Raw genomic sequence first — 59,064 nt, 5'->3', positions numbered from 1 at the left:
GCGAGCGAGTAAACAGCCTCTTCCATCAATTCTATTTGCCAATCTTCAATCATTTGAGAATAAATTGGATGACCTAAGATTACAATCGTACAATCATTTGAAAACCTTGATCTTAGGTCGTCCATTTTGTTATCTTACCAATGTCCCATTAAAAGCTGTAATATCTTATGTTTCACAGAGTCGTGGCTGAACGACGACATGGATAAAATACAGCTGGCGGGATATATGCTACATCGGCAGGATAGAACGGCTGACTCCGGTGAGACAAGGGGAGGCTGTCTGTGTATATTTGTAAACAACAGCTGGTGCATAAAATCTAATACTAAGGAAGTCTCGAGGTTTTGCTCGCCTGAGGTAGAGTATCTCATGATAAGCTGTAGACCACACTATCTACCAAGAGAGTTTTCAATTATATTTTTCGTAGCTGTCTATTTACCACCACAAACCAGGATAACAATCTCTCCCTCAAAGTGATCAAGACAAAGGAGATGATTGTGGACTACAGGAAAAAAAAGAGGACTGAGCACGCCCCCATTCTCATCGACGGGGCTGTAGTGGAACAGGTTAAGAGCTTCAAGTTCCTTGGTGTCCACATCACCAACAAACTATCATGGTCCAAACACACCAAGACAGTTGTGAAGAGGGCACAACAAAGCCTATTCCCCCTCAGGAGACTGAAAAGATTTGGCATGGGTCCTCAGATCCTCAAAATGTTCTACAGCTGCACCATCGAGAGCATCCTGACTGGTTGCATGACTGGTATGGCAACTGCTCGGCCTGTGACCGCAAGGCACTACAGAGGGTAGTGCGTACGGCCTAGTACATCACTGGGGACAAGCTTCCTGCCATCCAGGACCTCTATTTTTCGTAGCTGTCTATTTACCACCACAAACCGATGCTGGCACTAAGATCGCACTCAATGAGCTGTACAAGGCCATAAGCAAACAGTAAAACGCTCATCCAGAGGCAGCGCTCCTAGTGGCCGGGGACTTTAATGCAGGGAAACTTAAATCCATTCTACATAATTTCTACCAGCATGTTAAATGTGCAACCAGAGGAAGAAAAACTGTAGACCACCTTTACTCCACACACAGAGATGTGTACAAAGCTCTCCCTCACCGTCCATTTTGCAAATCTGACAATAATTCTATCCTCCTGATTCCTGCTTATAAGCAAAAACTAAAGCAGGAAGCACCAGTGACTCGGTTAATAAGGAAGTGGTCAGATGACGCAGATGCAGGACTGTTTTGCTAGCACAGACTGGAATATTTTCCGGGATTCTTCAGATGGCATTGAGGAGTACACCACATCAGTCACTGGCTTCATCAATAAGTGCATCGATGACGTCGTCCCCAAAGTGACCGTACGTACATACCCCAACCAGAAGCCATTGATTACAGGCAACATCCGTACTGAGCTAAAGGGTAGAGCTGCCGCTTACAAGGAGCAGGACTCTAACCCGGACGCTTATAAGAAATCCCGCTATGCCCTCTGAAGAACCAACAAACAGGCAAAGAGTCAATACAGAACTAAGATTGAATCGTACTACACCGGCTCTGATGCTCGTCGGATGTGGCAGGGCTTGCAAACTATTACAGACTACAAAGGGAGACACAGCCGCGAGCTGCCCAGTGACACAAGCCTACCAGACGAGCTAAATCACTTCTATGCTCGCTTCGAGGCAAGCAACACTGAAGCATGCATGAGAGCATCAGCTGTTCCGGATGACTATGTGATCACGCTCTTCGTAGCCGATGTGAGTAAGGCTTTTAAGCAGGTCAACATTGACAAGGCCGCAGGGCCAGACGGATTACCAGGACGTGTACTGACCAACTGGCATGCGCTGACCAACTGGCAAGTGTCTTCACTGACATTTTCAACATGTCCCTGACTGAGTCTGTAATACCAACATGTTTCAAGCAGACCACCATAGTCCCTGTGCCCAAGAACACAAAGATAACCTGCCTAAATGACTACCGACCCGTAGCACTCACGTCTGTAGCCATGAAGTGCTTTGAAAGGCTGGTCATGGCTCACATCAACACCGTTATCCCAGAAACCCTAGACCCACTCCAGTTTGCATACCGCCCCAACAGATCCAAAGATGATGCAATCTCTATTGCACTCCACACTGCCCTTTCCCACCTGGACAAGACGAACCCCTACGTGAGAATGCTATTTATTGACTACAGCTCAGCGTTCAACACCATAGTGCCCTCAAAGCTCATCACTAAGCTAAGGACCCTGGGACTAAACACCTCCCTCTGCAACTGGATCCTGGACTTCCTGACGGGCCGCCCCCAAGTGGTAAGGGTAGGTAACAACACATCTGCCACGCTGATCCTCAAAATGGGGGCCCTCAGGGGTGCGTGCTCAGACCCATCCTGTACTACCTGTTCACCCATGACTGCATGGCCAGGCACAACTCCAACACCATCATTACGTTTGCCAACAACACAACAGTGGTAGGCCTGATCACCGACAACGATGAGAAAGCCTATAGGGAGGAGGTCAGAGACCTGGCCGTGTGGTGCCAGGATAACAATCTCTCCCTCAATGTGTTCAAGACAAAGGAGATGATTGTGGACTACAGGGAAAAAAAGAGGACTGAGCACGCCCCCATTCTCATCGACGGGGCTGTAGTGGAACAGGTTGAGAGCTTCAAGTTCCTTGATGTCCACATCACCAACAAACTATCATGGTCCAAACACACCAAGACAGTCGTGAAGAGGGCACAACAAAGCCTATTCCCCCTCAGGAGACTGAAAAGATTTGGCATGGGTCCTCAGATCCTCAAAATGTTCTACAGCTGCACCATCAAGAGCATCCTGACTGGTTGCATCAACTTTCCATCTAGACAGTTCATCCAGTAAATGTGTTTTTTTGAACTTTTCTGTGTAAATTGTACAAAGTAGTCTTTTTAAGTAACTTTTTGAAATCATTGTTTTTTGTTTGGCATACATATTTTTTAGCGACAAATCGGAATCAAAGTGTAATTCCGTCACCGTGGAATTGTCCATCTTATCATTAAAACTGACTGGGCTAGTAGCGTTCTCCCTGATAAAAAACAAAAAGTTGTGACGATCACATCCTGCTGTCGTGACAATGCTTAGGTGGCCCATAGACATGTCTGGTGTGTGTGTACGTACGTGTGGTTGGTGTGTGTCATGCTGAGGGAATGGCAGTGCCAGCTGTACGGCGCCCCCTCCTCCCGGGAATACTGAATGACGTCAGGGAATGACTCATGTTTGTTGATGTGGAAGTGGGTAGGCTACATGCAGTAAGCAGGGTCAGGAGGACGCAACATCGCTGACACCTTGCGCCTTAAACCTCCAACATGGATTAAGTGCTAACTATTTATGCCTATTAGTGCCGTTCACCTGTTCAAAATCAGTTTGCCTACTTTTTAGTTGCTCTGGATTTCGGCATGTTCTGGTTTAGTACATATAGGACTATTTACATTGAGTTGATATCAGGAGTCAACGGTACTGGGTATTTCCAAATGTATAGAATACTTTAATTGTTAGGCCTACTGCTGCTAGGTAGCTCTCTCTGCTCTCTCCCTCCCCTCTGTCTGTCCTTGATTGCAGGAGTGAAGTCTGGTGTGCGGGAGTCAGGGTTCCAGCTGCAGCTCATTCACCATAATCACCTCAGCCTTTAAGACCCGGTCAAACTTACCACTCATCGTCAGATCATAGTCAAGACGACCATGTTAGTCTCGCTGCCAACTCAACCTGGTTATTTTTTGCTCTTTGTGTTTTTTGTCTGTTCTATTTACTTTTTCTCCTGTGCCACAGATATTTGGAACCTGACTCCTGCCTCCGCTTCACTCCTGCCACCACCATCCTGCTCTCCACTACCGGACCTCTCTTTTGGACTCATCACGGACACTAGGACATTACGGTACCACACCTGCCCTGATCTGGATCTGTTACCCTCCCTGTAACCTGGACTTGCTCTTCCCCTATATTTGGAAACCTGGACTTTGAACATTGTAAATAAACCTGTTAATACTTCTCTGGCTTCGTGTACTTGTCTGCATTTGGGTTCTTATCCAGTTAAATCATAACAGTATGATCTGACCAACATGAACCCAGCAGACAGTAGCTCGGATACCACCCCAGAGTGCACTGAAATTTGGACTGCCATAGCCAATCAGGGCATTTTACTTGGCCAACATGATACCCTGTTTAAGACGATTGCTGAGGACAGTCAGGTGCTGCTTAATCAGGTTCAACTACTCACCAATCAAGTGTCTGCCCTTACTACCCCTTCAGCCCAGATCAGAGAGCCTTTTGTTCCTGCTCCAGAGCGCTATGACGGGAACATGGGAACCTGTGGCGATTTTTTTGACTCAATGCTCGTTAGTGTTTGAACAACAGCCCCTCACCTACGCCTCAGAAAGAGCCCGTATTGCCTACCTTATTAACTCTACTAGCGGTTCCGCTCGTGCCTGGGGATCCGCGGTCTGGGAGAGTCAGTCGGACATTTGCAACGCTTTACGTTGCCTTCACCACGGAGATGAGGAAGGTTTTTGACCACCCCGTACGAGGCAAGGAGGCTGCGAAACGGTTGTTTTCTCTTCGACAGGGGGCTCGTAGTGTGGCGGAGATGGCAGTGGAGTTTCGGACTTTAGCAGCAGTGAGTGGTTGGAATGACGAGGCATTACAAGGAGTGTTCATCAATGCTTTGTCTGAGACTTTAAAAGATGAATTGGTGTCATATGATGAATCGGCTACGCTGGATAATCTTATTTCACTCACTATCAGGTTGGATAATCGGATTCGGGAGCGCCGCCGGGAGAGGAGTGTTAGTTCCAAGCAACCTGTCTGTCATCAACAAACTCCTCCCTGCATCTTCCCTACGGAGAAAGCCGTGTCTTCCCGAGTCGATACGAGGAGCACTGAACCCGAAGCCATGGAGGTGGGTCGTGCACGGTTGTCCTCAGAGGAGCGTACACGTCGTATTCAGGCTCGGGTCTGCCTGTATTGTGGAGAAGCTGGTCATTTCGTTCCTTCCTGCCCAGTTCGTCCGGGAAAAGGGCCGGCACATCATTAATGGGAGAAGTTTTGGTGAGCCGAGCAGCGGATTCTTCCTCTTCTCCCCGCATTCTGCTCCAGGCATCCCTCCAGTGGCAGTCCCAGAATTTCTCTGTTAGTGCGCTGATTGACTCTGGTGCCGACGAAAGCTTTTGGATAGAGAGTGGGCTCAACAAATGGATTTGGAGACTGTTCCTATGGACTGTCCGCTGCAGGCTAAGGGTCTAAATGGACAATTGTTGACCCGTATTACCCATCAAACTGTTCCTGTTTGTCTTAGAGTGTCGGGAAATCATCAGGAGAACATTCAATTCCATATTATCGACTGCCCACAGACACCCCTGGTCCTTGGTATTCCCTGGCTCATAAGACACAATCCACACATTGATTGGGTGACAGGTAACATTGTTTCATGGAGCACATTTTGTCATGTGAATTGTTTGTGTTCTGCTCAGACTCCTGCCAGTACTGTGCCTCAACCTCCACTGGAGTCCATGGATCTCTCTGCTGTCCCTGACGTGTATCATGACCTGGCATCCGTTTTCTGCAAACACAGAGCTACCTCTCTTCCTCCTCACCGGCCTTACGACTGCGCCATTGACCTCCAGCCAGGAGCCCCGCTCCCCCAGCAGTCGCCTGTACAATCTCTCCCGGCCGGAGACGGAGGCTATGGAGAACTACATTCGGGACTCCTTGGCGGCAGGTATTATGCGTCCTTCCTCGTCACCTGTAGGAGCGGGATTCTTTTTGTTGCTAAGAAGGATAAGACCCTCAGACCCTGTATTGATTACCGTGGTCTTAACAACATCACCATTAAGAACAAGTATTCTCTGCCTTTGATTAATTCTGCTTTTCCCCTCCTTCATGGTGCTACCATCTTTACGAAACTGGATCTACGAAATGCGTATCACCTGGTGCGCATTCGTAAGGGTGATGAATGGAAGACTGCCTTCAACACACCCTTGGGACATTTTGAGTATCTGGTTATGCCTTTTGGGTTGTCCAATGCCCCTGCTGTTTTTCAGGCACTAGTCAATGATGTCCTTCGGGACATGTTGAATCGGTTTGTTTTTGTCTATCTGGATGATATCTTGATTTTCTCAGAGTCCTCCCAGGAACATGAACTGCATGTGCGCCAGGTGTTGCAAAGGTTGTTGGAGAACAAACTGTTTGTGAAGATGGAGAAATGTGAATTTCATGTGTCTGAGACCTCTTTTTGGGTTACATCATAGCTCAGGGGGAGTTGCGGATGGACCCAGCTAAGATCTCTGCTGTCACGGACTGGCCAGCTCCCTCTACCCGCAAAACAACTTCAACGATTCCTGGGGTTTGCGAACTTCTATAGGAGGTTCATCAAGGACTACAGCCGCATTGCGGCACCACTCACCGCTCTCACCTCCATTTCACGACCGTTCGCTTGGAATGAAGGGGCCGAATCAGCGTTCGAAGAACTGAAACATCGCTTCGCCTCGGCTCCCATTCTGATGCAGCCGGACCCCGACCGCCAGTTTGTCGTGGAGGTGGATGCATCCGACACTGGGGTAGGTGCAGTGTTGTCACAACGTTCTCCTGAAGATAACAAACTGCATCCCTGTGCTTTTCTCTCAAGGAAACTTTCTCAGGCAGAGAGGAATTATGATGTTGGCAATCGTGAACTGCTCGCCGTTAAGCTGGCTCTCGAGGAGTGGCGACATTGGTTGGAGGGGGCGGAACAACCCTTCATCGTTTGGACGGATCATAAGAATCTGGCTTACCTCCAGTCAGCAAAGCAGCTCAACCCCCGTCAAGCCAGGTGGGCACTATTTTTTTGGGAGATTCAATTTTTCTCTGTCTTACCGTCCTGGGTCACGTAACGTCAAGCCTGACGCCCTGTCTCGTGTTCATTCGGCTGTTGATACTGGTAGTAACCCTGAACCCATTTTGCCTCCTACCTGCAGTATTGCAGTCATCACATGTGACATCGAGGGGATTGTTAGACAGGCTCAACATCATCAAGCTGACCCTGGGAGGGGTCCTCCTAACCGGATGTTTGTCCCTGAGTCTGCTCGCTCCCAGGTACTTCAGTGGGCTCACTCGTCTCCCCTTACCTGTTACCCTGGAGTTTCGCGGACCCTTGACTTTGTGCGACGGAAGTTCTGGTGGACCACGATGGAGGCGGACACTCGAGCCTTCATTGCTGCTTGTACGGTATGTGCACGAAGTAAAAACTCCACCCAGGCCAGCGCTGGTCATCTACGACCTCTACCTATACCCAGCCGGCCCTGGTCGCATATCGCTATGGATTTTGTCACTGGACTTCCCCCCTCGTCTGGTAAGACTGTCATTCTTACGGTGATTGATCGTTTTTCTAAGTTCGCTCATTTCTTGGCCCTACCTAAACTGCCCACTGCCAGAGAGACGGCTGATATTTTGGTTGAACATGTGTTCCGCTCTCATGGTCTAACCACGGATATTGTCTCTGACAGGGGTCCCCAGTTTGTCTCCCAGGTGTGGAAAGCTTTCTGTAAAGCTTTGGGCATTAAATCCAGCCTGTCCTCTGGATATCACCCCCAGACCAACGGGCAAGCCGAGAGAGCGAACCAGGAGATGGAGACCGCTCTTCGCTGTGTCACTGGGTCTAACCCTGGGTCATGGAGCTCCATGCTCCCCTGGGTGGAATATGCTCATAACACCTTGACTAACGCTTCCTCTGGTTTGTCTCCTTTTCTGTGTGCTCTGGGTTATCAACCTCCCCTGTTCCCTTCCCAAGAGAGGGAACTGGCGGTACCCTCGGTGCAGTCCCACATGCGCCGCTGCTTCAAGGTCTGGAGGAAGGCCAGGGTAGCTCTGTCCCGAGCTTCGGCGTACATGCAGAGGCAAGCCAACAGTCACCGGTCCCAGGCTCCCGGTTACTCTCCTGGTCAAGAGGTATGGCTGAAGTCACGGGACCTTCCATTGAAGGTGGAGTCTAAGAAGATGGCGCCTCGTTTTATAGGACCGTTCAAGATACTGTCTATTGTTAACCCATGCGCGGTTAAGCTACAGCTTCCTGCCTCCCTACGGGTTCATTCCACCTTTCATGTTTCCCAGATTAAGCCTGTGTCGGTTAGCCCTCTGTGCCCGCCCTCTCGTCCCCCCTCCTCCGCCCAGGATCGTGGGTGGGGGTCCGGTCTACACTGTCCGGCGACTTCTGGATGTTCGCCGCCGAGGTCGTGGTTTCCAGTACCTGGTGGATTGGGAGGGTTATGGTCCCGAGGAACGTTCCTGGGTGCCCAGGAGCTTCATTGTGGATCCTGCTCTGGTCCGAGAGTTTCATAGGTTACATCCCGATAAACCCCGTCGGCCGCCAGGTGGCGTCCGTAGAGGGGGGGGTACTGTTAGGCCTACTGCTGCTAGGTAGCTCTCTCTGCTCTCTCCCTCCCCTCTGTCTGTCCTTGATTGCAGGAGTGAAGTCTGGTGTGCGGGAGTCAGGGTTCCAGCTGCAGCTCATTCACCATAATCACCTCAGCCTTTAAGACCCGGTCAAACTTACCACTCATCGTCAGATCATAGTCAAGACGACCATGTTAGTCTCGCTGCCAACTCAACCTGGTTATTTTTTGCTCTTTGTGTTTTTTGTCTGTTCTATTTACTTTTTCTCCTGTGCCACAGATATTTGGAACCTGACTCCTGCCTCCGCTTCACTCCTGCCACCACCATCCTGCTCTCCACTACCGGACCTCTCTTTTGGACTCATCACGGACACTAGGACATTACGGTACCACACCTGCCCTGATCTGGATCTGTTACCCTCCCTGTAACCTGGACTTGCTCTTCCCCTATATTTGGAAACCTGGACTTTGAACATTGTAAATAAACCTGTTAATACTTCTCTGGCTTCGTGTACTTGTCTGCATTTGGGTTCTTATCCAGTTAAATCATAACATTAATGAGGAGAATATCTCTGTCTTGTTTCTGTCTCTGTGTGGGTTGGGCATTTCCATGTAAAGGACCCATGAGCACCAATGTGAAGTTCATAGGAGCATGTCAAATTGAGTGTCAAATGAAAGTAAAGAGTCTATATATTTTTTGTTGTTGAAATTAAGGCATATACAGTGGGTATAGAAAGTCACCACCCCCTTTCAAAATGTTCACCTTTTGTTGCCTTAGCCTGAAATGAAAACACATATAATCCGGCGTTATTTACACACAGTAACCCACAATATCCAAGTGGGGGGGGGGGGAATAAAAAAAACTCTGAAAATTAATTACAATTAAAACAGTAAAATACCCTATTTGGATAAGTGAACACCCCCCTGAGTTAATACTTGGTGGAACCACCTTTTGCTTGAATTACAGCCATGAGTCTCTTTGAATATGTCTCTACTAACGTTGCACACCTAGACTGTGCAATATTTGCTCATTCTTCCTTGCAGAATTGTTCAAGCTCAGTCAAATTGCATGGTGACCGCTCATGGACTGCACTCTTCAAGTCATTCCACAGATTCTCGATGGGATTTAGGTCGGGGCTCTGACTAGGCCACTCAAGGACATTCACCTTCTTGTCCTTCAGCCACTGTACGGTTGCTTTGGCGGTGTGTTTTGGGTCATTGTCATGTTGAAACTTGAACCATCTTCCCATTTTCAACTTCCTGGCAGAGGGCTGCAGGTTCTCCTCAAGAATCAATATTTTGCACTGTCCATTTTCTCATCTATCCTGACAAGTGCTCCAGTCACTGCTGAAGAGAAACACCCCCACAACAGGTTGCTGCCACTGCCGTGCTTTACTGTAGGCATGGTGTTCTTAGGGTGGAAGACGTTATGGGTTTTCGCCAGACATATCGTTTTGCGTTCAGGCCAAAAAGTTCAATTTTGGTCTCATCTGACCATAGTACCTTTTGCCACTTGGCCTCGGAATCAACAATGTGCTTTTTGGCAAAACTCAAACAAGACTTGATGTGGCTTCTTTTGAGGAGTGTTTTCTTTCTTGCCACCCTCCCATAAAGGCCAGATTTGTGGAGTGCTTGTGATATTGTGGTCACATGCACACATTGACCAGTCTTTGCCATAAAGGCCTGAAGCTCCTTCAAAGTCGCCATTAGCTTCTAGGTAGCCTCTCTGATCAGTCTCCTTGCCCGGTCATCCAGTTTGGAGGGATGGCCTGTTGTATGCAGGGTCTGAGTGGTACCATATGCCTTCCACTTCTTAATAATGGTCTTAACTGTGCTCTGAGGGATAGACAAAGCCTTTGAGATCGTTTTGTATCCATCCCCTGACTTGTGCCTTTCCACAACTTTATCTCGTAGATCTTTTGAACGTACCTTTCCGCCCATAGTGGATTCTTTGCTTTGAATTGCATTACTAAGCAGTGGAGTCCTCTATGAACAACTGCTTTTATTCTGAACTAATCAAAGTCACTACAATTGATCACAGATGGAAGCCAATTAGCTTGATTTGTGATCTGGAAAGTGGTTGGTTATACCTCAGCCAGTTTGCAATTGCAATTCTAAGGGGGGGGTGTTCACTTATCCAAATAGGGTATTTTATTGTTTTACTTGTAAATCATTTTCAGAGTTTTTTTACTTTTTTTTTTTTACTTGGATATTGTGTAAAGAAAGTTTAATTTAATGTGTTTTCATTTCAGGCTTACAGCAACAAAAGGTGAATATTTTGAAAGGGGGTGGTGACTTTCTATACCCACTGTATACATTTTTCTACCATTTGCCATCCTACAATTAGGAATAAGCAAAGGGTTTGATTTCTGGTCAATCAGATGGAAAAGGGGTTTTAGACCTCTACCAGAAAAAGGCTTAAAAGCTATTTAGAAATATGTAAAAACAGAATATTGAAGTAAAAGACCCCTGCCAACTAATATCAACACTTTTATATTAAGTTTTGTAGAAATTATTTGCCTTCTTTAAGTTTAAGAAACATTGCCTTGTGCCTTGTAATTCCGTTACCAAAAACCCACATACAGTGCATTCGTAAAGTATTCAGACCCCTTGACTTTTTCCACATTTTGTTACGTTACATCCTTATTCTAAAATTGATTAAATTGTTTTGTTTTTCTTATTAATCTACAGACAAACGCCATAATGACAAAGCAAAAACAGGTTTTTATAAATTTTTGCAAATTTATAAAAAAAACAAAAACATATCACATTTACATAAATATTCAGACCCTTTACTCAGTCCTTTGTTGAAGCACATTTGGCAGCGATTACAGCCTTGAGTCTGCTTGGGTATGACGCTACAAGCTTGGCACTCCTGTATTTGGGGAGTTCTCTTCCATTCTTCTCTGCAGATACTTTCAAGCTCTGTCAGGTTGGATGGGGAGCGTCCCTGCACAGCTATTTTCATGTCTCTCCAGAGATGTTCGATCGGGTTCAAATGCGGGCTCTGGCTGGGCCACTTAAGGACATTGAGACTTGTCCCGAAGCCTCTCCTGCGTTGTCTTGGCTGTGTGTTAAGGGTTGTTGTCCTGTTGGAAGGTGAACCTTCGCCCCAGTCTGAAGTCCTGAGCGCTATGGAGCACGTTTCTCTCTGCTACGTTCATCCAGACGTGACGCTTGGCATTCAGGCCAAAGAGTTCAATCTTGGTTTCATCAGACCAGAGAATCTTGTTTCTCATGGTCTGAGAGTCCTTTAGGTGCCCTTTGGCAAACTCCAAGCGGGCTGTCATGTGCCTTTTACTGAGGAGTGGCTTCCGTCTGGCCACTCTACCATAAAGGCCTGATTTGTGGAGTGCTGCAGAGATGGTTGTCCTTCTGGTTGGTTCTCTCATCTCCACAGAAGAACTCTGAACCTCTGTCAGAGTGACCATCGGGTTCTTGGTCACCTCCCTGCCCAAGGTCCCTCTCCCTCGATTGCTCAGTTTGGCCGGGCGGCCAGCTCTAGGAAGAGTCTTGGTGGTTCCAAACTTCTTCCATTAAAGAATGATGGAGGCCACTGTGTTCTTGGGGATCTTCAATGCTGCAGAAATGTTTTGGTACCCTTCCCCAGATCTGTACCTCAACACAATCCTGTCTCGGAGCTCCTTCTTCTACCTCATGGCTTGGTTTTTGCTCTGACATGCACTGTCAACTGTGGGACCTTACATAGACAGGTGTGTGCCTTTCCAAATCATGTCCAATCAATTGAATTTGCCACAGGTGGACTCCAGTCAAGTTGTAGAAACATCTCAAGGATGATCAATGAAAACAGGATGCACCTGAGCTCAATTTCGAGTCTCATAGCAAAGGGTCTGAGTACTTATGTAAATAAGGTATTTCTGTTTTTATTTTTAATACATTTGCTACCATTTCTAAAAACCTGTTCGCTTTGTCATTATGGTGTTTTGTGTGTAGATTGAGGACATTTTTTTTATTTAATCCATTTTAGAATGAGGCTGTAAATGTGGGGAAGGGGTCTGAATACTTTCTGAATGCACTGTATTTTTAACATACTTTCTAATTTCTCTGCGTCAGTGTGAAATGTGGATGTGGTGCAGGAATCAGGCGCAGGAAACAGAGGCTTCGTCCAACAGGCTTTAGTGGTTACACAAAAATAACAAATGGGCCTCAACAAGAGCCCGGAAGGCAAAACACGAAATTACGCACAACGCGTAAAACACTACTCGCCAAAAATAGCGCACAACAAGTGCGGAAACTCTCTCCCATACAATGGAGGAAAACAAACTGCACCTCTGACCGGAGAACAATTACACACAACACAAGACTCAAACAACGAGAACTTATAGGACACACAATAAGAACAAAACAGAAACAGGTGTACCAATAAGACAAAACCAAACAAACATCGAAAACATACAACGGTGGCAGCTAGTACTCCGGGGACGACGACCGCCGAAGCCTGCCCGAACAAGGAGGAGGAGCAGCCTCGGCCGAAACCGTGACAGTCATGAGGAGGGAGGGTAATGAAAATTCACAGAAGTAACAAGCAAAGGTAAACGTACCAATTTAGTTATTGTGTTTTTACTGATATTACGTTTGTTTATGAATTATTAAGTGAATAAAACTCATAATTCTGTTACCAAATTCGTAATGGGAAACTGAAAAATTACAGAATTACTGCAATTTAATTGGCTACAATGGGAAATCATAGTAGTCATAAACCACTTTTGGGTCACCTGCTACAGGGTCACCTGTATGTTTCATGAATAACAACTCATGGTGTGATTGTAGGAATGTACAAACACTTAAGAGTTTCTATTCCCCTGACCTGGAAAACCTCACGATCAAATGCTGACCCCATTATCTCCTGAGACAATTCACAGCTGTTTGTATCACATCTGTGTACATTCCCCCACAATCCGACACCACGCTAGCACTCAAGGAATTACACGGGACTTGGAACAAATTGGAAACAGCATTTCCAGAGGCCGTATTCATTGTACTTTAACAAAGGACATTTTAGGAAAAATCTCCCGAAATTTCACCAAAGCAACTTTTTATTTTTATTTTTATTTTATTTTATTTATTTTTTGGGGGAGAAGCATACATTGGACCATTGTTATTCTCTATTCCGTGACGGATACAAAGCCCTCCTTTGCTTTATTAGTAGTGCATGACCCTACGGTGGCAACACATACAGTGAGGGAAAAAGGTATTTGATCCCCTGCTGATTTTGTACGTTTGCCCACTGACAAAGAAATGATCAGTCCATACATTTAATGGTAGGTTTATTTGAACAGTGAGAGACAGAATAACAACAACAAAAATCCAGAAAAACGCATGTCAAAAATGTTATAAATTGATTTGCATTTTAATGAGGGAAATAAGTATTTGAACCCCTCTCAATCAGAAAGATTTCTGGCTCCCAGGTGTCTTTTATACAGGTAACGAGCTGAGATTAGGAGCACACTTAAAGGGAGTGCTCCTAATCGCAGCTTGTTACCTGTATAAAAGACACCTGTCCACAGAAGCAATCAATCAATCAGATTCCAAACTCTCCACCATGGCCAAGACCAAAGAGCTCTCCAAGGATGTCAGGGACAAGATTGTAGACCTACACAAGGCTGGAATGGGCTACAAGACCATCGCCAAGCAGCTTGGTGAGAAGGTGACAACAGTTGGTGCGATTATTCACAAATGGAAGAAACACATAATTCCTGTCAATCTCCCTCGGACTGGGGCTCCATGCAAGATCTCACCTAGTGGAGTTGCAATGATCATGAGAACGGTGAGGAATCAGCCCAGAACTACACGTGAGGATCTTGTCAATGATCTCAAGGCAGCTGGGACCATAGTCACCAAGAAAACAATTGGTAACACACTACGCTGTGAAGGACTGAAATCCTGCAGCGCCTGCAAGGTCCTCCTGCTCAAGAAAGCACATATACATGCCCGTCTGAAGTTTGCCAATGAACATCTGAATGATTCAGAGGAGAACTGGGTGAAAGTGTTGTGGTCAGATGAGACCAAAATGGAGCTCTTTGGCATCAATTCAACTCGCCGTGTTTGGAGGAGGAAGAATGCTGCCTATGACCCCAAGAACACCATCCCCACTGTCAAACATGGAGGTGGAAACATTATGCTTTGGGGGTGTTTTTCTGCTAAGGGGACAGGACAACTTCACCGCATCAAAGGGACGATGGACGGGGCCATGTACCGTCAAATCTTGGGTGAGAACCTCCTTCCCTCAACCAGGGCATTGAAAATGGGTCGTGGATGGGTATTCCAGCATGACAATGACCCAAAACACACGGCCAAGGCAACAAAGGAGTGGCTCAAGAAGAAGCACATTAAGGTCCTGGAGTGGCCTAGCCAGTCTCCAGACCTTAATCCCATAGAAAATCTGTGGAGGGAGCTGACGGTTCGAGTTGCCAAACGTCAGCCTCGAAACCTTAATGACTTGGAGAAGATCTGCAAAGAGGAGTGGGACAAAATCCCTCCTGAGATGTGTGCAAACCTGGTGGCCAACTACAAGAAACGTCTGACCTCTGTGACTGCCAACAAGGGTTTTGCCACCAAGTACTAAATCATGTTTTGCAGAGGGGTCAAATACTTATTTCCCTCATTAAAATGCAAATCAATTTATAACATTTTTGACATGCTTTTTTCTGGATTTTTTGGTTGTTATTCTGTCTCTCACTGTTCAAATAAACCTACCAATTAAAATGATAGACTGATCATTTCTTTGTCAGTGGGCAAATGGACAAAATCAGCAGGGGAACAAATAGTTTTTTCCCTCACTGTATGTGGGAACTCCTTCAAGACTGTTGGAAAAGCATTCCAGGTGAAGCTGGTTGAGAGAATCCCAAGAGTGTGCAAAGCTGTCAAGTGAAAGGGTGGCTATTTGAAGAATCTCAAATATAAAATATATTTTGATTTGTTTAACACTTTTTTGGTTACTACATTATTCCATATGTGTTATTTCATAGTTTTGATGTCTTCAGTATTATTCTACAATGTAGAAAATAGTAAAAATAAAGAAACACCCTTGAATGAGTAGGTGTTCTAAAAAGTATTTGTACGTGTTTTGAGAGTCTCACCTTTTCATGGAGGTGTCATATTAGTGTGTAGCCTAAACTGTGGGCAGATTGGCAGTACCGACTTCAGACGAGTCACTTGACACTTGTGGGTGTCATAGAGCAAAACCGAGAACACCATCGTGTCTCATGGTCTGACAAACACCACTGTAGCTCGGCCGCATTCCACCGCTGATGCGGAAGGCCACCATTGGCGGACGCGGTGGATTGAGACACAAAAACATATGTCTAGCTTAAACAGACTGATGGGGATTTTTTATTATTATGCTAATTCGATTTCCATTGTGGCGCGGACATCGACTCTAGGAGGTTATTCATGCATCTGACTTTAAAGTGATTGTCAATGTGTGTTTGCTTACTAGCCACACGACAGGCAGGCCAAGGATTAAGCATTCACCTTTTCAAACAGCTTGGTGTTTTGTGTGGTATTGTTCTTGAACTCCCAAATGGGTGAGTAATGTCATTAGGTTGCATTAGGCTTGTTCCATCTAGGAAGGAAGGCAATTGTATTATGATGTGTCTGAGGCTGCCGTAATCAGATCTGAATGTCAAAATAAGGGAAGTGACTACCTCTGGATGGCTTTTGCTCCGTCGTGGTTTGAGGGTCTCAACTTGGAGTGAACTGAGGACGGAAAATCTACTGCATTCTTTTTCTAATTCAGAAACAATGACAAGTTAGACACTGCATGTTTGAGACCCCTGGCCTGATGTACTATCAATAGTGGAGAAAGTAGGCTACACTAGACACTGGTTGGGGAGAAATCTAGAAGTAACCATTTGAAAGACATTAGTCAGCAGCTCAGCTCTGTGTGGTTTACCATAACCATTGTTGGTTATTGGTTCGGGTCTAAAAATCCCCTGCTCATGCTGGTAATTGTCTCTCACTCTTCCTCTTCCATCATATTGCTTTCACTTTTATTTAGACCTATTATCTTTGATATCAGTGGTAATGGTGGTAAGGAGAGGAGGAAAGGAAGCCATTAAGATCAGATGTAATCTCTGATACCCTTCTCTCTTCTCATCTACTCCGCCCCCTCTTTTCAGATGCTGCAGGACTGTGCGGATGCTCGTCGGGAGGTAGAGCTCCACTGGAGGGTGTCGCCCTGCTCTCACATCGTACGCATCATGGACGTCTACGAAAACCTCTACCAAGGCAGGAAGTGCCTGCTCAACGTCATGGAGTGGTGGGTCACACACATACACACACACACACACAAATTTAGTCTATGTTATTCAATGTTTTCTCTCTCCATTTTAGCATGCATGTAGGTGAGCTATTCCGCCAAATTCAAGACAGAGGGAACCAAGCATTCACAGAAAGAGGTAATGAGTAGGGCTGTTACGGTGACCATATTACCGCCACACATATTACCGCCACACGGCGGTCACAAGTCATGAGAGTCAAATTCCACGTGACCGTTTAGTCACGGTAATTAGGCTTCTCCAAGCTCTGATGCTGCTGATGGTCATTAGTAGCCTACCAAACTTGCTAACTGCCTGGCACTCAGCACTCTATTGTCTCTCTAATCACTCTGACATCAATGAAAATGTATTCAAAAATCTAATCAAACACTTCATGAGATGGCCTCTATTAAAAAGAGGAGGATCCCATCAGCTTTCTATAGACTAGACCTACTATATTTATTTCTCAACTTTCCAAATATTAAGCACATTGCTTCTCTTTACAATAGGAGTATAGCCTACCTGGCTGACATGAAAATGAATCACGTGGAAAAACATCCTCCATTCGCTATTTAAGTGCATAGATTACCTGTATTTTTTTTCCCCGCTGCCCCTGTTTCGAGACAGGTGCATGATAATGGTCCATTCTAAATCAGAACAAATTTCACACATACAGTTGAAGTCAGAAGTTTACATACACCTTAGCCAAATATATTTAAACTCAGTTTTTCACAATTCCTGACATTTAATTCCCTGTTTTAGGTCAGTTAGGATCACCACTTTATTTTAAGAATGTGAAATGTCAGAATAATAGTAGAGAGAATGATTTATTTAAGCTTTTATTTATTTCATCACATTCCCAGTGGGTCAGAAGTTTACATACAGTCAATTAGTATTCGGTAGCATTGCCTTTAAATTGTTTAACTTGGGTCAAACATTTTGGGTAGTCTTCCACAAGCTTCCCACAATAAGTTGGGTGAATGTTGGCCCATTCCTCCTGACAGAGCTGATGTAACTGAGTCAGGTTTGTAGGCCTCCTTGCTCGCACATGCTTTTTCAGTTCTGCCCACAAATTTTCTATAGGATTGAGGTCAGGGCTTTGTGATGGCCACTCCAATACCTTGACTTTGTTGTTCTTAAGCCATTTTGCCACAACTTTGGAAGTATGCTTGGGGTCATTGTCCATTTGGAAGACCCATTTGCGACCAAGCTTTAACTTCCTGATTGATGTCTTGAGATGTTGCTTCAATATATCCACTTAATTTTCCTTCCTCATGATGCCATCTATTTTGTGAAGTGCACCAGTCCCTCCTGCAGCAAAGCACCCCCACAAAATGATGCTGCCACGCCCGTGCTTCACGGTTGGGATGGTGTTCTTCGGCTTGCAAGCCCCCTTTTTCCTCCAAACATAACGATGGCATTATGGCCAAACAGTTCTATTTTTGTTTCATCAGACCAGAGGACATTTCTCCAAAAAGTAAGATCTTTGTCCCCATGTGCTGTTGCAAACCGTAGTCTGGCTTTTTTATGGCGGTTTTAGAGCAGTGGCTTCCTTGCTGAGCTGCCTTTCAGGTTATGTCGATATAGGACTTGTGGAGGTCTACAAAAAAAAAATTCTGAGGTCTTGGCTGATTTCTTTTGATTTTCCCATGATGTCAAGCAAAGATGCACTGAGTTTGAAGGTAGGCCTTGAAATACATCCACAGGTACACCTCCAAATGACTCAAATGATGTCAATTAGCCTATCAGAAGCTTCTAAAGCCATGACATTATTTTTTTTAAATTTTCCAAGCTGTTTAAAGGCACAGTCAACTTAGTGTATGTAAACTTCTGACCCACTGGAATTGTGATACAGTGAATTATAAGTGAAATAAACTATCTGTAAACAATTGTTGAAAAAATTACTTGTGTCATGCACAAAGTAGATGTCCTAACCGACTTGCAAAAACTATAGTTTGTTAACAAGAAATTTGTGGAGTGGTTGAAAAACAAGTTTTAATGACTCCAACCTAAGTGTATGTAAACTTCCGACTTCAACTGTATATATAAAGACAAGATTAAATCAAGAATAGTGTGATGGGTGACTATTAGCCTATCGCTTGTGAATGATATATTATCATTTGTGAATGATTCCCTGCTGTTGCGCATGCTTTTTTTGTGACTTTTTCCAAATCATAAACTGATGAAGTGTGTACAGCCTGCACAAAAAACAATGCAGAGTGCATGCCTTTCATGCAACTTTTTTCAAATCATCATTAGTCACGTCATGCAGCCTTAGAATGTATTAAAAATCTAAACATATAGCCCAACGTTTGTATCACAACTAAAGTTACATAAATAACTCTAAATGAAGCATATAGGAGTACCTGTTTCTTTGTTAACCGCTTAACACAGAATAGCCGCATGTGCGCACTCCCTCAAATCGGTTGGAGAAAATATCCTTTCTATTTTATTCAGCTTTGTTCAATTGTATTTTCATACTATAAAATAATTTAAAATAATGCCACAGAATTCTAAGCAAATCTTGTCTGCTAAATGAACTAGCCACAGCCATATGGCATAGCCAGATCAGGGCCTAACATAAGGACAACTCAGAGTATGCTATTCTGTTCTTCTGAAATAGACTACATTTTCTTCATATCATGTTTCTTTAGACCTGTCTAAAATAAATAATGCATTTATTGTGATGGTGTAGGCTATATTACATGGATTTATTAGACTTTTTTTAATGTAGATGTTCCAAAGGTCTGCATCAGTGGCTTGTAGGCTATGCATGGAAGCCAGGAGATGCTAAATGTGTTTATGTTAATTAACGGTCAGTAACCGTGAGACCTGCAGTTATTTGCTTCACAATCACCGGCTGACAAAATGTAATGACCACCACAGCCCTAGTAATGAGAAATCCTTTCTCTAATTTCTGACCATTTGAATAATGTCTCCCTTCACTCCACTGGTATTCAACTCTGTTCACTCGCTCAGTTATGCCTCTCTAACTCAGTCTTTCTCTTCTCTCCCACCCCATCTAGAGGCCTCTGACATCATGAAGAGTATAGGAGAAGCCATCCAGTACCTGCATTCCATTAACATCGCTCACAGAGACATTAAGGTAAAGTCTGTCAATGAACAGAATTATACTAAAACATCCCTTATTTTACATACATGATCAGTCCAATAAATAATCATGCTATTTTCTCATCCCTCAGCTAGAGAATCTGTTGTACACCTCCAAAAGGCCAGACGCACTCCTCAAACTTATTGATTTTGGGTTTGCCAAAGAAAGCACCACACTCAACTTGTCACGCCCTGGCTCTAGGGACTCTTTTATGTTGAGCCAGGGTGTGTAGAGTCTATGTTTTGTGTTCTTTGATTCAGTTTCTAGTTCATGTGTATCTATGTTGGCCGGGGTGGTTCTCAATCAGAGGCAACGAGAATCAGCTGTTGCTTGTTGTCTCTGATTGGGGACCATACTTAGGCAGCCTGTTTGGCACAGTGTATTGTGGGATCTTGTTCTGTGTATGGTTTGTGTTTTGTTACCAAGGACGTCACGTATTGTTTTGTTCGTGTGGTGAATTAAATAATAAAGTATGTTCGCATTCCACGCTGCGCATTGGTCCAATCCTTTCAACGACCGTGACACAACTCCTTGGCAACGCCATGCTACACCCCCTTTTATGTTGGTAAGGGCACGCGACTCGGTCTACATGCTTGCTGTTCAACAGTCTTACTGACTAGTTTATAATACAGTCTAAACCCTGTTGGTATAATTATTCATGAATATTTCAGTGGCACTGATTATTAGGTTCATAAAATATAAGGCTTGAATGTATTCTAAGTCCGTAATTCCTCTCCTTGATCCCAGCCCCTGAGGTTCTTGGTCCAGAGAAGTACGACAAATCCTGTGATATGTGGTCTCTGGGCGTCATCATGTATATGCTGTAAGTGATACAAAATAGGTTGACAGCATGAATCAATTCCCAATTACAGCAGTGTACAGGACGTAGCACTTTACGTGGTTCTTATACATTCTCCTCTCCTCCTCCACTTAGGCTGTGTGGTTATCCTCCCTTCTACTCTAACCACGGCCTGGCCATCTCCCCTGGGATGAAAGAACGCATCAGGAACGGAGAGTACAAGTTCCCCAACGCAGAGTGGTCTGACGTGTCAGAGGAAGGTAAAAGAGAGAAGACAGGGGTATTTATATGGGCCGGATTCAAAATGAATATCATGACTTTGATGGTAATAATGCTGGGCAATTATGTGAATTGCTTACAAAAGTTGTAACTCTGTTTTCCTGTGTTTTCTCTCTCCCAGCCAATGAGCTGATCTGCCACTTACTGAAGACTGAGCCCACCCAGAGGATGAGCATCACAGAGTTAATGAACCACCCCTGGATCAATGTAAGCACAGCACCGTTCTGTTATCCCCCTAGTCCAGGCAGTATGACCATGAAGCAATCATTGTCGCATTTGTGTATTAATTACAAAGAACGCAATGTTATGATGATACATACTGATTATTCACGAGCAACTTTCAATGCAACAAGACCACCAGAAGAAAACAGAAGAGCGCAATTAATGGTTGTTTTTTTCAGAATGGAATTTCACAATTCTCAAAAGTCTCCAGTGATCGTATTACATTTTTGTTTAACCTTACTTTATCTAGGTTAGTCTCATTGAGATAATCATCTGTTTTTCAAGAGAGACCTGGTCGAACCAAGACAGCAGCAGAGGGGAACAATGATTCAGACAAATATCAAACATAACACAGATACATTACAATTACAGAAACATAGAAGCATCATGGATAAAGTTAATCATATGTACGACCGCATGAAGTCCTAATGACAATCACATTCCTCATTAACATGTGAGTCAACCAAACTAAACTGGCCATGTGATGTCAACACAAGACATCTTTGCTGTCATAGCATATTATGTTGTTGTTGCACTCGCATCCTTTTCTTGCCTGGTTGTCCAGTCTGTTTGTGTTTAAGCTAACTAAGTTTTGGTTCTTTGTCATGCCAAAGAAACTGGCCTCACAGCAATGTTAACTTGGCAACCATAAAACCACATACGGTATGGGACCGGGCTCATCTTTTGTAACAATGTTTTTTTGTAACAATTGACCTTCCTAGAGTTGCTGAATACTTTTCACATTTCCAGTTTGATCCTATATTCATGTTCCTTGATTGGACACAATGTGTTTTCCAGAGCAATGCGCTAACCTATACTGGTCTCCCTGCAGCAGTCCATGGAGGTTCCTCAGACCCCTCTCCACACCAGTCGTGTGCTGCAGGAGGAACAGGACATCTGGGAAAGAGATCAAGGTGAGCACTGGCACTGCAGTGATGTGAATGCATTCTTTCTGCTTCTTACTTGGATCCACACACCTCTAGCATGCAGATTGGGCACAAAAACAACAATATCCTACTCTAGATTGTACAAAATACAGTGTTTTGGTCTGCTTCTATCCACACAATTGCGCATTTGCTCCTTTGGATTTTCTCTGTGCTTTACACAATATTTTAATTGTTTCTTTGCGATATGCTAATGGTGTGGTTTTTGTTACTAGGATGAATTTATGAATGCCCTGGCAACTATGAGAGTGGACTGTGAGCAAACCAAAATCAAGGCCATCGAGCACTCGATCAATCCCCTGCTGATTAAGAGGAGGAAGAAAGCAAGAAATGCAGCCAGTGAGCCACCAGGCCCGTGAAACAAAATAACTTACACCACACACACACACACACACACACACACACACACACACACACACACACACACACACACATTACATTGCCATTCAAGGTAAAGAACCATATTTTGTTAATTTGCTTTCTTGTCCACATAGAGATCCAATGTTTATCATCACGTCTCGGTGATGCAGTGGGTTTTTCTGTCGTTGTTACTGATCACTATGCAAGCTGACAGCACTGTAACTAATCCAGGATCTGACCCAGCTCTGTTTTGTGTTTTTCATTGTTGAGTCCCCTCAGTATTGGCCACATGTTTTTCATACTGTATCTATGGGTCTTCAGATGATACTGTCATGGTTAGCTGAGAGACCATGACAACAATGTGAATGCCCCTCCAGTTATACTGTGGTTCCACTGCTTTAAGGACATGGCTAAGTCGGTTTCTGCTATGCACTGGTTAACTCTACACAATGGAGGAAGCATCGTTTTTGTTTGTGTATAATTGAATGTCTTTTAGTTCCTTTAGTTGTATATACTTATTCACACCTCACACCAACAGTATACATTTTCTATTTGTTGTGTGGGGTTTTTGTTGCCATGAATGCTTTTGTTTTGATTGGACCTCTGAATTGTATGAACGCAGTTGAAAGTGTTTTCATTGTTGGTTGGGTTTGATTTCTTAGCCAACGCACCTGTGGCCAGAGTTATAGCCAGCATCTTTTTCGAGTGGACTGACTGTTTAGAGAGACTGTGTGCCTTGAGGACGTTGGGAAAAAATACTTACTTGAGATCTGTGCACGTAGCCTAACTTTTCACACAAATCTCCCATTGAGGTTATGCATGATTGAAGTTCAAGATCTGTGCACTAATCTCAAATTCGGATTTTTCCCAATGTGATGACGGTGAGGGAATATTCAAGCCACTTTGTGGAGGTAGCAAATGTATATAATGTTATCAAATATCCAACCCATAAAATGAGCTCACAAAATCCCCACATCCCACCGATGGTGTAGCCCACTTCACAACTATCCTGATGAAAGTCACAGTTCAATGCTGATTGCACTTGTTTAAATATCTTATCAGTGAATTTCTACTAATGAACTATACAACAGAAGTGTCACTATCAGTTTCCACGCAGAAGCAATAATGTTGTTGAGGGTTTCTGCTGTGATGGGGAACACTGAGGGTAAGGGCACCATTGTAATGCATGGGGGAATGGTGGGACACATATGACATGTAGCACGTCTAGTCTCAAACTGCTATACTAATGTCCTGGCTGTCTTTTACTGTGGATTAAAACTTGTACAAACTCCCTTATCCACGCGAATGTGTTGATTGATTTGTGACTGATGGTGTTGTGCCAGAATCCTAAAGTAACCTTGATGTCATACTGGGGCAATGCAGAATATTATCCTGTTTGTGCAGCCCTGTACCACCCTCTGCTGTCATGGAGATGGAAAGACAACCTCTGACACAGTGCCTTCAGAAAGTATTCAAACCCCTTGACGTTTTCCACATTTGTTGTGTTACAAAGTGGGAGTAAAATGGATTGAATTGTCTTTTTTTTTGGTCAACGATCTACAGAAAATACTAATGTCAAAGTGGAAGAAAAATTATAACTTAATTAAAGACAATGGTTAGATAAGTATTTACCCTCCTGAGTCTTTGTTAGAATCTCCTTTGGCAGAGATTAGAGCTGTGAGTCTCTAAGAGGTTTCCACACCTGGATTGTGCAACATTTGCCCATTTATTCTTTTCAAAATTCTTCAACCTCTGTCAAATTAGTTGTTGTTCATTGCTAGACAACCATTATCACCATTATCGGGACAGTCACTGTCTTGGTAAGCAACTCCAGTGTAGATTTGGCTTTGTGTTTTAGGTTATTGTCCTGCTGAAAGGTGAATTCATCTCCCAGTGTCTGGTGGAAAGCAGACAGAACCAGGTTTTCCTGTAGGATTTTGCCTGTGCTTAGTTCCATTCCGTTTCTTTTTTATCCTGAAACTCCCCCATCCTTAACGATTACAAGCACACCCATAACATGATGCCGCCACCACTATGCTTGAAGATATGGAGAGTTGTACTCAGTAATGTGTTGTATTGATTTTCCCCAAACATAACACATTGTATTCAGGACAAAAAGTTAATTGCTTTGCCACATTTTTTGCAGTATTACTTTAGTACCTTATTGCAAATGGGATGCATGTTTTGGAATGTTTGTATTCTGTACAGGCTTCCTTCTATTCAGTCTGTGAGTTAGGTTAGTATTGGGGAGTAACTACAATGTTGATCCATTCTCAGTTTTCTCCTATCAAAGCCATTAAACTGTTTTAAATTCACCATTGGCCTCATGGTGAAATCTTTGAGTGGTTTCCTTCCTCTCCAGCAACTGAGTTCGGAAGGACGCATGTATTTTTCTAGTGACTGGGTGTATTAATATACCATTAAAAGTGTAATCAATAACTTCATGCTCAAAGCGATATATTTTTTTTTTTTTACTCATCTACGATAGGTGCCCTTCTTTGTGAGGAATTGGAAAACCTCACTGGTCTTTGTGGTTGAATCTGTCTTTGAAATTCACTGCTCGACTGAGGGACCTTACAGATATTGTATGTGCGGGGTACAGAGATGAGGTAGTCTTTCAAAAATTATGTTTAACACTATTATTGAACACAGAGTGAGTCCATGCAACTTATTATGTGACTTTTTCCCCTCCTGAACTCATTTAGGCTTGCCATAACAAAGGAGTTGAATACTTAATGACAAAGACAGTTCTAAAAACATAATTCTACTTTGACATTATGTGAGGGCCAGTGACAATAAATCTAAATTGAAACAATTTTAAATTCAGGCTATAACACAACACAATTTGGACAAATTCAAGGTGGCTTGGAGCCATTTCCCCTGATGTGTTAGATGTGTGGTTACATCCAGCAGATCAATTCCCCACTTCTCCCCCAACTTACTGTTGGGAGTTAGAATAGTAGAAATACACAAGGTGATATTTGTTTTTGAATCAGCAGTTTTTCTCGTCAATCACTGACAGTCACTCAATTAGCACGTCAGTAAATCATTTTCTGATTGGTAAGTTAGTCTATCCAGTTATCTAAACTTGTAGGAATCATGGTCGACCGGGGGGGCCCCATTGAGTTTGTTAGTCACTCTCACTCTGATATCATATTAAAAACTGCAAACATTTCTCTCCACCCCATGGCAAAATGTGTAGAATTGCTGGAAATTAACTCTAAAACATTTTTTTCTCTCCGCTTTCAAGAGTGGCGCAGCTAAAGTGTTTTGCTCACAAGGTGGTGGTTTGCTCCCCCAACAAAATGTCCCTCTGACTGCGTGTGTGTGTGGATGTGGCATCTCATAATATAGTTGAGATTTTTTGTGGCCCACACCCCCATCAAAGTTGCATATCCCTGTTCTAGATCAAAGATAAAATATACACACTATTGGATGTGTTAATTAAAGCACGATGCTCAAATGGAAGAAATATGCATTCTATTCTATTTATTCATCTTGCTTTAACAAAACATATCTTTCCTATTCAAACTTTATTTTTTGGCTTATTTTCCTTTGCCAGGGGTGACCAGTATTGGCCATAGAAGACTGCTTTATGTGCAGCTAGGCTTTTGTTCCAACCCTGCAATCATCTGATTTGAAGATTAGTTGAATCAGGTGTGTTACTGCTGGGTTAAAACACAGTTATGCGCCCACCACAAGGACCAAGGCATTGCACCGGTAAGCACTTTGCATTCTTTCTGCTTGGTGTCATTCGGATCACAAGCCTGGCCTATCTTCACTACGCATGGAGAGCTCCATTATCAAGTCTACTTGGAGCTCCTCAGGCAGAATCAGTGGTGCCAGCACCCTTATCACAGAAGTGTATGTTTAGATGCAGACACTTGGGCACAAATATAGCATTTTAATGGTGTTTAAGTCATGGATTTAGATCCTGAGGTTGTTTGTAGTTTGAGGTTGTATGTTTCAGTGATACTGTAAGTGCAGCAGTGTCCTGGCAATATCCAGGTATACCCAATATTCATCCATTGCTCTTGCCATGTTATAATAATAATATGCCTTTTAGCAGACGCTTTTATCCAAAGCGACTTACAGTCGTGCGTGCATACATTTTTTTTTGTGTGTATGGGTGGTCCCGGGGATCGAACCCACTACCTTGGCGTTACAAGCGCCGTGCTCTACCAGCTGAGCTACAGAGGACCATGTTCATACCCCATTCAATGGAAGGGCAGTTTCTTTGTGATAAAAGACAATGGTAATTAACTGTGGCAAGTGTTAACAACACTACTTTGGTTCTGGACTTTCTCTTTCCACAGGATGCAGATAAGTTGAGATCATTTGGAAAGTTCAGGCAATTGTTTGCTGTTTTCCAGGTAATGGAGGAAAGAGGAGCCTATTTGTCTTTCCAGTTAAATTAATATAATTTGCATTAAGGCTTCAAAGCTGTGAGTTTGTGCCCCGAGGCGGTCAGACACAGAGAAGAGCACATCCAGGGACCATTTTTCTAGGATTAAATGCTTAGAAATAGAATGAATAGAACGGAAGAATCATTGACTTGAATTTGGACTGGATTTCCTATCGGATAGGATTAAATGTTTAGAAATATAATAAATAGAATGGGAGTCACCGTTCAAGTCTATGATTCGTCCATTTAATTGATTCTATTTCTATGCAGTTAATCCTATCTGATAGGCGAAATCCAGATAGATAACTTTTGCCCTGGTATGAAGGTCTAATTTGATTGCAGGATACAATGCTGACAATATCCAATCATGCAATACATGCTAAGGTACTATATGTCGTACCATACCCCCCTTTTCCTGCACTCCTTTCCTGAAAACCTTCAGATAGAAACATCAAGGCATAGCCCTTTGCTGATATAAAGCTAATGATAAGCTACAACAGAGAGGGGGGAAACAAGGTTGTTAAAGACCAGATGGTAGCGCCGCCAACACACAGATGGGATTTACAGTATATTGACATGGCTGGGGGTGATATGTTGTCTTACATAGTTGTGGAAAGTGTATGTGTTGTAAAGAGACAGAGTGGCTGGGATGCAGCTGGGGAGGGAGAGAGAGGGATGACCGAGAGAGGGGAGAGGGCTATTTACACCATGCTAAAACCGCTCTCCAGCTCAGTCTGAAGGAGACCCTGCAACAGAGACTGGGGAGGAGCGACTGCCTCTAAACAACAGCTGGAATTTTAATTCATGCTTATTTCCATTCATTTGTAAAATTATGTATTTAAATTAAAGTCATTGTTTGTGGATAAACATACTTGGAGAGTTTGAGTTTTCATTGAGCACCAATGAAAGGCTTTGACAATGTGAGTAATGGACAACCTTCAATTATAAAAAAAAAATACGTAGAATTCAAATCACCACAGTTTATACCTGTATTCTGATCTATGTTCCCTTTCCTCTCCCTGCAGTGACCATGCGGACAGTGGTACACCTGATCGTGGCTGGACTGGTGAACCTGAGCTACACCCATCACCCCAATGCCCTCAAGTGGCTCAACTACCTGCGAAGCCGCCACCACCCCTCGTCCATGTGGGCCGAGCGGCTGGACGATGACTGCACCCTGTAGTGTGACTGCCCCGCCAGCTTCCCCGTAGTCATGTACGGCCACAGCTGCAACCAACAGCACATCCCGTATGTCCCCTCCCGTATGAAGTATGTCTACCTACAGCGCAACCAGATCACAGGCATCCAGGACGGGGTCTTTGACAACGCCACCAGCCTGGTCTGGGTCATGCAACACCAGAACCAGCTCAGCTCCGACAAAGGTGGGCAAGAACGTCTTCAGCAAGCTCAAAAACCTGGACCGCCTGTACTGGCATAACAATGAGGTGACCTGCGTGCCCACGAACCTGCCCTAGTCCATCAATGATCTACACCTGTGTCACAGCAAGATCTCCAAGATCCAGTGGCCGTGGTCGAATCTGAAAAGTTACTGCATCGAATTTCACAATATAGTTGCCTAAGATTTACATTTTTATTACGAAGAGATGGCTTATTGTTTAATGTTTTCAACTTTCAGATTGTTTTTCTCTCTCACCTGACCAACACATGACCAACAACAAAACAACATTCCCAACCATTGCTGTCAGGGAGGTATTCAAGAAGAAATCACCAATAAACTGTGCCTTCTCTCTCTGTCCTCATGTCAGAGTTCTTCCAATGAGGTTTCCGGTGTGTGTTGGACATGATGAATTACTCCCAGCTCAGAGTGCTGCGTATGGAAGTCAACAAGATCAGTGCCAAAGATGTCCCTGCTTAGGCCGTCTACTGCCTGCGCCTCCATCCATCTGTAACCCTACCTATCCTCTACCATTATTGGCTGCATTCCAATTCCAGAGGTATGTTGCCTACTTGATCACGCCCCCTCATGTACTCAAATGCATTGTATTGACATAAGCATGGGCAAGAGGGAATTTCCACCATGTATTGTTTTCAGTATCATATGCTTTTATTTCAAATGGGTCTAGTACATATACAGGTAACTGCCTAAATAAAGGAAAACAACATAACGTGTCTTAATAGGGTGTTGGGCCACCACGAGCCACCAGAACAGCTTCAATGCGCCTTGGCACAGATTACACAAGTGTCTGAAAGAATATGACACCATTCTTCCATGAGAAATTCCATAATTTGGTGTTTTGTTGATGGTGGTGGAAAACGCTGTCCCAGGCACCGCTCCAGAATCTCCTATAAGTGTAATTGGGTTGAGATCTGGTGACTGAGAGACACACACACACACACACACACACACACACAAACACGCTACCTTTAAACCCCCTATGCTCCTTTGAGACCACTCTTTCAAAGTCACTGAGATCTCTTCTTCTAGCCATGGTAGCCAAAATAATGGGCAACTGGGCATTTTTATATATGACCCTAAGCATGATGAGATGTTAATTGCTTAATTAATTCAGAAACCACACCTGTGTGGAAGCACCTGCTTTCAATATACAGTTGAAGTCGGAAGTTTACATACACCTTAGCCAAATACATTTAAACTCAGTTTTTCACAATTCCTGACATTTAATCCTAGTAAATATTCCCTGTCTTAGGTCAGTTAGGATCACCACTTCATTTTAAGAATGTGAAATGTCAGAATAATAGTAGAGAGAATTATTTATTTCAGCTTTTATTTATTTCATCATATTCCCAGTGGGTCAGAAGTTTACATACACTCAATTAGTATTTGGTAGCATTGCCTTTAAATTGTTTAACTTGGGTCAAACATTTCGGGTAGCCTTCCACAAGCTTCCCACAATAAGTTGGGTGAATTTTGGCCCATTCCTCCTGACAGAGCTGGTGTAACTGAGTCAGGTTTGTAGGCCTCCTTGCTCGCACACACCTTTTCAGTTCTGCCCACACATTTTCTATAGGATTGAGGTCAGGGCTTTGTGATGACCACTCCAATACCTTGACTTTGTTGTCCTTAAGCCATTTTGCCACAACTTTGGAAGTATGCTTGGGGTCATTGTCCATTTGGAAGACCCATTTGCAACCAAGCTTTAACTTCCTGATTGATGTCTAGAGATGTTGCTAAAATATATCCACATAATTTTCCTTCCTCATGATGCCATCTATTTTGTGATGTGCACCAGTCCCTCCTACAGCAAAGCACCCCCACAGCATGATGCTGCCACCCCCGTGCTTCACGGTTGGGATGGTGTTCTTCGGCTTGCAAGCATTCCCTTTTTTCCTCCAAACATAACGATGGTCATTATGGCCAAACAGTTCTATTTTTGTTTCATCAGACCAGAGGACATTTCTCAAAAAAGTACGATCTTTGTCCCGATGTACAGTTGCAAACCGTAGTCTGGCTTTTTTATGGCGGTTTTGGAGCAGTGGCTTCTTCCTTGCTGAGCGGCCTTTCAGGTTATGTCGATATAGGACTAGTTTTACTGTGGATATAGATACTTTTGTACCTCTTTCCTCCAGCATCTTCACAAGGTCCTTTGCTGTTGTTCTGGGATTGATTTGCACTTTTCGCACCAAAGTACGTTCATCTCTAGGAGACAGAACGCGTCTCCTTCCTGAGCGGTATGACGGCTGTGTTTATACTTGCGTACTATTGTTTGTACAGATGAATGTGGTACCTTCAGGTGTTTGGAAATTGCTCCCAAGGATGAACCAGACTTGTGGAGGTCTACACATTTTTTTCTGAGGTCTTGGCTGATTCCTTTTGATTTTCCCATGATGTCAAGCAAAGAGGCACAGAGTTTGAAGGTAGGCCTTGAAATACATCCACAGGTACACCTCCAATTGACTCAGATTATGTCAATTAGCCTATCAGATGCTTCTGAAGCCATGACATCATTTTCTGGAATTTTCCAAGCTGTTTAAAGGCACAGTCAACTTACTGTATGTAAGTTTGTTTAACAAGAAATGTGTGGAGTGGTTGAAAAACGAGTTTTAATGACTCCAACCTAAGTGTATGTAAACTTCCGACTTCAACTGTACTTTGTATCCCTCATTTACTCAAGTGTTTCCTTTATTTTGGCAGCTAAATTAGTATTCAAATTATTTTTTATTTATTTATGTTTTTGTATCAAGGTAACATTGGACAACACTCAGTCTTTATTATATGATACTTATCCTGTTTTACAATCTTTTCGGCTACCACTAAAGCTGTCATAAACAATGTGAAATTCACGATGCTTGAAGCTTTTGTACTTAGCTACAGTCATTCTTGCTAAGATGCTCTAAAGGTGCACAGATAACATTTTAGTGACACTTTATTTGAAGTAACTGCTCTTGACTGGCTCTTTGCGCTGCTGCCAGGGCCGAATCCTTACTTGAGAATTAATTTTATTTTTATAAAACTACCGTAACATGCAAAACACAAAAAACAGAACAGCCAGAGGGATTACACAAAGAAATAACGAAGAGCAAAAAGCAAAACAAATCCAGACATGTAGGAAATACATTTGATACATTTTGTTTTGCATATGCTTTAATGATTCTAAATAGGTTTCCAAATCAGTTTTAAAAAGTGCCTTTTCTTCATAAATGTTGATTTGTGTATGAAAGTTTTTCCTAATAAAATAGAGCTTCATGGCGTACTGACGTTCAATTGTGTAATCAGTGTAGTAAAATAATATGTCAAACTTAGATATTTCAATGGTTGTATGCATTTTGTTGACAATATATAGTTTCACATCAGTCCAGAACACCTCTCTATGTAAACAATTACAAAATAAGTGTTCAATAGATTCAGTTTCTAGTTCACAAAAACTGCATTCACTGGTAACGTCAGGTATATATTTAGAAATCAAGCTATTACACAGGTAGAATCTATGGATAATCTTAAAGGAGATCTCTTTACTTTATTGGTCACCATAAATGTGTGAAGTGAGCCAAGCACGGCGCCAGTTCACATCAAACGATGAAGCCCAACAAATTATAGCAGAAGGAATAGAATTCCTGTAGAAAATATCCCTTAATAAACAATTGTTTAATTTCTTATCTAGTAAACCTATGCCATTTACCTGTATATATTTTGATTGACAGGAAGTGCACGATTCGACCATCATTCGTACATCATCAGTAAGGCCTGGCCAATACATGAGAGCTTTGGCATGCGCTAAGGAGCGTTGAATGCCGTGATGTGCAATGTGGAGCCTCTTATGTACCTCAGCTCCAAAGTCTTTGGGAATGATAATACGTTCGTTTACCATAAGTTGTCCATCTTCAATGTAAAGAGAGTCTCTGATGTGCCAGTAGGGTTGCACTTTCAGTGGTGCACTTTTCTTCTTGTCTGGCCATCCATCTCTGTGCAGGTTCCTCAGCAGCTGTATCTCACTGTCTGCGTCTGTGTCTGCTCTCAGCTGTTGTATAACAGTACCCTCCAGTGGCTGATGTGCGGAGACTGCATAAATTACTTTCTTGTCACTGAGGTCACACTCTTCATGTGTGGCAGTCTGGGGTACAGCCCTGGTTAGCGTGTCTGCTATTAACATGTCTTTACCTGGGGTGTAGACGATGTGAATGTCATATTTCTGTATTTGAAGCAACATCCTTTGAAGACGGGTAGGCACCTTTCCAATGGGCTTGGTGATTATAGCCTCAAGTGGTTTGTGGTCAGATTGAACTCTGACCGGGACACCATAGACATACTGGGGAAACCTCTTCAGTGTGAACACGATTGCCAGGAGTTATTTTTCTATCTGGGCATAATTTTGTTCTGCCCCAGACAGAGCTCTGGATGCAAAGGCTATAGGCGGTTTACCTTGCATCAGAACAGCTTCAAGTCCATCTTTGGGTGCATCAGCTTGTATTTCAATCTCTTCCTGTGGTTGAAGAATTTCAGCAGCGGCGCAGTGGAGACGGCTTCTTTCAGTCTCTCCAGTGCTGCTTGTTGTTCTGGGTGCCACTGCCATGCCATGTCCTTCCTGGGGAGCATTCTGAGTGGTGCAGTGAGCGTGGCTTCATCTTGGATCTACTGGGTTAGGAAACGTGTCATACCCAGTAACCTCTATAGACCTTTTCTGTCTTCTGGTGGGGGCATCTGTGTGATTGCTGTCCCCTTGGAGTTGTCTGCTTTAACCTACATCTGCGTTGATGATGTGCCCCATGTACTTCACTTCACTCACCATGTATTGTATCTTGTTAGCGTTGAACTTCACATTCAGACGGATAGCTCTGTCCATCACCTGCTGTAGAATGCCGTCATGCTCTTCTTTGGTGGCTGCTGCAATTATCATGTCATCTGCAATTACATAGACACCATCAATGTCGCCAAAGCTCTCTGAGTTGATCTGCTGAAATACCTCGCTGGCACTTTTTATGCCAAAAGGTAAGCGATTAAACCGGTACCTCCCCCATGGGGTATTGAATGTGCAGAGATCAGCTGATTCCTCATCCAGCTTGATTTGCCAATACCCCTCCTTCTCATCTAGGATAGTGAAGATCTTCTTGCCTGCTAGTTTGCATTGCACATCCTCTGAGGTGGGAATGGAGAAGTGTTGGCGCTGTATGGCCTTGTTCAGGTACTAAGGATCCAAACACACCCATGCTTCTTTTTCCTGTTATGACTAGGCTGCTCACCCACGCTGTTGGTTTTGTTAATTTTCTGACCACACCCCTCTGCTCTTGATTGTCCAATGTCTCTTTCAGCCTGTCAAGCACAGCATATGGTATTTTCGTACGTCCATGAACAACAGGAGGGACTTTTGGATCAATGTAGATGTGGTGCTGGCCTGGAAACTCATTGAGTCCTTTAAACACAGATGCATAGTGCTTGAGGAGCTCTTCCTTGGAGCATGGCGGAGCATGGCATGTAACTGTTGTAACTTTTCTGATGCGGTCAAGCTGCACACAGGCCTCTCTGCCTAGTAGTGGTGTGTCAGATGCATCTGTAACATAGAACTGTAGATGGGCTTGTTTGTGCCACGTGTGCACTTGCAATGTCATGATGTCCTTTGGTTTAATGCGGGTGCGTCCATAGGCTATGAGTACAGTCTCAGTCTCTTTCACTTTGAATTGCTTAGGCAATTTGTCTGCTATTGCTTGTGGGAGCACGTTAGCTTCAGCTCCTGTGTCTAACTTAAAGTTGACCGTCTGTCCCCCTATACAGCATCTTTTTTGTATGCTTGTGTCACTGCAATGTCCACTTCATTGACCTCTGTTTCAACAGGACCAACATCTGTCCCTGACATACACACAGCTGCAAAGTGATTTCTCTTGCCACATCTTTTACACTCAACATTGAATGCAGGACACCTCTTTGGTTTGTGTGTTTTTCCAAATTTGCCACAAGTCTTTGTCTGCTGCTCGCTGGTTGAGTGCGTGGCCTGCCTTTGTTCTGACTGTGGTTGTGAATGCTTAAAATGGCGGCCCTTTTTTTCCATAGCATGCACACACTTTTCTGTGCTATTGCTAGCTGACATAGATTTAGCCTGAGCTGATGTAACTTCTTTTGCACGACAAACATCTATGGCCTTAGCTAGGGTTGAATCTGAAATGTAGAGTAATTTCTCTCTTAGTCCATTATCTGTGACGCTAAACACAATTTTGTCCATTAGCATTAGATCCTCAGTGTCTTTCAACTCACAGTTGCGTGCTTTCAGTCTCAGTTCAGTTACAAACTTGTCAATACCTGCCTGTTCATTGAACTTGTGTGCCCAAAAACGATGTCTCTCGAACACAGTATTCCTGCGTGGTGCACAGTAGAATGAAATTGAAATAATAATAATAATAATAATATAATATGCCATTTAGCAGACGCTTTTATCCAAAGCGACTTACAGTCATGTGTGCATACATTTTACGTATGGGTGGTCACGTGGATCGAACCCACTACCCTGGCGTTACAAGCGCCATGCTCTACCAATTGAGCTACAGAAATAACACTAGTATGAAATAACACATATGGAATCATGTAGTAACCAAAAAAGTGTTAAACAAATCAAAATATATTTTATATTTGAGATTCTTCAAATAACCACCATTTGCCTTGATGACAGCTTTGCACACTCTTGGCATTCTCTCAACCAGCTTCACCTGGAATGCTTTTCCAACAGTCTTGAAGGAGTTCCCACATATGCTGAGCACTTGTTGGCTGCTTTTACGTCACTCTGCGGTTCAACTCATCCCAGACCATCTCAATTGGGTTGAGGTTGGGGGATTGTGGAGGCCAGGTCATTTGATATAGCACTCCATCACTCTCCTTCTTGGTAAAATAGCCCTTACACAGCCTGGAGGTGTGTTAGGTCATTGTCCTGTTGAAAAACAAATCATAGTCCCACTAAGCAAAAACCAGATGGGATGGCGTCTCGCTGCAGAATGCTGTGGTATCCATGCTGGTTAAGTGTGCCTTGAATTCTAAATAAATCACTGACAGTGTCACCAGCAAAGCACCCCCACACCACAACACCTCCTCCTCCATGCTTTAAGGTGGGAACTACACATGCGGAGATCATCTGTTCACCCACACCACGTCTCACAAAGACACGGCGGTTGGAACCAAAAATCTCCAATTTGGACTCCAGACCAAAGGACACATTTCCACCGGTCTAATGTGTCCTTCTTGGCCCAAGCAGGTCTCTTCTTCTTATTGGTGTCCTTTAGTAGTGGTTTCTTTGCAGCAATTCGACCATGAAAGCCTGATTCACACAGTCCCCTCTGAACAGCTGATGTTGAGATGTGTCTGTGACTTGAACTCTGTGAAGCACTTATTTGGGCTGCATTTTCTGAGGCTGGTAACTCTAATGAACTTATCCTCTGCAGCAGAGGTAACTCTGGGTCTTCCATTCCTGTGGCGGTCCTCATGAGAGCCAGTTTCATCATAGCCCTTGATGGTTTTTGTGACTGCACATGAGGAAACTTTCAAAGTTCTTGAAATGTTCCGTATTGACTGACCTTCATGTCTTAATGTAATGATGGACTGTCGTTTCTCTTTGCTTATTTGAGCTGTTCTTGCCATAATATGGACTTGTTTTTTTACCAAATAGGGCTATCTTCTGTATACTCCCCTACATTGTCACAACACTGATTGGCTCAAACACATTAAGAAGGAAAGAAATTCCACAAATTAACTTTTAAGAAGACACACCTGTTAATTGAAATGCATTCCAGGTGACTACCTCATGAAGCTGGTTGAGAGAATGCCAAGAGTGTGCAAAGCTGTCACCAAGGCAAAGGTGGCTACTTGAAGAATCTCAAATAAAGAAAAACCCTTGAATGAGTAGGTGTGTCCAAACCTTTGACTGGTAGTGTATATCTCCAGCACGTCTTCGCCGATGCAGTATAGCAAAACTCCCATTTTCCTAGCCTCTGGCTTGTCATTTAGCCCACTGGCTAAGTAGTACAAGTTCAGTCTTTGTTCCCTTTCTGCAAATTTTCTGAGAGGTTTCCAGTCAATAACAACGGAGTTGGTGGTGTAAACGACTGCATTGCTGCTAATCCCAAACTTGATAGCTAACAATATCAAAGTATGTTGTTTCACTCACGTTAGCATTAGCCTGCTAACTAGCCACTCGTTTTAGTAGTCTGCTGGTGAAGTTCACATTCTCACTCATGCAGCTAGCACTGGAATTTTTTCCTCATTTTGTTGTTCCATCTTCTGCCACTTCTGACCCCATGTCGTGCTCTAGATAGCACGGTAGACCCTCAACCTCGAGTGATACTGATTGGCTGTTAAACACAAGGGAGTTATGGACTATCATTAAAGGTGTATAGCTCCATATATTACACGAGTGGCTGCCGATGGCATCTTGCTTCTTCCCAATACGATGAGCGACATCCACAGCCATGTCCATATATCCTTTGGGGAAGTCCGGGGCCACACAGTTACAGATGTCACTTACTTTGCGCTTCACATTCTCACCCTGGTCCTCGGGGACACCATAAAGCCGTATCCCCCACCTTCTCTGGTATCGCTCTTGCATGTCGGCGATGGTCATCTCCTGTGCAGTACATTTATCAGAGGTTGCAGTGTTTGCGCGTTTAAGATCTTCGATACTCTCGTATGCATGATTCAGAGAGGTCTCGAGGTCAACAATTTTTGTATGTGTTTTCGCGTTGCACGTATCCATTATGTGTGCACAGTGATATTAATGGATTCGCTAGATATGTGATGATGGATAATCAGAGATTGACAAAGACCATGTTTGGATCTTAAAGTATCAAATATAATTACATCATTTAAGCCTGACCAACCAGTGTAATGCAATTCAACTGTGTTTTTTTTAGTCATATAGAAATAAAAAAACACACTTAATTGCCTGTCATATTTAATTCGATTTCTACCAGCTCATTGTTTGCAGGAATCAAAACCAGCCTCATGTTGCTGCTATGCCTTCTCCTTCATGTTTCACCTTAACGCTCTCACTCAGAGGGTGGGCGGCTCTCCAGACAATACTTATCTTATTCTGGGGCCATTTTCCACATATTTGAACTAAATCATATTGGGACATCTGTCAAAGACTTCTCTTTTCATCTTTAACAGCTGGTTTTAATCTCTAACAGACAGCAGTTCAATCGAATTATAGGAACGTTTCCCCACTTCTCAAAACGGAGCAGGAATGGAGAGATTATTTACACATCATACAGCTCATGCCATGGCATCCACACTGAGGATATGTTATACACTTGTACCATACATTATAGTACAGAACAGAAGATGTTTGTATGATAGTGTGTGAAATGCACTCAAACATGTTTTAGTGGGGCATGTAAGAAGCAGGCTATAGAGAAATAAAACACATTTGGCTTCTTGAAAAAGTGTTTATGGGGAAACTAGAGCCAGTAGACCAACAGCACTGACAGCCTGCAAGCCTATTGTCTATGACAGTGGTTCACAACTCCAGTCTTTGAGTACCCCCAACAGCACACATTTTTGTTGTGGCCTCGGTCAAAAAACACCTGATTCAACTCATTGAGGGCCTGATGATTAGTTGACAAGTTGAATCAGGTGTGCTTGTCCAAGGCTACAATAAAAATGTGTACTATTGGGGGTACTGGAGGACTGAAGTTGGGAACCACTGGTTCATTCTGCTCGCTTCCATTTGGTTAGTTTGGTTTGGAACAGGTTAATCTCATATCAAAAGCTCTGCCATTCTCTCTGACCACACCTGATGCAGACCCACAATGATGGAATCACTAAGCATAAATCCACTGGGAACCAAACAAACCAAACGGAAGCGAACAGAATGAAACGGGGAGGGACCTACCTGCATTTGCCCAATAGAAACTCTTGTTTTCTTTACAAGATGTTTTCCTTTTGGAGTAAATGGTTTCAATTGCAATACGTTTTGTAACGGTTTGCTATGGTCTAGGTCTGATCGAATACACCCCTCGTATAAATACTTGGCTGTTGGGTGTGTGATGTCTGCCATTGAAAACAATGGTGTGTAATGTCTGCCATTGAAAACAATGCATATCTTTTTTTCTACACACAATTATTAACTGATGATCTTCCCTGATGTTTCCCTAGCTTTCCATTAGCCTACCTTTTTGAGGCATTTCACAAACTTTTTGATGCAAATTGAAATTATTACACCTTTCCCATATTCAAGTCATTTGACATATTTTCTTATTAGCCTTATGAAAATAGAAACTTGGTTGCAGTTTGTATCTGTGCTAGAATGGTTAAAAAGGTAATACAATGAAAAACAATTAAATATAGGTATTGGTACAGCATTTCCACATCATTGCATCCCTAACTAACTAAAACCAAATAGAAAGTACACTGCTAAAAAAAATAAAGGGAACACTTAAACAACACAATGTAACTCCAAGTCAATCACACTTCTGTGAAATCACTCTGTCCACTTAGGAAGCAACACTGATTGACAGTACATTTCACATGCTGTTGTGCAAATGGAATAGACAACAGGTGGAAATTATAGGCAATTAGCAAGACACCCCCAATAAAGGACTGGTTTTGCAGGTGGTGACCACAGACCACTTCTCAGTTCCTATGCTTCCTGGCTGATGTTTTGGTCACTTTTGAATGCTGGCGGTGCTTTCACTCTAGTGGTAGCATGAGACGGAGTCTACAACCCACACAAGTGGCTCAGGTAGTGCAGCTCATCCAGGATGGCACATCAATGCGAGCTGTGGCAAGAAGGTTTGCTGTGTCTGTCAGCGTAGTGTCCAGAGCATGGAGGCGCTACCAGGAGACAGGCCAGTACATTAGGAGACGTGGAGGAGGCCGTAGGAGGGCAACAACCCAGCAGCAGGACTGCTACCTCCGCCTTTGTGCAAGGAGGAGCAGGAGGAGCACTGCCAGAGCCCTGCAAAATGACCTCCAGCAGGCCACAAATGTGCATTTGTCTGTTCAAACGGTCAGAAACAGACTCCATGAGGGTGGTATGCGGGCCCGACGTCCACAGGTGGGGGTTGTGCTTACAGCCCAACACCGTGCAGGACGTTTGGCATTTGCCAGAGAACACCAAGATTGGCAAATTCGCCACTGGCGCCCTGTGCTCTTCACAGATGAAAGCAGGTTCACACTGAGCACATGTGACAGACGTGACAGAGTCTGGAGACGCCGTGGAGAACGTTCTGCTGCCTGCAACATCCTCCAGCATGACCGGTTTGGCGGTGGGTCAGTCATGGTGTGGGGTGGCATTTCTTTGGGGGCCGCACAGCCCTCCATGTGCTCGCCAGAGGTAGCCTGACTGCCATTAGGTACCGAGATGAGATCCTCAGACCCCTTGTGAGACCATATGCTGGTGCGGTTGGCCCTGGGTTCCTCCTAATGCAAGACAATGCTAGACCTCATGTGGCTGGAGTGTGTCAGCAGTTCCTGCAAGAGGAAGGCATTGATGCTATGGACTGGCCCGCCCGTTCCCCAGACCTGAATCCAACTGAGCACATCTGGGACATCATGTCTCGCTCCATCCACCAACGCCACGTTGCACCACAGACTGTCCAGGAGTTGGCGGATGCTTTAGTCCAGGTCTGGGAGGAGATCCCTCAGGAGACCATCTGCCACCTCATCAGGAGCATGCCCAGGCGTTGTAGGGAGGTCATACAGGCACGTGGAGGCCACACACACTACTGAGCCTCATTTTGACTTGTTTTAAGGACATTACATCAAAGTTGGATCAGCCTGTAGTGTGGTTTTCCACTTTAATTTTGAGGGTGACTCCAAATCCAGACCTCCATGGGTTGATAAATTTGATTTCCATTGATAATTTTTGTGTGATTTTGTTGTCAGCACATTCAACTATGTAAAGAAAAAAGTATTTAATAAGATTATTTCATTCATTCAGATCTAGGATGTGTTATTTTAGTGTTCCCTTTATTTTTTTGAGCAGTGTATATAGAAATTATAGTGGGCCTCTGCCCTTTTTCTGGCCCGAAAATGGTTTTTGACAAACAAATCGTTCCCCCAGAAAATCTTTGATGCCCTCCATTGAATTTTGAAATCCTGATGTTGCACTCAAGTCAACATTTCCCACCCCTGTTCTATGTGGTTATGCAAAGACCTTTACTAGTGAAGGGCATTTAAAGTATTTTCAGTTACATAGCAAATTCTCCAGTATTGAATCAGCACTGAGAGTGTTACATTTAACACTGTTCCAGTGGCTATACGGGTCCACACTTTTCAGTGTTAAATTAACACTTTGCATAGTGTTGACGCTGTTACAATTTGTCAGTGTGAGGAAATGAACACCTGTTGTGTTACAGTAACTCGTTTTGGGGTGTTGTTTTAACACTGCATGGTGTAAAGCTTAATTTGCATTTTTTCCAGTGTGCCTAGCCTTTTTGAGTGAATTGTAGAGTTACCACCCATGACTGTATTTGTTAGTGACAGAGACATGGTTGTTGAATTCGTACATTTTCAGTCCTGTGGCCTTAACCAAGAGAGATCCTAGGTGAATGTTATCATTAAAATTGGGGCCTCCAAATCACTAAATCTGCCCTTGGGTAGGCTTAAACATTTTTTAAAAGGTAACATAAAGTGGTGAGAGAAAAAGGATTTAGTGGCTATAAAGTTTTAATGAGTTCGTTGATTGGCTGTTTTGAAGCAAGTTCGCAAAATTCCCCCACAGTCAAAGAACTGGAAGCAATATAATGGTACAAAACCTATTAGTTCAGTATTATTACCAGTAATGTTGGCGGTAACTGGATAGGAATTTGTCTAATGAAACTTTTGTAACAGTTTAACTACATTTATTTAATTGATTTGAAACAACAAAACATTTTTTTTTTTTTATATACAGTGGACAAGGGCACATCATTCACCAATCGCCATAGACATTATTAGAACATATTGATTTTAAGTCAAGTTATAAACATATATATATACAATACCAGTCAAAGGTTTGGACACACCTACTCATTCAAGGGTTTTTCTTTATTTTTACTATTTTCTACATTGTAGAATAATAGTGAAGACATCAAAACTATGATATTACACATATGTAATCATGCAGTAACCCAAAAAGTGTTTAGCAAAGTAGCCACCCTTTGCCTTGATGACAGCTCTGCATATTCTTGGCATTCTCTCATCCAGCTTCATGAGGAATGCCTTTTCAAACAGTCTTGAAGGAGTTCCCACATATGCTGAGCACTTGTTGGCTGCTTTTCCTTCACTCTGCGGTCCAACTCATCCCAAACCATCTCAATTGGGTTGAGGTCGGGTGATTATGGAGGTTAGGTCATCTGATGCAGCACTCCATCACTCTTCTTCTTGGTCAAATAGCCCTTACAAAGCCTGGAGGTATGTTTTGGGTCATTGTCCTGTTGAAAAACAAATGATAGTCCCACTAAATGCAAACCAGATGGGATGGCGTATCGCTGCAGAATGCTGTGGTAGCCATGCTGGTTAACTGTGCCTTGAATTCTAAATAAATCACTGACAGTGTCACCAGCAAAGCACCCCCACACCATCACACCTCCTCCTCCATGCTTCACAGTGGGAAGTACACATGCAGAGATAATCCATTCACCTACTCTGCGTCTCACAAAGACACGGCGGTTGGAACCAAAAGTCTCCAATTTGGACTCCAGACCATAGGACAGATTTCCACCGGTCTAATGTCCATTGCTCGTGTTTCTTGGCCCAAGCAAGTCTCTTCTTCTTATTGGTGTCCTTTAGTAGTGGTTTCTTTGCAGCAATTCGACCATGAAGGCCTGATTCACACAGTCACCTCTGAAGAGTTGATGTTGAGATGTGTCTGTTACTTGAACTCTTTGAACCATTTATTTGGGTTGCAATTTCTGACGCTGGTAACTAATGAACTTATCCTCTGCAGCAGAGGTAACTCAGGGTCTTCCATTCCTGTGGCGGTCCTCCTGAGAGCCAGTTTCATCATAGCCCTTGATGGTTTTTATGACTGCACTTGAAGAAACTTTCAAAGTTCTTGAAATTGTCCGTATTGACTGACCATCATGTCTTAATGTAATGATGGACTGTCGTTTCTCTTTGTTTATTTGAGCCGTTCTTGCCATAATATGGACTTGGTCTTTTACCAAATAGGGCTATATTCTGTATACCCCCACTACCTTGTCACAACACAACACTGATTGGCTCAAATGCATTAAGAAGGAAAGAAATTCCACAAATTAACTTTTAAGAAGGCACACCTGTTAATTGAAATGCATTCCAGGTGACTACCTCATGAAACTGGTTGAGAGAATGCCAAGAGTGTGCAAAGCTGTCATGAAGGCAAAGGGTAGCTATTAGAAGAATCTCAAATCTCAAATATATTTTGATTTGTTTAACACTTTTTTGATTAGCTACATGATTCCATAGGTGTTATTTCATCGTTTTGATGTCTTCACTATTATTCTACAATGTAGAAAATACACTGCTCAAAAAAATAAAGGGAACACTTAAACAACACATCCTAGATCTGAATGAAGGAAATAATCTTATTAAATACTTTTTTCTTTACATAGTTGAATGTGCTGACAACAAAATCACACAAAAACTATCAATGGAAATCAAATGTATCAACCCATGGAGGTCTGGATTTGGAGTCACCCTCAAAATTAAAGTGGAAAACCACACTACAGGCTGATCCAACTTTGATGTAATGTCCTTAAAACAAGTCAAAATGAGGCTCAGTAGTGTGTGTGGCCTCCACGTGCCTGTATGACCTCCCTACAACACCTGGACATGCTCCTGATGAGGTGGCAGATGGTCTCCTGAGGGATCTCCTCCCAGACCTGGACTAAAGCATCCGCCAACTCCTGGACAGTCTGTGGTGCAACATGGCGTTGGTGAATGGAGCGAGACATGATGTCCCAGATGTGCTCAGTTGGATTCAGGTCTGGGGAACGGGCGGGCCAGTCCATAGCATCAATGCCTTCCTCTTGCAGGAACTGCTGACACACTCCAGCCACATGAGGTCTAGCATTGTCTTGCATTAGGAGGAACCCAGGGCCAACCGCACCAGCATATGGTCTCACAAGGGGTCTGAGGATCTAATCTCGGTACCTAATGGCAGTCAGGCTACCTCTGGCGAACACATGGAGGGCTGTGCGGCCTCCCAAAGAAATGCCACCCCACACCATGACTGACCCACTGCCAAACCGGTCATGCTGGAGGATGTTGCAGGCAGCAGAACGTTCTCCACGGCGTCTCCAGACTCTGTCATGTCTGTCACATGTGCTCAGTGTGAACCTGCTTTCGTCTGTGAAGAGCACAGGGCGCCAGTGGCGAATTTGCCAATCTTGGTGTTCTCTGGCAAATGCCAAACGTCCTGCACGGTGTTGGGCTGTATGCATAACCCCCACCTGTGGACGTCGGGCCCTCATACCACCCTCATGGAGTCTGTTTCTGACCGTTTGAGCAGACACATGCACATTTGTGGCCTGCTGGAGGTCATTTTGCAGGGCTCTGGCAGTGCTCCTCCTGCTCCTCCTTGCACAAAGGCGGAGGTAGCGGTCCTGCTGCTGGGTTGTTGCCCTCCCTACGGCCTCCTCCACGTCTCCTGATGTACTGGCCTGTCTCCTGGTAGCGCCTCCATGCTCTGGACACTACGCTGACAGACACAGCAAACCTTCTTGCCGCAGCTCGCATTGATGTGCCATCCTGGATGAGCTGCACTACCTGAGCCACTTGTGCGGGTTGTAGACTCCGTCTCATGCTACCACTAGAGTGAAAGCACCGCCAGCATTCAAAAGTGACCAAAACATCAGCCAGGAAGCATAGGAACTGAGAAGTGGTCTGTGGTCACCACCTGCAGAACCACTTCTTTATTGGGGGTCTCTTGCTAATTGCCTATAATTTCCACCTGTTGTCTATTCCATTTGCAAAACAGCATGTGAAATGTATTGTCAATCAGTGTTGCTTCCTAAGTGGACAGTTTCATTTCACAGAAGTGTGATTGACTTGGAGTTACATTGTGTTGTTTAAGTGTTCCCTTTATTTTTTTGAGCAGTGTAGTAAAAATAAAGAAAAACTCTTGATTGAGTAGGTGTGTCCAAACTTTTGACTGGTACTGTACAACACGATGGAGAGCACATATGCCGTATACACAGTGCATTTGGACAGTATTCAGACCCCTTGACTTTTTCCACATTTTGTTACATTACAGCCTTATTCTAATATGGATTAAATTGGATAACATTTTCCTCATCAATCTACACACAAGACTCCATAATGACAAAGCAAAAACAGGTTTTAGAAATGTTTCCAAATGTATTAAAAATATAAATACTGAAATATTTCATTTACATAAGTATTCAGACCCTTTACTCAGTACTTTGTTTAAGCACCTTTGGCATTGATTACAGCCTCAAGTCTTTTTGGGTATGACGCTACAAGCTTGGCACACCTGTATTTGTGGAGTTTCTCCGATTCATCTCTGCAGATCCTCTCAAGCTCTGTCAGGTTGGATGGGGAGCATTGCTGCACATCTATTTTCAGGTATCTCCAGAGATATTAGATCGGGCTCGAGTCCAGGCTCTGGCTGGGCCACTCAAGGACATTCAGAGACTTGTCCCGAAGCCACTCCTGCGATGTCTTGGCTGTGTGCTTAGGGTCGTTGTCCTGTTGGAAGGTGAACCTTCACCCCAGTCTGAGGTCCTGAGCGCTCTGGAGCAGGTTTTCATCAAGGATCTCTCTGTACTTTGCTCCGTTCATCTTTCCCTACATCCTGACTAGTCTCCCAGTCCCTACCGCTGAAAAACATCCCCACAGCATGATGCTGCCACCCCCATTCTTCACCGTAGGGATGGTGCCAAGTTTTCTCCAGACGTGATGTTTGTTATTCAGGTCAAAGAGTTTAATCTTGGTTTCATCAGTCCAGAGAATCTTGTTTCTCATGGTCAGAGTTCTTTAGGTGCCTTTTGGCAAACTCCAAGCGGGCTGTCATGTGTCTTTTACTGAGGAGTGGCTTCCGTCTGGCCACTCTACCATAATTGCCTGATTGGTGGAGTGCTGCAAAGATGGTTGTCCTTCTGGAAGGTTCTCCTATCTCCACAGAGGAACTCTGGAGCTCTGTCAGAGTGACCATCGGGTTCTTGGTCACCTCACTGACCAAGGCTCTTCTCACCCGATTGCTCAGTTTGGCTGGGCGGCCAGCTCTAGGAAGAGTCTTGGTGGTTCCAAACTTCTTCCATTTAGCAATGATGGAGGCCACTGTGTTCTTGGGGACCTTCAATGCTGCAGAAATTTTTTGGTACCCTTCCCCAGATCTGTTCCTCGACACAATCCTGTCTCGGAGCTCTACGGACAATTCCTTCGACCTCATGGCTTGGATTTTGCTCTGACATGCACTGTCTACTGTGGGACCTTATTTAGACAGGTGTGTGCCTTTCCAAATCATGTCCAATCAATTCAATTTACCACAGGTGAACGCCAATCAAGTTGTAGAAACATCTCAAGGATGATCAATGGCTGCACCTGAGCTCAGTTTCGAGTCTCATAGCAAAGGGTCTGAATACATATGTAAATAAGGTATTTATGTTTCGCTTTGTTATTGTGGGGTATTGTGTGTAGATTGATGAGGAACATTTTTAATTTAATACATTTTAGAATAAGGCTGTAACATAATAAAATGTGGAAAAAGTCAAGGGATCTGAATACTTTCTGAATGCACTGTATACACACACAATATACAATATAGATTATCAAAACATCCCCTACTTGAAAGGCTTATCAAAAAGAGAAGGTTTATTAAAATCCATTGATAGTGCTTATGGTGCCTGCCGGCCAGAAAAATACTGGAAATTTCTATGGAATGTCTAACACTATTGGACTTTATGTATTAGAGATGAGAGCTTCAGGTAAATCCTCATCTCCAGATGTGCTCCTCCATCAGTAGCAATCTGTCTTTTATGGCCTTCTGGCAGAGAGGAAGAGTATTCAGTATTCAGCAGATACATGGACAGACTGACAGATGATAGATGGACTGAAAATAATACTCACTTTATTGCACCTGCATCTCTATGTCCTGAATATCTGTACGCAAACTATAAGTAAAACTTTGAATTAGAAGTTACATAAAAGTGTTGTTTGTCATCATTTTGCATTGTCTTGATTACGCTAGATACTGTGTGATACTTTACCTTGAGTTTTGGTACACTTGTGATGTGTGATGATAAGTACTGTGGAACATCTGTGGTGGAACAAAATCACACAAATAAACAAATGTGTCAATTGCATTTAAAACATGTTTTTTTCTGCCTTTTCTTCCTTTTTACTGTGATACTGAATTTAAACGCAGCAGGGGTCTTTAATGCTGATTATGAATTCCTGCAGTCAAATGACCAAATTGCCCGCTTATTGTCTCATGGATGGAATTCTATTAATATTTTTCATAATTTCATAATTAATAAACATTATATATATTTTTATGCCGAAAATCCTGCTTCTATGTCAAATGGTTTAGTTATATTTCAGTCTTCTGTGATGTACATAAAGTGTAATATTGGGATGCAAACTCAAAATTGAATACATTTCAACAATTTTTCTTAATACCATAACAATGTGTGTGAGGTGTATACTTTTGTTTCAAAGTAGATTTGTTTAAGACTACCAAGAAACACTCTGAGTGACCCTGATTTAGCCCACCGCAGTAAAAGGTTAACTTCAACTCACACGTGGTCCCGTGTGGCTCAGTTGGTAGAGCATGGTGCTTGTAACGCGTGGGTTCGATTCCCATGGGGACCAGTATGAAAAAAGTATGAAAATGTATGCACTCACTACTGTAAGTCGCTCTGGATAAGAGCGTCTGCTAAATGACTAAAATGCAATGTAAATGTAACTTGTCAGTCTGCATTATTACCTTGTGTGTGATGAGGCAATAGAGAGTGAATATGAACATCAGTACTCCACAGACTGATGGAGCTATGACCATGAAATCAAACTTCAGGTCTCCATCTTGGTCTCCATCTAGACCAGTCTGAGGGGCTTTCGCTGAGTCCCAAAAGGTGCTTACTGTGGACGACGAGACAGGTCATAACAGCCGGGTTAAAATATGGACAAGGTCCAGGTTACGATCATCAGATCGCTCGGCTAGTTCAAGCATACAACAAACACCAGAGGACAGTGGGTCTGATTCTGTAAGCTACTTTGATAAATTGCCATACTGTATCATTATATTCTATAATAATGTAATTCCCAGTTTTAGGCCTTCGCCAGGGAACCTCTCAAGAACCTTGAGGAAGTTGTCCACCTGTAGTCAGAGAGAGCGCTGTAGGGAGGGCTGTGGGGGGCTCTGCTGTGTCTGTGTACTCCCTCTCACAGCTCCAGTCTACTGGGGAGTCCCTGGTGGTCACCAGCTCCCAGTACTCAGACAGGACATCCTGGACCCTCCCCAGTGCCTCTGATGGGGAACTGCTGAATGACATCCCAAACCTCACTGGGTCATCCTGGTCAATAGAGTCAGAGAGGAATGTTGGTAAAATGTACATGTCCTATCAATACAATTATACAAGAGTGTTATGAGCTTAGTTTTAAGTTCCTTAAATCCTCTTTAAAACACCCAACTTAGGCTGTTATTCAAGAGATATCTTCAGCATCAAACCACCCCCTCACCTCCAGCTCCTCGTTGATCTGTGGTACACATCTCTGAGAGTAGATGTTGTGGATGAGACCGATCAGAGACAGGACGTAGCTGTGGTTGTCTGAGCCCTGGGTGTATCTGAAGTGGCTGGTCAGGAGCTCCAAGATCCAGGGCAGGGCAGCTTTCACATAGCAACATTTACTCTGTCAGGGAATGGAAGAAGAACAGTCAATATTCATATTAGTTTGATATCAGTGACTTACTCTGGCCTAGCCATAACCTCATCCCCAGGTGCAATTGCTACCGCATAGAGCCGGCTGGTAGGTGAGATTAACCTGGCCATAATACTAATAGGTAATGCTTATTTTTACAGTCCTTTTAGGATCAATTATGTGGTGGACATTGGATACTTTCTGGCACTCCTCTCAAATAATAGCACATCATTTGTAACCTTTCGTACCAAAACCAAACAAAGTTTTATTTCTTAAAGTAAAAAAACAAAAAATAGTTAACTAAAAGTATGAACTAATGTTCTTTATGAATTTGCCTATGATCTCCCATGTTTTCACTGCACATGATGTATAAAAATGACCTTACCAAACTTCTCCGCTCAATTAATGTGTAGGTTATTGAGCATCCACTCTGCAACTGGTTATCTATCTATGTTAAACAGAAATAAACACAGAAACCAACATATCTGTTAGAAGTCATTAATAACATATGCAGTTGAAGTCGGAAGTTTACATACACCTTAGCCAAATACATTTAAACTCAATTTTTCACAATTCCTGACATTTTATCCTAGTAAAAATTCCCTGTCTTAGGTCAGTTAGGATCACCACTTTATTTTAAGAATGTGAAATGTCAGAATAATAGTAGAGAGAATGATTTATTTCAGATTGTATTTCTTTCATCACATTCCCAGTGGGTCAGAAGTTTACATACACTCAATTAGTATTTGGTGGCATTGCCTTTAAATTGTTTAACTTGGGTCAAACGTTTTGGGTAGCCTTCCACAAGCTTCCCACAATAAGTTGGGTGAATTTTGGCCCATTCCTCCTGACAGAGCTGGTGTAACTGAGTCAGGTTTGTAGGCCTCCTTGCTCGCACACGCTTTTTCAGTTCTGCCCACAAATCTTCTATTGGATTGAGGTCAGGGATTTGTGATGGCCACTCCAATACCTTGACTTTGTTGTCCTTAAGCCATTTTGCCACAACTTTGGAAGTATGCTTGGGGTCATTGTCCATTTGGAAGACCCATTTGCGACCAAGCTTTAACTTCCTGACTGATGTCTTGAGATGTTGCTTCAATATATCCAAATAATTTTCCTTCCTCATGATGCCATCTATTTGTGAAGTGCACCAGTCCCTCCTGCAGCAAAGCACCCCCACAAAATTATGCTGCCACCCCCGTGCTTCACGGTTGGGATGGTGTTCTTCGACTTGCAAGGATCCCCTTTTTCCTCCAAACATAATGATGGTCATTATGGCCAAACAGTTCTATTTTTGTTTCATCAGACCAGAGGACATTTCTCTAAAAAGTACGATCTTTGTCCCCATGTGCAGTTGCAAACCGTAGTCTGGCTTTTTTATGGCGGTTTTGGGGCAGTGGCTTCTTCCTTGCTGAGTGGCCTTTCAGGATATGTCGATATAGGACTAGTTTTACTGTGGATATAGATACTTTTGTACCTGTTTCCTCCAGCATCTTCACAAGGTTATTTGTTGTTGTTCTGGGATTGATTTGCACTTTTCGCACCAAAGTACGTTCATCTCTAGGAGACAGAACACGTCTCCTTCTTGAGCGGTATGACGGCTGCGTGGTCCCATGGTGTTTATTCTTGCGTACTATTGTTTGTACAGATCAGGCAAGGATGAACCAGACTTGTGGAGGTAAAAAAAAAAAAATCAGAGGTCTTGGCTGATTTCTTTTGATTTTCCCATGATGTCAAGCAAAGAGGCACTGAGTTTGAAGGTAGGTCTTGAAATACATCCACAGGTACACCTCCAATTGACTCAAATGATGTCAACTAGCCTATCAGAAGCTTCTAAAGCCATGACATCATTTTCTGGAATTTCCCAAGCTGTTTAAAGGCACAGTCAACTTAGTGTATGTAAACTTCTGACCCACTGGAAATGTGATGCATTGAATTATAAGTGAAATAATATGTCTGTAAACAACTGTTGGAAAAATTACTTGTGTCATGCACAAAGTAGATGTCCTAACCGACTTGCCAAAACGATAGTTTGTTAACAAGAAATTTGTGGAGTGGTTGAAAAACGAGTTTTAATGACTCCAACCTAAGTGTATGTAAACTTCTGACTTCAACTGTATATCAACTTCTCATATCTTGTGTTCATGACAGGAATATGATCTACATTCAACAATCCCAATGAATGTCTAATGGTTCTTGTCTAACTGCAAAAATGTAAACTTGGCCATAACTTTAATATGCTCCCCACAGTGATATACTCCCCAAAGTTATTCCCACTTTGATCAAAAATGTATTTTTGGAAATCTCACCAATAGATCACTCTTGGTTATGTATCGAACTATCATGGTCCAAACACACCAAGACAGTCGTGAAGAGGGCACGACAAAGCCTATTCCCCCTCAGGAGACTGAAAAGATTTGGCATGGGTCCTCAGATCCTAAAAAAATTATACAGCTGCACCATCGAGAGCATCCTGACTGGTTGCATCACCGCCTGGTATGGCAACTGCTTGGCCTCCGACCGCAAGGCACTACAGAGGGTAGTGCGTACGGCCCAGTACATCACTGGGGCCAATCTTCCTGCCATCCAGGACCTCTAACCAGGCGGTGTCAGAGGAAGGCCCTTAAAATTGTCAAAGACTCCAGCCACCCTAGTCATAGACTGTTCTCTCTGCTACCGCACGGCAAGCGGTACCGGAGTGCCAAGTCTAGGTCCAAAAGACTTCTCAACAGCTTCTACCCCCAAGCCATAAGACTCCTGAACAGCTAATCATGGCTACCCAGACTATTTGCACTGCCCCCCCCCCCCCGACCCCATCCTTTTACGCTGCTGCTACTCTGTTAATTATTTATGCATAGTCACTTTAACTCTACCCACATGTACAAATTACTTCAACTACCTCAACTAGCTGGTGCCCCCGCACATTGACTCTGCACCGGTACCCCCCGTATATATAGCCTCCCTACTGTTATTTTATTTTACTTCTGCTCTTTTTTTCTCAACACTTTTTTTGTTGTTGTTTTATTTTAACTTTTTTGTTAAAAATAAATGCACTGTTGGTTAAGGGCTGTAAGTAAGCATTTCACTGTAATGTCTGCACCTGTTGTATTCGGCGCATGTGGCCAATAAAATTTGATTTGATTTGATTTGATTCATTTTTTCATATTATACGAGTTTTATACAACTTTAATTTGTTCATGTTTTTTTCTATTGTTCGTTCTAGCTGTACTACTCACCAGGCGTCTTATGGTCAGCAGGTGATGTCTGGTGATAGAGTGTCTGCATGGACCAGGGTCTCCCATGGTCAAGGGGAGACTCAGGAACACTATCACACAGAGACACTTTACCTGAAAGGGAGGGAAACCATGTTTATTGTTGCTCTGATGAAGATCTGAAACCAATGGTGAAACGTATCAGCTTCATGAACAGAAAAATAAAAGAGTAAAAAATGTGTTGACTTTTTTTGAATATTATATGTTAAAGCTAAAATCCTTTGTTGATACATCAATTTTTTGACTTATACATTAATGATAACTGCCTAAATAAAGTAAAGAGTAAATGAGGGATACAAAGTATATTGAAAGCAGGTGCTTCAACACAGGTGTGGTTCCTGAGTTATTTAAGCAAATAAAACATCCCATTATCTTTAGGGTCATATATAAAAATGCCCAGTTGCCCATTATTTTGGCTACCATGGCTAGAAGAAGAGATCTCAGTGACTTTGAAAGAGGAGTCTCTGGAGCGACAATTGAGACAGCATTTTCCACCACCATCAACAAAACACAAAATTATGGAATTTATTGTGGAAAAATTGGTTTGTGTCCCTCCAATAGAGTTCCAGACAATCTATGCCAAGGCGCATTGAAGTTGTCATGGCAGCGCCCAATTAAGACTTTATTTAGACAGTTACCTGTATATACCCATTGATTCTTAAAAAATTTAACTTATAAATCCCTCATGAGCTTAGTTCACATGTCATACCCCATCAGAACCCAAAATATACGCTGGTTTTACTCCATTTGTTTTTAAACAACGTAAATGTAATCCAACACTGTATAGTGTCAAAACATGGTACAACTATAATTTTTATATCATGGATGGTCAGTCCTTGCATCCTTAGCTCTGTCTATGAATTTGAGAGTGGTTACATTTCTCCAGGACCATCCCTCAGCTTTTTACCAAATCAAAGGCAGGGTGACGCTTTGTTATTGTTTCAACTGTGGAATATAGCTTTAAATAATATATAAAACATCATATTTCCTATTTCTCAATGGACTTTGTTCCTATGAATATTGAAACCATATTTTGTGGTTTGTTGCACAGTGGATGATTGAATAGCATTTGGACTTTACTACACTGTTCTTAGAATCCTATGAGACACACAATGTTTTCTCTCTGTTTCTACATCATCCCATCTCCTGGTTTTGTTTTTAAAAAATGGACTCAGGTTTTTGTTTTCCTGTTGTTTGAGATGGGCCTTTAGTTGAGGGGAATTCTGTAATAATCGAAAATAACAATCAACGAGCTTCCATACAGATGATCCACATTCATGCAGTACTGTACATTATAGTCACATGATGTGAAGTTAACCACCCATGCCGTGTTTGATCGTTTTCATCAGTAGTTACATCTATTCATTTCAAACCTGTTGGAGACAAACCTGAAAATGTACAACTACACTGAGCAAAAATATAAACGCAACATGTAAAGTGTTGGTCGCATGTTTCATGAGCTGAAATAAAAGATTCCAGAAAGTTTCCATATGCACAAAAAGCTTATTTCTCTCAAATTCTGTGCACAAATCTGCTTACATCCCTGTTAGTGAGCATTTCTCCTTTGTCAAGACAATCCATCCAACTGACAGGTGTGGCATATCAAGAAGCTGATTAAACAGCAGGATCATTACACAGGTGCATCTTGTCACTCTAAAATGTTCCGTTTTGTAACACAACACAATGCCACAGATGTCTCAAGTTTTCAGGGAGCGTACAATTGGCATGCTGACTGCAGGAATGTTCACCAGAGCTGTTGCCAGAGAATGTAATGTTCATTTCTCTACCATAAGCCACCTCCAACGTCGTTTTGGAGAATTTGGCAGTACGTCCAACCGGCCTCACAACCGCAGACCACGTGTATGGCGTCGTGTGGGCGAGCGGTTTGCTTTTTTTTAAGGTATCTGTGACCAACAGATGCATTTCTGTATTCCCAGTCATGTGAAATCCATATATTAGGGCCTAATAAATGTATTTCAATTGACTTATATTATCTTATATGACCTGTAATTCAGTAAAATCTTTGAAATTGTTGCATGTTGTGAAATTGTTAGATATTATTTATTTATTTATTTATTTTATTACTGCACTGTCAGAGTAGAAGCACAAGCATTTCACTACACCCGCAATAACATCTGCTAAACACGTGTATGTGACAAATACAATTTGATTTTATTTGATGTCACTAAAACAAAAAATAGAAGTACATTCACACTTACAAATGAGGGACATACTGTAGATTATTTAATTGTTTTATTTTAAGATCAACTCGCAGGGAAAAATGCTGCAATTGTAGACGAATCAAACAGAATACCGTCAATGTCAAAGGAAGTTTTGACAAAAGATTTCCTTCAAAAGAGCATTGTATCATGCAGAAGTAACTGTGTCTCTTACCTTGGTTTTGCACTGAATGTGGGCTGGCACGTGAAGGTTCATCTGGCTCACCAACGAAAATAGAGAAGACCAGACTCCTCTGTCAGAAGCATTGGAGCCGATAGAGGATGAGTCTCTCCTCTTCTAGCCCTGATCAATCCCTCTAGTAAACCTCTGGAGACAAGGTATGCACTAAAGAGAACCTGACAGTCCTGTGGCGTGGAAGGATCTGAGGTTCCCCCAGCATGGAGTGATGTGGTTTTACTCCCCTCCGAAAGGTTTAGCGCTCACAGTGTGACTGCCTGCCTTAGCTGTAACTCAGAAACTGTTTTAAGATCTCCCTCCTCCTGCTCTCTCTCATATGGTCCACAGGAAACTATGCTCCGTATCCCAGCTTGGTGTTTTTCCATTAACCGCTGGAGGGTCATGACTAGAGACAAATATTGGTCTAGTTTTCTAGATAACTAAAATGTTTTATGTGGTCTTGGTTCCCTGCACAGAATAAACTTTTGGAACCACTGTGCAACTACACTTAGATGCAATGCTTCACAGAAACACAGGTAGCGCAAGGTGATAATGCCTTACAGATGTTCAACACATTGTGCCATATATTTTATAGTAAATTCCTGGACATAGGAAATTCTCTTTAACTTTTCAGCTCTCCCAGTATGGATGTTAATATGCCAAATAAACATCTGGCAGAGAAAATAAAGTAAATCCTGGTGAAAGTACATTGACTCAAACATTGTGTTTTTTACAATCTATTTCAACTTTGTGTACCATTAAGAATGCCAGTTTGCATTTCTTTGCGTTTGAGGTTGAGTTTCTTTATCACTGTATCAATAGCCCACATCTAGATCACCCTAAGGGAGAAGCAAACAGGGAGCACACTTTTCACTCCTTAACCCAACACCTAGCGACACACATACCAGTATCATAATAACAATATAACGTTTGATCCAAAACAGATCTTCGCCTGGTTTCCATTTTGCTTACTTGTTTATGCCTGGTTTCTCCTCTTGTCATCTGGTGTGCTGTCCTCAGGGGTGTCATGAACCCATTATTTTTGAAGGGCCACGAAGTACGTGAAGATGGAGGGTTGGAGAAACAGCTTTTTCTTGCAATCTAGAGCCAAAATCATTATGCCTAATTCTATGTAAAAAATATGTATTTTTTTTCCAGAATAGTTTATCTAAGCATACCGCTTTACCTGTTCAATTGTCATTTTGAGGGTGTCATTCTGACTGTTGTAAATCACACATATCAATATACTGCACTAGCATGCCTAGGATATTACATCCAAATTACCACACAGTACATGGGATCATAACACTCATCATCAATACAGGCACATATCATGGCATCATAATTAATACACAAATATTATCATATTATCATAAGGTGCCAGATTGCATTTAAACCAATGATTTTTATGCATATCTAAGCATACCTCTTGAGCTGTCTGTATCCTCCTGACTGGTGGTTCTTTTTTAAAAATAAGTTAAATATGTTTCTCTGCATATCTGTTAAAAGCTGGGTAAAAAGATTGAAAGGAATGAGTCTTCAGTAGATTTAGTAATTTCTTGCTTTTCTAAAGTCTACCAACCTTACCAGCAGGCATGCCAGATAAGATAGTTAGACAAGCTAGCTATTCTAACTTGATTGATAGCCTGAAATTGATTGGTAGCTAGTTATGAGGTTGGGAGATTTGGAACCTATCTGGGCTAGCTAATGCCAACTTCATAAAATTGCTAGGTGATTAGTATTACAGAGAAACAACAAAACATTTTTGTTTAATTTATTAATCAAGAAAGAATCAATAAGATGGGAGTCCTGCCCATCACCAGCAGCTAAAATCAAATAAAATGCTGTGTGTGCACGCACTAGAGTATCTAGCTTCCTGCTTACCATATATTTACTTTGTGGTGCACCTTGGAAGGAACCACTTACTAGCTAGAATAATGGGATGCAGAGTTCTCTTTGCCTGGTACAGTCAGTCTGCCCTCTCCACAAAACACTGCTGACATATCTTTTTATAAATAATTATGATAAAATTTGGGTTTAAAAATTAAGTTTAATAATTAATTTAACATCTGATTTTTTTTTTTAACAGGACAAATCTGAGGGGACACGTGCCCGTTGTGCCCCTATGGGCATGACAACTCTAGTTATCCTTCAACCAATCAGAGTCAATTTATTTTGCTTCCTTTTGTTCTCCTGCTTCCCTGTAACTGAGACATCGGACTTAAAACATTTTTCTTCAGAAAAATAAGAGCTATCGAGTGAGCTCAAAGGTTATTGCCTTTTACAAAACACTCTGTTATGTGTGTTCCAAAGTACCAGGGTTAAAAGTAGCAGTGCTAGTATCTTCTATTTTTTAAAGTTAAACAATTCATGGATGTGCTGGGATGAGGGCAAGGAAACTGTTGTTTGTCTTCCAGTCTAGGTATCTTTATTGTCTCTATACCCTCCATCACTGCACAGACTTCCCCTATGAAAACAACCCCACAATAGTTCTCAACAAATATGACAGCATGTATTGTTTTTATCTCTTTCTGTGTCTACTAACTAGAACTGAGGTTAAAGATACACGAACAGAGTCTATCTTCAGTAATTCTGTTTGCAGAGCAGGTTTCACTTTCAACGTCATCCTCCAGGGACAGGTTGCTATGACTAAGCATGACCTTTCCGACCTGTGATTGATCATTACCTCTGACCGTTATGGTTGAGCTGTACACTGAAATGGCCTTATGTTTCCTTGAGGACATCATGGGACATTTCCATCCTGTCCTGTTTCGTTTCAGAGGAATCACTCTACAATACAGTAGATGTTAAGTTTAGCTGAAGTAGAATTACTTCACTCCACTTACACCCATGAATGGTGGAAAAATAGACATGCTCATACACATTTTTTAAATAATGACCCAGCCAGCTGGCACATGGTGAGAGAAAGCACAGCATCAAGAGAGAGCAAGAGAGAGCAATCAGAGAGAAAAGAGAGTGAGAAGATAATAACATAAGGATGAGTGTTCAGACACCACGCTGTGAAAGGCATCTTCAGAGGGGCGAGAACAGCAGGAAAGAGAATAAATCACTCAACCGGTTTTTACATCCACCCCGCATCCACCACATACAATGTGTGCTATTTTCACGCCATCAGTGCCACATTAGATTAACACATTGTGCAAGACCTAAGGCTGCCAGAATTTAGGACTAAGACACAGTCTGATATCAATTCATCTCTAGCTCAACTTCAGAGGATGAGACATATTAATAATGTGACTCAAAATAGAAGACGTCTGGATTGTTTATTTCTGTACAGACATTATGCTTGTGTTCGTGGCTAGTGGGGTCCAGCGGTTACAGCTGCTGATCCCAGCACACATGTATGCCAGAGTCGGTATGGGTTTGAATCAAGCTCACTGCCCTTTGACTCACCCTCCCCTAACTTCCTCGTCTTTCTTCAATAAAGCAAAACAAATCAAAAAGGAGTGGGACTTCCCCACATAAAAAAATACTATCCTTGGTAGAAATACTATAGTATCACTGTCTGTTACGCGGAGTGGAACAGGGGAAACCAAGAGCAGACTCAGACGAGGAGACTGGGATGAAGGAACCAAGGTATTTATTGAGACACGGGGGGAGATGGAGTGCAGGTCAGGGGAAACTGCTGGAAACCAGGTGCGGAGGCTGAGGCTGGAGCGAGGGGGGTTGAGACAGGGTGAGCAGGTCCGGAGGGGAATCCAATGGAGTAGTAGAGTGGGGAATCCAGGACAGAGTAGCAGGATGACGAGACGTAGGACTGGAGATAGGGACCAAAGTCAGAGCGGGCAGAATGAGCAGAGATTACGATCTGGCAGTGTGGAAGTGGCAGGACTGAGTATTTGTAGAGGTCTTGATTATGGAACAGGTTGCAGCTGGTGGAGATCTGCTCTGACTCCAGCACACCTGTCTCCGCCCACACAATCACACACACACAGAGAGAGAGAGAGAGAGAGGGAGAGGGAGAGAGTACTGGTGGAGTGGCGGCAGGTCAAGGAGACACAGGATGAGCAGTAGAGGACGTTGAAGGAGCAGATGTGACCCTGTCAGTAGTGTAATGCTGTTTTTTAGGTGAGGGAGCACAACAAAAAAGTACATTATGTTATAATTTCCTCAATCAAAGTTTGTACCGACAGAGTGAATCGCCTATCACTATAGAATATGCATAAAATGCATCCTCCACTTGCAATGTCTGCCTTTGCCCACACATATTGTCTCAATAATTTTTTACAATATTTGTAATACCCTCAAACACCAAGTTAGGCATAGACTACCTAAATTCAAAATAGGCCATCATCACACTCAATTGTGAATGAAAATTCGGCATGTTTTACCGGTGAAATGTCCAAACTGCATCTCCATGTCAATCATTTGATTGATCTCAATCAGTTTCATGGGAATATGCATTTTCATCTCTTTAATTACTGTTTCGTGAGCGAATTAGAGCAGATTGTGTTAACAAACTATAAGCCTTTCTTGTAATTTGTTTCAATCAAAGCGTATACAGAGCCTTGTAAAAGTATTCCATCATCCTTGGCGTTTTTCCTATTTTGTTGAATTACAAACTGTAATTAAAAAAATTATAAATAAAATTGAAAGCATTTGGCATAGAAAAAGCCATAGCTCAGACTGCCCATCTTAATCTTTTCTTTTTATTGGCCAGTCTGAGATATGGCTTTTTCTTTGCAACTCTGCCTAGAAGGTCAGCATCCCGGAGTCGCCTCTTCACTGTTCACGATGAGACTGGTGTTTTGCGGGTACTATTTAATGAAGCTGCCAGTTGAGGTCCTGTGAGGCGTCTGTTTCTCAAACTAGACACTCTAATGTATTTGTCCTCTTGCTCAGTTGTGCACCAGGGCCTCCCACTCCTCTTTCTATTCTGGTTAGAGCCAATTTAAGCTGTTATGACCTCCCGAGTGGCGCAGTGGTCTAAGGCACTGAATTGCAGTGCTAGCTGTGCCACTAGAGATCCTGGATCGAATCCAGGCTCTGTCGAAGACGGCCGCGACCGGGAGACCCATGGGGCGGCGCACAATTGGCCCAGCGTCGTCCATGGTAGGGAATGGCCGGCAGGGATGTAGCTCAGTTGGTAGAGCATGGCGTTTGCAACGCCAGGGTTGTGGGTTCGATTCCCACGGGTGGCCAGTATAAAAAAATAATAATGTATGCACTAACTAACTGTAACTCGCGTCTGCTAAATGACTAAAATGTAAATGTTCTGTGGGATTCTGTACGCCTATGTAGATATTCCGTTAAAAATCTGCCGTTTCCAGCTACAGTAGCCATTTACAACATTAACAATGTCTACACCGTATTTCTGATCAATTTGATGTTATTTTAATGGACAAAAAAA

General features: G+C 42.9%; 1 protein-coding gene and 2 pseudogenes across 1 annotated transcript; 2 read left to right on the top strand and 1 right to left on the bottom strand.

Annotated features, from left to right (window-relative positions):
• The first annotated feature begins 16,435 nt into the window (after positions 1-16,435).
• Positions 16,436-22,383, top strand: LOC121537303 (annotated as a pseudogene).
• Positions 22,384-27,819: 5,436 nt separating this feature from the next.
• LOC121537302 lies at positions 27,820-28,369 on the top strand (annotated as a pseudogene).
• Positions 28,370-45,894: 17,525 nt separating this feature from the next.
• On the bottom strand, positions 45,895-53,921 carry LOC121537549. The gene is made up of 9 exons (XM_041845157.1): positions 53,691-53,921; positions 51,261-51,371; positions 48,410-48,472; positions 47,845-48,015; positions 47,483-47,678; positions 47,093-47,244; positions 46,374-46,423; positions 46,234-46,277; positions 45,895-46,150 (listed from the first exon to the last, which is right to left on the bottom strand). The coding sequence occupies exons 1-8, from the start codon at positions 53,730-53,732 to the stop codon at positions 46,235-46,237; spliced, it is 828 nt and encodes a 275-aa protein (XP_041701091.1). The 5' UTR covers positions 53,733-53,921; the 3' UTR covers positions 45,895-46,150; position 46,234.
• Positions 53,922-59,064: the final 5,143 nt, after the last annotated feature.

This window comes from Coregonus clupeaformis, chromosome 24 (assembly GCF_020615455.1).
Source record: "Coregonus clupeaformis isolate EN_2021a chromosome 24, ASM2061545v1, whole genome shotgun sequence".
Lineage (NCBI taxonomy): Eukaryota > Metazoa > Chordata > Actinopteri > Salmoniformes > Salmonidae > Coregonus > Coregonus clupeaformis.
Note: the sequence above shows the minus strand (reverse complement) of the source record. Positions and strands in the feature narration are given on the sequence as shown.

Coding starts and splice junctions, on each gene's coding strand:
- LOC121537549 (XM_041845157.1), bottom strand. CDS start 53,732: ATGAACCTTCACGTGCCAGCCCACATTCAGTGCAAAACCAAG. Junction 47,679..47,844: donor AGATCAACGAGGAGCTGGAG/GTGAGGGGGTGG, acceptor TCTATTGACCAG/GATGACCCAGTGAGGTTTGG. Junction 46,278..46,373: donor CAAGTGTACCAAAACTCAAG/GTAAAGTATCAC, acceptor TTTTACTTATAG/TTTGCGTACAGATATTCAGG.